We start from the raw sequence: 72,089 nt of genomic DNA, 5'->3' as shown, positions 1-72,089 counted from the left end.
TATAACGAAGTTTAAGAATAATGAATTGTTAATCCTAATCTTAATCAAGTGGGCGTGGTTTAGTTTTGTGGGCGAGTTCGTGATTCACGTGGCCTTATCCATCAACATCGACGTAAGCAAAGCTTTTCACATTACGCCACCACCGTACGTCAGTTGGGTGTGAATGGATGAAAGTTTTCTTCTGCCTCCATTTGGGCGATGAGGGAGATAGTTTTCACTTTTGACGATTTCAACCGTTGGGTGATATATTCTTTCTGTTTTTTTTATCATTAAATTTGTTGTCGTTATAGTTGATATAGTGTGAAAATGTGATAACTCGTAAAGTATATGAATTCAATATTGTGACATGAAATATTCAGTCTCTTTTCAAAATCAAGAATACTGAATGTATTCTCCTTTTGTATGCTCTTATCATTCAGTAAAATGGTGTTCGAATCACTCCTTAAAAAGTATAATCATGCAAAAAATGTAATAATGTATGGTGAAAAATACTAAATGTGTGTTTTATTTAAATAATAACATTAAAATCGATTAATTTTTCACAAAGATAACCATCTAGAAACATACCTGAAATAAAAATAGAAAAGGTGTATAGCCTTTATATTCCTCATTTTTTTATTCCATGAGACAAAAGTAATAGAATAGGCCATGCTCCCTCAACCTCAAGGATCAGACGAAGAATGTTCAAGCCTTTTTCCGCGTTGTTGCTCACTAGCCACTTAACTAGTTTGGTCTTTGAGAGAGAGTTGTGATTCCATGGGATTTTCCTGTTGGGTTTGAATTGGTCAGCAATTGGACTTTTCTCTCCCTTTTCTTTGATTTCAATTCTTTAAAGTCTACACTACCCAACAAGTTCATAAATCACCAGAAACTAGTCCATTTTAGAAATTAGTAAGAAGTATTTGGTTTTCTTCAGTCAAATCTGTCTCTTTTCCTTCTTCTTTCTCACCCTCCCTTTATATCTCCCCCCTCTCCATTCCTTACACTTTCACTAAGAAATTGAGGCCCCTCATCCTTTTCTCTACATACATTCTCCATCTTCATTATAACAACCTCTCTCCCTCTCTTAGCCCCTAAGCAAAACCAACCCATCAATCCTCAAGTAGAGTTTTGGTGTTTTTTATCACAACCCACCTTCACATTCACCCATTTCACTTGTTTCAAATACGCTTTGGCTCAATACTTGCAAATTTCCAAATTCTACTTCAAGCATTTCTCTGTTGCATATTTCTAAATGGAGAAGAGGAAGAGTATGATGGGTAATTGGGAGCAAAAGATTCTAAAAAGTGAGTTAACCCAGGGGAAGGAGCTGGCACAGAAGCTCATGAATCATCTCCACCACTCTTCATCATCTCAAGAAGGAGAATTCTTGATTTCAAAGCTACTATCTTCATATGAAAAGGCACTCTCTGTGCTCACAAGGGATGTTGGTTCTGAAGGAGAAATCAAGCAAATCCAAGTGTTGGACTCACCTTGTTCCTTTGGGAATAGTAGTAGCCCATTGAGTGAGATCTCTGACCAAGATTGCAAGAACAAGAATGTCTTCAAGAAAAGGTACTTGGTACTTAATTCTTTGAGTTGTTTTGTTAAAGGGGTACTCCTTACTTATCCAAATTAGTAATGTTTGAAATTGATCGATCTGGTTCTGATTGTTTTGGATTTTTTGGATTTTGCAGGAAACCAATGCCCAAGAGGACTGAAGAAGTGAAGGTTTGCTCTGGAACAGGACAAGATGGCTCTCTTGATGATGGCTATAGTTGGAGAAAATATGGCCAAAAGGATATCCTTGGTGCTAAGTACCCAAGGTGAGAATTTTAATCCTTCAAAAGCCATATTTTCATGATATTATAATTGAATAGACAAACCACAAAACATGAAATTGGGTTAGGTGGTTTGAATCTTTGAAGATCCACCACCCAAGTCCATGTAGGAAAATATCTTTCGCTTCTGTTTTAATCATTGGTCTCTTATCAAGCACATCTACTTCTAGAATACCCAAATATCTTTTATTTATTTGTTTATTTCTGTTTCTTTCACATTTCTTTCACAATTGGCATGATGAAGTCAAATGAGTACTTGAACTTATCCAAATTTTTCCAAAAGGTGACCATCCATATAACCCTTGCTTCCATGGATTCATGAATGCACTGACTCAGTTGCACTACTATGCATTAGGCACTGACTTGTGAAAGTCTGTGAATTTGCTTTACTTTCACTAGTATAGGGGTCACTGTTTCCCTCGGCTAATAGGCTTTACATTCAATTCTTACTGACATTTTGTACCTTTTAGCATTAAACTAGGTCATAATATTATGGGTCCTCCTCATGATGAATAAGACAAAATTAGTACAAGCACCACAAAATAGTGGCTTTTGTTGAAGGGTGCCCTTTGTTGGGATTAGGATCAACTTGGATTATATTGACGTTGAAATACACCTCCATTGATTCCTTATGGTGTCTTTAAAGAACAAGTCCAAAGAGAAGCATGTATCTCACATCTCACTGTCAATGAACTTGGTCTGAATTGTACAAATTTTGTGTACACAATCAATTCTTTCATGTCCTGTATCTAACTTGTTTTGATATTGTATTGCAGAGGCTACTATCGATGCACACATAGAAACACACAAGGTTGCCTAGCCACAAAGCAAGTTCAAAAATCAGATGCAGACCCAACAATCTTTATGGTAACTTATACAGGACTACATACTTGTCACCTAGTCGCTCAGTTAAACGGAAAGCAGAATGTTTCTCTTAAACAAGAAGCAGGAACACCGAGACAGACACCAGAAAAATCGTTCAGTTTTGGGCTTAGAGTTAAAACTGAGAATTTGGACACTAGGGAGGAGGGAAAGAAGATATTTCCATCATTTTCCTTCCCTCCCACGCCAATAGAGTCTGAAAACAATGTGGTGGAAGACCATGTTTTCGCTGCAATTGCGAACGATTTCCTGGGTGGTAGCTACGCTCAAACATTCGGGTCTCCGGCAACATTCGAATCAGACTACTTTGCGGCAGTGTCACCATGCCACTTTGGACTAGTACGCAATGATGTGCAAACTTCAGATTCTGATCTCACTCATGAGATACTATCGGCCTCAACTTCTGTGGCCAACTCACCAATTGGGGATTTCGGTTTCTCACTAGAGGATTTGGATTTTTACCCATTTGAAAACAACCCAGAATCTACTTTTCCCTAGCATCAATGCCTCTCACCCCTAAAAGAGAGCGAGAGCGAGATAGAAAAAAAAATTAGGAAGGAAATGTTTAACAAAGTGAGCTTTCCACTGCCTAGCTAGGTAGTTAAAATCTTAGAAGTAATGTGTAAGATGTAATATTTCCAAGTGTGTCTTTACCTTTTCTTTACTTCCAAGTTCATAAATTTAGAAATTCTTTGGTACAAGAGGATATGTAGCGTTGCTTGTTACAAATAAAGTTGTCTTCTTGCTCTATGTAACGAGTTCATGTCCTTTCTGAAATTCTTTGTCACGCCCCAATTTTTAAGCAAAATTAAAAATCAAATATAATTCCATAATTATACATGCGTGATGGTTTAGCCATCAATATAGAATACCTGAAATTCTTTTTCCTTTTAAACTAAGTACATACTGATGTCTTGAACCCACAATACAGACTCGCTCCGCAGAGTCAAATATTACATAAGTTTACGAATTAAATTGCCAAAACAAAATAATAAGTAAATGCTTCTCAGAGTTTACTACAAAGCGGAAGTCTTAACAATGGTAAAGTCACAAAATTGGTTTGCAACCGTAAAACTGCAACTATAGGAACTCATCTTCAACCACGATTAACTTGACCTGCATGTTTAAGCCCTACATTATCGAATAGTGCACCGGGCTGCCACACAACAAACCCGGTAAGTTTATGAAAGCTTGTATGAGTAACTCAAAACAGAAAACCACACAACTCACACAAAAAAGAGGAAAACCTTTCAACTCGAGAAAAATGAACACATACCATGCTTCTCAAAAACTCAAGTGATGGCCCGTCTGCAGCGAATCCCCATCTGATGCTCTTCAGTATTGATATAATCAATGGGTATGTAAGAGTGTAAGTTGTGGGTTAGAGTGTTGAATCGTCAGAGCATTGGTCTGCTCTGTTTGTGAAGTTGTGAACTTTTGTGTAGCTTCTTTGAGTTGCAGTCTTATGAGGAATGAGAACTTCTGGATTGAACTCTGGTGGAGTTATTGAGGATTATTTTCATGGAAAACTGTATCCTTTGGTACGGGGTAGTTGTTTGATTGTTGAGGTCATGTTGATTGACTTATACTTGTGTTTGAGAGTTATGCAAGTATTAACCAAGTGTGTTATGCTCCTTAGGTAATGGATTCACAAGGAGGTAGAGATAGGGGCCGAGGTAGACCTAGAGGCAGGGGTAGGGCTAGAGGAAGAGGTAGGATTCCCCCTGTGGAAGAGGTTTACCATGAGAACGAGGTGGAGGCATCGCATGTTGAGCAGCCTACTCCACCTGTTGTTGAGGTGGTGGATGCCACTCATTTGGCGAGGTTGGCTAGAGAGAATATGAAGCTGGGAGCTGTTCCATTTCAAGGGGGTATAGACCACATGTTAGCAGATCAATGGATCGATAACATGGAGAACTACTTTAGGATGGTTGTTTGCACCGTCGATGAGAAGAGGAAGATAGCTACCTTTCTGCTTCATAGTGAAGCACGTGTGGTAGGAGTGCACATGAAGGGCAAGTGATGTATCTATTCTGTCTTTGGAGGGTCTTCAGGAGCAAGTATTTTCCCGCTTCGGTGAGAGAGCAGTTAGAGATGAAGTTTATTGCTCTGGTCCAAAGTGACATGAGTGTCAGGGACTATGAAGCTCGATTCTCCCAATTGTACCACTTTGTGAGGATGATGGATGTCTTGAGCTTGGCCAAGAAGTTTCAGCGAGGACTGAAACCTTCCCTTAGGCATGATGTGGCTATATTGGAGCTGCCTACTATGGAACTCATCGTGGTTAAGACCATGGCAATGGAACAGGAAAACAAGAATTGCCAGGATGAGTTGTTGGCTTTAAAGGATTCCCGAGGGAAGGGAAAGGCAACTGCTGAGAGCAGTGAGGGGACAAACAATTAGGATGGGTCCTGGAAAAGGTGGATGACTCATCAACAGGCTCTAGCTAGAGAAGTAGCTGCACATGTAGGGTAGGTGGCACCCTTGAGGTGTTCCAATTGCAACGAGATGGGCTATACTGTCAGGGGTTGTACAAAGCCAAAGAATGTAATATACTTTAGATGTGGCCAGGCAGGGCATTACTCCAGGGATTGTCCCAGGCACAAGGTGGGGGACAAGGGAATCAACAGAGGCAACTACCTCAGGGAAATGCGAGGGTGTTTGCTGTTATTTAGCAGGGTGCTAGGGAAGAAGGTACCTTATCTAAGTCTGCTTTTGTTGTTAGAATGACATGTGACAATGGAGTTCTTCTTTCCGTGTGTTGTGTTGTGTTAGGTTTTGCCTGTTGTCTATAGTTAAACTTTTGAGTGTGGCATGTTGTGTGATGCATCCTTCATTGTTGTGGTAGTAGAAGATCTATACCACTTTGATTGTGATTGCAATGAATGGTGATGATTTAGGTGTGGATCAGGCAAGGCCATACCTTAACTTGATTTTCTATTCCAGGATAGGTAGACACTTAATGAGTTGTGATGCATAGACTATTATGGATTTGAGTTAAAATGATGGTTTCATTTTCGATTCTTGTAATGCAAGGTTTGCATTATTAATGAAGCGATACATATACTATTGTGATACTGAGTAGGGTACCTATATCCATTATTGGTCGAGATAAGTTGTACTTTGAGAGGAGAGAATTTTGCTGAGGAATGAGAATTTGATTCGAGGATGATTTATTCGTACTTGTTGGTGGTTGTACGTTTAAATTTCGAAACGAAATTTCTTTAAGGAGGGTAGAATATAATATCCTGGAAATTCGTCATTATTTTCCAACGATTTTCTGAAATTTATTTGGTGGTTGTTAGTATGTGTACGTAGTTTGAGGATGAGCTGGAAGTAATTCGGACGAATAATTACTCGAAACATTTTATTTTCAAGGGGTCAAAGGGTTGACTTTTTATTCATTGGATTTCTCTAAAAACTTTATTCACGAAAGTCGTAGAGCGCGTCGATACAAGTTCGTGGACATGAGGCACGCGAAAATCAGAGATCGTATTAGAAAGTTATGATCAACAAAACTTTCTTCTAATTTTGGAAATTACTATAAATAGAGGTTTCTGTTTTGGGAATTTCATTATTTACATTTTCAAAAATTTCCCTTTTTGGAAATATTCTCTCTCCGTTCTCCCTTAGGCCTCATCAAAAAGCCCGCGGATCAAGTGGGTCGATGGAGGCCCACCGGCCATGAGGGCTAAAAGCCCGGCCCGGCCCGTTAAAAAGCTCGCCTCGGTGGGTAGTGGGTCGGCCCGCAAAAACCCGGCCCGGCCAGTAAAAGCCTGTAAAATATTATATATATATATATGTGTGTGTGTGTGTGTGTGTTTATATATATATATATATATATGTAGATATGTGTGTGTGTTTATAAATATATATATATATAGACACATATAGATATATAATTGTGTGTGTGTTTATATATATATATATATATGTGTGTGTGTGTGTGTGTGTGTGTGTGTCGGTGTGTGTTTATAAATATATATATGGAAGGTTGTAGAATCAGTGAGAAAAAATGGCTAGTTGGGCCTTCTGTTACTATCTTCTTCTCCTTGAGCTTGCTATTCTTTTTGGCAATATGTGAAGCTTCCAAATGTATATATATAGAAAAGATATATATGCATTACCGCATAATAAATATATATATATAGGTATATGTGTGTGTGTTTATATATATATATATATATATATATATATATATCAATATGTGTGTGTGTGTGCGCGCGGAAGTTTTTATACTTCTATATAAAATATGTGCTAATGTGTATATATATATTCTACCTATCGGTTGCCAATCCAATCGGATTCGAAAATATGGTGAAATTGGCTAAATTTTTTACCACACTCATAATTTATTGTAATAAACTCATCCAACGGTCGGTTTTTCCATTTTCTTTGAATTGATAGGGGTTGCTCTTTGGAGTGTATGATATATAAATATAGGTTTATAAGAGTAACTACGTTTGACCTAATTGATCGAATTCGAAACGAGAACCAAATTGGCTGGATTTTCTACAACCACCATAAAACATTACAATCTCTCCATTGAGCAGTTGGTTTCTCCGAATTCATTTTCTACTTCATGGTTGCTTTAGAATGAACCTAAACAATTTAAATGCAATGTATAAGTCATACAACTATAGGAATAAAATTGGTATAGACTAATGTGTTTGTAATTAAAATTAATTTTTTTTTATCTTATGTTCACGCACATCCATTGATGGAATATATAAAAACGTGATGTGAAAAAATAAGCACGTTTCGCGGTTGTCACGGCATCGGTCAACCAATAAAACATATAAGTGACTACGGTTGACCAATCCGATCGGATTCGAAAATATGGTGAAATTGGCTAAATTTTCTACCACACTCATAATTTATTGTAATAAACTCATCCAACGGTCGGTTTTTCCATTTTCTTTGAATTGATAGGGGTTGCTCTTTGGAGTATATGATATATAAATATAGGTTTATAAGAGTAACTACGTTTGATCTATTTGATAGAATTCGAAACGAGAACCAAATTGGCTGGATTTTCTACAACCACCATAAAACATTACAATCTCTCCATCGAGCGGTTGGTTTCTCCGAATTCATTTTCTACTTCATGGTTGCTTTAGAATGAACCTAAACAATTTAAATGCAATGTATAAGTCATACAACTTTAGGAATAAAATTGGTATAGACCAATGTGTTTGTAATTAAAATTAATTTTTTTTATCTTATGTCTACGCATATCCATCGATGGAATATATACAAACGTGATGTGAAAAAATAAGCATGTTTCGAGGTTGCCACGCCATCGGTCAACCAATAAAACATATAAGTGACTACGGTTGACCAATCCGATCGGATTCGAAAATATGGTGAAATTGGCTAAATTTTTTACCACACTCATAATTTATTGTAATAAACTCATCCAACGGTCGGTTTCTCATTTTCTTTGAATTGCTATATGTAGCTCTTTGGAGTGTATGATGTATAAATATAGATTTATAAAAAATTAGTGTCTTTAAAAATTTATTTATCAATAAATTAGTATCTATATATAAATATAGATTTTTTTTTTGTACAATATAGTTATATAGATCTGTTATCTTTGGTTGTATCTGATCATTATCCATTGAATTTCCAAACCTTGATTAAAAAAAAAATACTTGTGTCTTTAAATATTTATTTATAAATAAAGCCCGCAATGCCCGGCCCGAAAAAGCCCGCAAGGCCCAATTTATATGGACGGGCTTGGATCCTTTGATTTTTAATAAAGCTCGGCCTGACCCAAGCCCGCTATGAATGGGCCGGGCCGGGCCTGTTGACGACCCCTATTCTCCCTCATCGAAACCCTAGGATCTTGAGGTTTTGTGTCTGACCCGACCCAAACCCGACCAGACTTTTTCGGCCGATTGACTCAGACTTGCCTCGCGGTCCTCCCTATGGTGGTGGCTTGCATCGAATCTCACCCACGGCAGCCCATCGAGGTGGCGAAGATAGAGGCAGTTGGACATAATCGGAAATCTCAACTCCGGCGATGGCCAAGTGCGAAACCGGTCTTGTTCTTCTCGTGGGAGCATCCTCGTTCGATCCATGGTGGTGGTTTTAGACGATTTGCATCAGAGCATAGTCAACTGGAGGTGAACAGTGAATTCGGCTTATGAGCTTGATTCTGGCCTATCTAGGCCTAGTTGGTTCAAACTCTAGGTTTAAAGTTGCTCCACTTGGTATTATCTCCATTGTGGACGGTTGGATTGTTGTGGTTTTGAGTTTGGCGTTTGGTGGCATTTTCGACTATATCATGGGCAGTTTCTGGTTTTATATATCATCTACTCGTCGAAACGAACATTTTGATAAATAATACGAAATTTTTGGAGATTGTATGATTTTGTTAGGGTTTTTTTCATTTTTTTTTTATTGTCTCGGTTGTCTATCCGTGAGGATCCAGCCTTTTGATCAACTTGTAGTTTTGTCTTATCGATCGTAGAAGTATTCAGGAGACTTTGGATGGTCTTGGATGAAGTTCCACCTCGATTGGCGTTACTTTCGGCTTGTAGTTTGATTGAGGGATTCAAACTTTAATCGCTTTGTGTTTCGAGTACTGAGATGTGACCGTATGTGATTAGGTACTTGACGAAGTATTCTTAGATGGATATTTTGTGGGTGTGTTATCTCTGTTTTGTATAGAAGACGTAGCGGGATCCAGAGGTGAGTAATCTCACACTGTTCATTTACAAACAAAGTTACCTTATCGTTTTAGGAGTTATTTATTTAACTGCAAACTATAGTTGGTATTAGTGGCATTCTTACGTGAATGACTACGTGTATGTGTGTGTGTGTGTGTGTGTGTGTGTGTGTATATATTTACGTGAAATATGTATATCCTTATGGGTTGATGGGTGATTTAAGCAATATGGATTGATGGGTTTCATTATATTGTTTTGAGGAGTTGGAAATTTCCATTGTTTGAAAAGTACAAAAATTTTGTGTGAGTTGCTTTAACGAGATTTGAAAATGTTTTGATCTGACGACCGGGGGTATGAAGATTTGAGAGTCACAGGTTATGATTTCTCCTTTTGATTTGATTTAACATTGTGGATCTAGAGCGACTTGCTTAATGTTTTGATCTGACGATTAAGGGTCTAAGGATTGAAAGTCACAGTTTGTGACATATCCTTTGAGAGTTGAGTAACATTTTGGTCTTGAGTGACTGCTTTTAAGTGTCATCATCTGAAAGTTGGGGACCTGAGGATCCGGGGTCGCTGGGAGTGATCTCAAGCATATACATCGGGACTCCACGCCTTTGGCCGGGTGTTATGGATACATTCAGTTAGAGCTCTAGTCTGTTGTCATTGTACTCATAGAGAGTAGCTGGGAGTTACTTGATACTCATGAGTACGTATTTTAAAAGGGAGTTTCGGGGATTCTTTCTTTTAATGTTCAGGGTGGACTTGTTTTTCATATTTATTTGTTGAGGCAACAATTTATATGATTTGGTCACTGAGTTGACTTTTATTGTCCAGATTGGACCAAAGTATCACATTCGATTTGTTAGGTTAACAATAAATATGATTTGTTGTGTTGTTGATTTTCTTTATCCAAGTTGGACTGATTTATCATATTTTAATTGTCGGAGTTTTAATTAATATGATTTTGTCATAGGGTGACTTTTGTTGTTTCTTTTGGGAAAAGAATATTGTTTTTTGGAAGCATGGTATGTGTTCCTTTTTTTCGAGTTAAAAGGTTTTCCTCGTTTTGGTGTGAGTTGTGTGGTTTTCTGTTTTGAGTTACTCATACAAGCTTTCATAAGCTTATCGGGTTTCTTGTGTGCTAACCGATGCACTATTTGATGGTGTAGGGATTAATCCTGCAGGTCAGGGTAATTGTGACTGAAGCTGAGTTCCTATAGTTACAACTTTACGATAGGAAGCCAATTTTGTGACTTTACCATTGTTAAGACTTCCGCTTTGTAGTAAGCTCTGAAGAACATTTACTTATTATTTTGTTGTGGCAATTTAATTCGTAAACTTATATAATATTTGACTCTGCAGAGCGAGTCTGTATTGACATAGTTGGTTCAGGACATCAGTATGTACTTGGTTTAAAAGGAAAAAGAATTTCAGGTATCCTGTATTGATAACTGAACTATCACGCATGTATAATTATGATATTATATTTAATTTTAATTTTATTTAAAAATCGGGCCGTGACATTCTTGGCCAATACATAATCCTTAAAAAAAATTGACAATTTTACAATATTTTAACAAGCAAAAATATAGTTCATAAAAAGATGGAGGACAAAGGACTCGCATCATTTAATGGCTGGTAGCAGACTCACCCAACTTCTCACTCTCACCCAATATCATCTTGGCATCAAATTTGTACTTAAATCCAATTTCTTTTAGCTTTGTGGAACCCAAAGATATCTCTCCCCCTAAATCCTCTACAAATCTGAAGCCAGACAATGAAAAAAGAGAATTCACTGTTAGCCATTATGTATCGAGGCGAAGAACTAGTGAAACATAAAATAATGCGACTAAGGTCACATTTTTAATATCAACAGTAGCTAACTACATGGTGTGATAATTGATGTGTTAATGAACAGTTAACTATAATAATTAATGTAATAAATATATAACATTTGTGATATTATGGAGTCATCAAAATATGTTGTTCTTTTTGCACATATTCAAGGAGCTTTCACCGAACTCCTTTTATTTAGGGAATTGAAATTGACACTCTCTTCACCCCATTCATAAGTAATTTTTCAATAGATATGTACATAGAGAGGGGTGTAATTTATAATAAACGGGGACAAATTTCATCCCCTTTTATTCATTATGTTCATTTTGAGTGATATTTGGAAGAGGGATTCAAACTAGGGTCTTTCATGTAGGGGCTAATTGCTTTCAACTACTAGAGATACAAATAAAACTTACCCTTCAGCTATGTTAATTTCCGGATAATGTTTTTTCCAGTGAGAAGCAATTTCTGCGGATGACAAATATGTAGTAGCACATAGAAATCTGCCAGTGATCGAGGGGCTTCTCCATGCACAAAATGTGTGCCTCACTGACATCTTCAATATGCACAATTGGAACTTTACCCAGCAATTCCTCCAAAAATCTCAGAACATGATACGTCCCCTTATTGTTTGTGACCTGTGAGAGTGTGAGATGAGCACTCCCATGCTCTCAGGCATACTAGGGAGAAGGGTGTCCCCTCCCAGAAGACCACAAGCAATGCTGACTACATCAAGCTCAAGAACACTATTCTCATTATGCTCCAACAATTCTTTCTCCGAAAAGGTCTTTGTGTGTGTATATGCCTACAATGCAATACAATATGATGTAATATTTACTTGTTGTAAATAAATGAGATTAAGAGTGCATCATCCCTCTACTCATAGAGTGAACAAAGAATAAACTTAGGGTTTTGGGTCTAAGTAAATGAGATCCAAAGTAAACTTGATGTTTATAATTGAAACACTGTCACATTATACACACTACCCAATTAATCCGATAAAATATAAATGTAAAATGTAAACAGAAGAATTATTACGTGGGAATTTGTAGTTATGGGGGTTAACAGTACGTCAGTACTTACTTGGTTACTTTACATTCTTGGTTCTAGTTCAAATTTTCTTTTCTAAACTATCAAATTTATTGATGCTTTTCATTTACCCAAAAAAAAAAAATCTCCTTTCTAGAATATCAATTTTATTGATGCTTACCATCAATCCCTCATTGGCATGAGGAAATGAAAGATTGAAGGGAGTCCAACAAGACTCGTCCATGAGTTATTTGAAGCCATATCCAGAGTCTTTAATTGGTGATGCAGCCACCACAGATGCTGTGTAGATGAGTCGTTTTACGGTGCCTGATTTGATGCAAAACTCCACAATGCTCATTATCCCAGAAACTGCTGCTTCAGAAATGTCCTTGAACTAATTCAAAAGTAAACAAAAGGGGATTAGGGAACTCACTAAGTTAATTTAAAATCAAGAATTAATTCATGTTTACCTACCTGAAGTTTCACCCAATCTTCATGTTAGTTCCTGAACTTCGAATTTCATCAACAATACCCCTGAAGTCCCAATTTCCCTCACCCGTGTTCAATTCTCTTGTCGCCGTCCATGGACTCCGTCAAATGTTGCCGTGGCACCCGTCAGAAAGAGAAATATGGCTGCTACTGGGCCCACAGAGAGGGCTATAATGAACATTTTGCAATTTTCCCTCCAAAATAAAAAAGAAGGCAAGGATTTGCAAACTGAAATGATCCAACTAAAATCCACCCATTCTGGACTATTTGGAAGTTTCCCTCTAAAATCAAAAATACCATACCTGGGACATCAAATGGTCATGCTTATGGGTTTAAACTCACTTAATTCAAAGAATAATTGTTGGAAGCACTTAAAATAACATAACAAATATAAAATATTGTTATCCCATATGATAATAGTGACATTGTATTTGGAATTAGCAGCTAAGCCTTTGCATGCTAGTGACATTGTCTTATGAATATACACATTGGATAAACATATTGCAATTCAAAATAACTCTAATCCTCTTAACCCAAAAACACCCAAAAAAATTAGAGCAAGCAACCATGTGGCACAGCACATAGTTGCACAAAACAATGCAACATCCATCAATTGAGAAAAACCTGGCTTGGAGATGGATACATCCATCTATTTTTCACCCTCCTTTGCTCCAGCTCTAATCCTTTGTGATGACCTCATTGGTGCAAAAGGTTTAGCCTTTGAAGTAGCATGTGAAGTAGTGGAAGCAGCTCTTGTTATGGTTGATTTTGTGGTTGCTTTTGAAGCAGATCTTGCTGCTGCTTTCTGCTCATCCCTCTTTTTCTGCAGTAACAACATATTACCAAACAAAAATTATCAGTTTTGCTCATTCCAACAAATTATCACAGAAAGTCTCATTTTTTTTACCTTAAACTTTTCCGCCCTAAGCTTAACCTTTTCCCTAAGCTCGTCAATTGTGGTTTCTTGGTACCCTTTGCGTACATCAAATAACACAGTTAGACATCCATAAAAGACAAGAACCAAAAGTTAGGGTGAAGCTTACTATACTTGGGATTGAGATGAGGTGCCTTCTCCACTGTTTTGCTTCCTCTTCTTGCTAATCTTCTCCTTATTAGGTGGCAAGTGCCTATTATAGGTCTTCACATTGTAGCTCAAGTTGCCACAATTGCTGCACTTGAGTGACTTTTGCACTCTTCCAAGCATTAGACCATCAGTATCCTTCTCAGATTGATCATTCATTCTCTTGGTTTTTGGTCTACCTGGTTGTCTATTGTACTGGGGAAGAAGAATTGCAGGCTTATCACTCCTAGATCACAGATCCATTCCATTTACAGGTTTGACAATGTTTGAGTACATGGCCATGTAGGTCTTTGTCTAGTAACAAGGATCAACATAGTCCTCATGCCTTTTTCTCATAAAGTGGATAGCAAACACAGCATGTTTGCAAGGGATACCACTTAAGTCCCATCTTCTACAAGCACAGGTTCTCCTTTGTAGATCAACAACTGTACATACTGGGGAGTCAACTAGGTTTGGCACTATCGGCTTGGCCCCATCGGTACTCCCAGGGACTATGCCATGGGCCGGGTTCACAACCCACAATGGGGGGCCTCACAAGGGATGCCACCCCGGACACCCAGGGCCCAGGGCAAGGCCAGCACAGCCCATCTATACACAAGACTGAGATGACATCAGAAGGACCTGTGTCCCACATCGAGGATAGGGGAGACTCCTCTCCTGTGCTCGAATATAAAGACATTAGCACAACCACCTTTCAGAGGTAATAACTCCTTTGTCCACTATTTACTTGATACACATCTATTAGTTTCTCACTCAGACATCGGAGAGGTGTAAACCGTCCGGTACGGTTTACCCCTCTAACATTGTGTTCTTGATACAGGATTTAGGAGTTGGATCGGTACCCCGGACGGTATAGCATTCTGTGTGAGGTACCCGGAGAAAGCCACCAGAAAAATTGGCGCGCCAGATAGGGGTTCGTATCATGGATGAGCGAGAAGTGGCAGGAGAGGGTAGAAGTGTCGCCCGGGCACTGATATTCACTCCGGAACTTCTTCAGCAGAAGCGCCAAGTGTTCAAGGATCAATGCATGGTCTCGGATCCTTGGACCCCATAGTCCCGGAAGAAGTGACTCCGGTATCAGAGATGGAGTCTATGCGAGCTGAGATCGCAGCCTTCAGGGAACAATCCAGGATCGATCGAGAACAAAGGAGTATCGATAGGGAAACAAACCGCCTTGCACAACAGAGAATGTAGGATTTGGAAGATGAAAACACAACGCTGGCCCGAGCACTGGACAGGAGGCACCAGCACAACGAGGCACTCACCCAGGCCCTGGCTAGAGCATCCTCGCTAGCAACAGGTGTGAACACTGCCCCGACAACAGGAGGCCCCAGCACCTTCTGCGGAGGGCGGTCAACGGATAATCCAGATACCAGTAGACTTATTCCCGGAAAACTTGAGGCATCTGCCACCACCACTGTTACCACAGCCAGTTCACAATATCCCACCGGTAACCGATGCTAACACTGCATTACTAGTGCAAATGAGCAACTCTTTGCATACCCTGCAGGCAAGGGTACAGGCCACAGAAAATAGAGACACCTGGAGAGCTATGACGACTTACGAGGACCGCCCGGGCCCTTTCACCCAACAGGTTAGAGGAGCCATTCGAGCGAATACGTCGAAACCACTGAAGATTGACTATACAGGAATTGGAGACCCTTACCAGCATCTACAGGCTTTCCGATCACAAACAAGCGCCAAGGGATATACGGATGAAGTGTGTTGTAATATGTTCCAGGAGACCTTGTTAGGGGAGGCTTTGAGTTGGTTCTACGAACTATCGGTCGGTTCTGTAGGGAATTTTAAGGAGCTAGCTGACAAATTTGTCGCTCGATTCATCTTACGCACTGATGGGATACACACACCAAAGGGCTTGTTAAAAGTCCAGCAGGGAGAAGATGAAACTTTGAAGTCTTTTGTAAATCGATGGCAGGCGGCTACCGCTAAGTGCCGGGACCTTAATAAGGAACTGGCTGAGCTGGCTTTCAGGAGGGGCTTAAGGCGCGGAGAATTTCTCTACGGGCTCAACCATAATCCTCCAGCTAGCTATGACGAGCTGATGGCCACTGCCATCAGACATGCTCAGGCCGAATTCGAGACTTACAGGGACACCCCCAGACCAGAGCTAAGATTCTCCTCACCGACCTCGACTGTCAGGGATGAAACACGAAAGAGGGAGTGGGTCCATAGCCATGATAGGACACCCCATACCTCGAACAAAAGAAGCAAAGAGTCCTCGTCCAGGTCAAACAGTTACGGGACCACCCACCCTCACCGGGAGCCGAGGGCACAGCAGGCCCCACGGACACCACCACGACCTCGGTATGAGGTGTTCACAATCCTCAACGCTTCATACGAGACTATTTGGAACGAAAACAAGGATGAGATACCGGGACCACCCCCAAGGAAATTCCCGAAGAGTAAACTTACCCAGCAGGATACCGGAAAGTTCTGCACTTATCATGAGGATGCCGGACATAATACCAATCTCTGCGTTGCTTTAAAAAATACAATCGAGTCCCTCATCCAGAGGGGCAAACTTCAACGATACCTACCTGCTAAGGAGATAGGAGCTGTAAACGTGTACGGCCAGATCTTCACGATCCACGGTGGGGGCCCGAAAGAGTTGCCCCCCCAGGGGAGGAAACGAAATTCTAGTTTCGGCCGTCCGGAAGTTTTCAACTTCCACAAGGCCCCGCAGCAAGACGGTGGCACCGGATGGACATCGGTGACATTCCTGCAGGAGGAGGAGGCCGACCTAAGGATGCCCCATGATGATCCCTTCCTAATCACGCTCCAAATGGACCATTATATAATGTCTCGGGTGCTCGTGGACACCGGGGCCTCAGTTAGCGTATTATTTCGCGATGCATACAAAGCTTTGAACAGAAGAAGGGCCAAGCTGTCATAGGATAATGAGCCCCTCATTAGTTTTTCAGGAGATATCGTCCAACCACTCGGATCAGATTACCTATCGATCACGATAGGCGAAAGTCTGAATTGTTCAACCATCAAAACAGAGTTCATCGTAGTGGACTGCGTCTCGTCCTACAATGCTATCCTGAGCCGTCCGGCACTCTGGTGTCTGAAAACCTTCATAGCAGGTCACATGTTGATGATGAAAGTACCAACCCCGGCCGGCACTGCTACGATCCGGGGTGATCAGGCCGCCGGGAGGAAGTGCTATTCTCTAACTGTATCACGCGGTAAGGGAAAGTCTGAAATGTTGCACGTAGCTACTAACCCTCTGCTGGACAGGTACGGGGTTCCCAGAGCCGATACCGACTCCGACGAAAAACGGCCCGATGCCGTAGAAGACATTGAAGAGGTGGTCCTATCAAAGCAGTTCCCGGACAGGGCTGTTAGGATTGGTACAAGGCTGTCTCCAGTTGTCAGGGAAGGATTGATCTCGTTTCTCCGATCTAACACATCTGCATTCGCCTGGTCCTATGAGGACATGCCCGGTATACCGCCAGAGATAGCCACGCACAATCTTAGTATTGTTCCTTACTCAACACCGGTAAGACAAAAGCGAAGGGCCTTCACATACGATAAGTACCGGGCTATCCAGGTTGAGGTAAAGAAGCTGATCGCCATCAACTTTGTCAGGGAAGTAACATACCCCCGGTGGTTAGCCAACGTGGTAATGGTACCAAAGAAATCCCCGGGATCATGGCGCATGTGTGTGGACTACACAAACCTCAATCGGGCATGCCCTAAGGATAGCTTCCCGCTCCCGCGAATTGATCAATTAATCGACTCCACTGCTGGGTACCGGTTACTCAATTTCATGGATGCGTTCAGTGGGTACAACCAAATTCGAATGAACCCGGCAGACGAGGAGCACACTGCCTTTACCACAGACAAAGGTCTCTATTGCTACCAGGTCATGCCTTTCGGGTTAAAGAATGCAAGTGCCACTTATCAGCGACTTGTCAACTCCATGTTTGAGGAGGTTATCGGTACTATCATTGAGGTTTACGTGGACGACATGCTGGTAAAAAGTTTAACTCCGGAGGATCATGTAGCCAACTTGTCAATCGTCTTCACCATCATATTGCGCAATGGGATGCGGCTTAACCCACAGAAGTGCATCTTCGGGGTCGAGGTAGGAAAGTTTCTCGGGTACATCATTAGCCACAGGGGAATTGAGGCCAATCCAGAGAAAGTGCAGGCTATATTAGACATGGTGTCCCCAACCTACAGGAACGAGGTCCAATCTCTTGTAGGCAAAGTGGCCGCCCTGTCAAGATTCATCTCCAGGCTGACGGACAAGTGTACTCCTTTCTTCAAATTACTAAAAACCCAGCATGTCGAGATGATAGCCTGGACAGCGGAGCACGAGGCTGCTTTCCTTGGCTTGAAGTCATACTTGTCAGAGGTACCTCTACTCTACAAACCTGTTCCCGGAGAGATGCTCTACGTATATCTGGCGGCATTGTCTACGGCTATGAGCTCAGTCCTGATTAGGAAGGACTCCGATTGTGAGTACCCAGTGTACTACACTGGAAAAGGTTACACTGGTGCAGAATCCAGGTACCCGAACATTGAAAGAGTGGCACTGGCTCTCCTGGTATCAGCCCGGAAGCTCAGACATTACTTCCAAGCACACTCGATCAACATCTTCACTAATCACCCATTGAGGCAGGTTTTACAAAAACCAGAGGCATCGGGCAGGTTAATTAAATGGGCCATCGAGCTGGGGGAGTTCGATATCAAGTACCAGCCCCGGACAGCCATCAAAGGCCAGGCAGCGGCAGATTTTATTTCAGAATCAATCCCCTCCCATAACCCAAACCAGGAATCACTTGAACCACTAGCCGCAGATCCACCTCCGCCAAGCACTTGGTGATTATACGTTGATGGAGCATCCAACAAGAAAACCAGCGGAGCCGGCATCCTGCTAATTAGCCCGGACGAGCAAGTCTACGAGTACGCCCTCAAATTTGCCTTCAAAGCATCCAACAATGCCGCAGAGTACGAGGCACTTATAGCAGGTCTGCAGATCGCCTGAGAGCTAGGGGTGCAGCAGCTTAGTATCTTCAGTGATTCTCAGTTAGTCGTAAACCAGGTCAGCGGTAACTTCGAGGCAAAGGAGCCCCACATGTCCTCCTACCAAGCCTTGGCCCGGGCATTAGTTCAGAGGTTTACCTCCTACATTTTTACCCAAATACCGAGGGCAGAAAACGACAAGGCAGGCGCCCTTGCAAAGCTCGCATCAACTTCTCCAAACCCTACCTATGGGGCCACCAAGGTCGAAATACTCGCGGGACCTAGCACTTCTAAGATGGTGTCAGAAATATTTGCGGTGGATCACACAGCTTCATGGATGGACCCAATTTTGAAATACATGGTCGACGGCCTAACACCGGATGATAAGGTCGAGGCCAGAAGACTACAGCTAAGGTCAGCTCGATACACGATCATGAATGGCAAACTGTACAGAAGGGGGCATTGCTTTCCCAACCTGAAGTGTGTAACACCGGAGGAAGGTCACAAAATAATGAAGGACATTCACGCTGGTGTATGTGGTAATCATGCCGGAGCCCGATCTCTTGTGCACAAGACCCTAAGGGCAGGATATTTCTGGCCAACCATGTCGGCCCTGGCCCAAACAATATCCAGTTCTTACCACAAATGCCAAATGTATGCAAATATCCCAAGGGCACCGCCCATCGCCCTTTGCATCCTCCTTGCACCATGGCCGTTCTGTCAGTGGGGTTTGGACCTGATTGGTAAACTTCCCACAGCAGTGGGACAGTTTAAATACGCCATTGTTGCCGTGGACTACCAAACAAAGTGGGTGGAGGCAGAACCTCTCGTCGCCATCACCACGGAAAAGGTCAAAAGCTTCCTATGGAAGAACATTTACTGCAGGTTTGGAGTCCCGGATACCATAGTCACGGACAATGGTACCCAGTTTGACAATGATGAGTTGAGGGCTTACACACAGAACCTAGGCACTAGGATCCTCTATGCTTCCCCGGCTCACCCCCAGACCAACGGTCAGGTCGAAGCTGTCAACAAGATAATCAAGAAAATACTGAAAAAGAAGCTTGACGAAGCCAAGGGTCTTTGGGCTGCTAAACTCCTGGAGGTGTTGTGGGCTATCAGGACCACGGCAACGGAGGCTACCGGAGAGACCCCCTTCTGCATGGCTTTTAGATCAGAAGCAGTACTCCCTATTGAAACACAAATCCAGAGTCCCCGGATCGAATACTTCGATGCGGGTACCAACTCACAGGGCCTACACCTCGATGCTGATTTACTCGAGGAACGAAGAGATGTGGCACACATGCATAACTTGGCAAACAAGCGGAGGATAGCTCGTTACTACGATGCCAAGGTACAGTCCCGGACATTAAAATTGGGGGACTGGGTCATGAAGCAAGTCTACCCAGAGCCCCGGGGACTGGATCCATCCTGGACAGGCCCTTACGAGATCATTGAAGAGGTAGGTCCCGAAATTTTTTTCATCCGGGACATGAATGGGGTCGTTTCCAGGCATCCATGGAATACCCAGCGCCTGCGGTATTACCACAAGTAGCTCCGGGAGCATCTTGTCCTAGCTTTTGCTTTTTGAACATACAGCTATGGCAAGCTACCCATCAGGTACTCATTCTGTATTTAACCACCATGTGGTATTTGAATGGAAAAATGAATTATTCAGACCATTTCTAGCATTTTTTTTACCTACCCCGGACATTCCCGGACATAGCTATTGTCAGTTACTCTATTCCGGTAATAAGTGATGCAAACAAATGCTTAAGGGTACGAAAATCCTAGAAATTTTAATTCCTTTCCAATTCCCATTCAAATTCAGGATGTTCCCATTCACAAAAAGCCTAAACTACCAGACAGAATTAGACAATTGTTCAAAAGGATAATTTAAAAAAAAAAAAAGAATTTTATTTACAACCGCTCGCCACCGGTACTCTGGGACCCTCCGGCACCAGACTTGGCCGCCGCCTCCCGATCTTTCTTCTTTTTCTCCAGGAGACCCCGCCTGAATTTAGCTTCATCTAAATACCCAGCCGCCACCCACTCCTTGAATTTCATGATAACAGCCTTATCTTGGGCAGCAGCCAGCATAGCGATAAGCTCTTCCGAGGACTTGTACTCCTCCACGGCCTCGTGCCTCTCCACGGGAAGGCGATCCTCCAGGTGGTCTGCCTTCTCCTTACATGACACAGCAGACTCTGCAGCTCTTTTCTCGGAGTCCCGGGCGTTTTTTACCTCTTCCCGCACCTCAGAGACTTCACCCTCAAGCTCCGCGATGCTCTGCTTAGCGGCGGCCATCTCAACCTTCAATGAGTCTCGCTGCTTCTCCAGCTTGGCCTTCTCGCCGTGAAGATACTTCACCTGCCCGGAGAGATTGCTAACCTCTTCCTTTAGATGAGTATCTTCCTCGCTGGCGTCTATGGCGTACACATTGAAGAGTGCCTGCAAATACACCAATTAAAACGTATATAATAAAAATCTTTTGCAGAAAATGAAACAAGACATACCCGCATCATGGATTCCCGGGCAAGACGGCGATTCTCCAGAGGCGTATTATCCTTGGCCCGAACCCGGTCGAGGTCAATATCCTTCAGGTCACCAAGCATGGACCGCACGAACTTTTCATCGGCAACCCCGTACTCGCTCAGCAGCTGCTTGATGGGCTTCTTGGGGATTACCGAAATGGCGGGAGATAACAAGCCAAGCGAAGGCGACGACTCTGGTCCCGGGTTATCTTTCTTCTGCCTCTTCGCACCAAAACCTTGGACATCTCGGCCAGTGTACGTCAGCTCCTTATCACTTCGATGCCGGTGCCTATGGGATCTCTTCTTCTCACCAGGAAGCAATGCCTCATCGCTCCCAGTGGAACAAGAGGAAATAGGCACGGAGACCGGTACCTTTCCCGTCCCGGTGTCATCTATCGTGATAACGTCGGCCATGGAGGGCTGCGTGACGTGGGTCACGGGAGCGTTGGGGTCAGGTTCACCATATCCCTCATCGGTGATCTCCAGAAGGGTTTCTTCGATTGACCGACTTGTACCTTTCGACCCTAGGTCGACATCGATGTGAAGGGCGTCTTCCCCCTGGCCCATCAACATATCCATCAATTGGGCATCATCCATCTTGTCCTCCTCCTTGCCTTTCCGGGGTTTCCTCTTCGGCGCTTTCACTGCAATCAGTTCAAAGATTAGTCAAAGTACATAGGGAGGAGTGACACAAAAATATTATATATAATCCCTTACCGGGGAGCCACCCTAGCCCTAGCCTATAAAGTATCGAGTGCCGGATGAATCTATAAGAGCTTCTCTCTCTCTCTGACCAAACAGCATATACCCGGGCTATCCTCTTCCTTTCTACTTCGGATAGAGTATAGGACTGGTCCCCGATAGCTTGGAAAGTACCGGTCAGCTGCCACTTCTTATTCTTAATTTGCCACCGCCCCCAGCTAGGAACACTTTGTTCCTCCACCTTTTGCTCATCGAGGAAGGCATGTCGGTAACTAGTGGTTCGTAATCCCTAGCGGCAAATGTAACAGTACCCGCACAAGACTACTTCCTTGAGTACAGTACCCGATGTACCGCGCGGAATTCGTTTATGGAGGTCCACCCTTGTTGGCACAAGTCCCACATAGCCATCATACTGTGTATTTGGCGAATGGCATTCGGGGTCAGCTGCCCCGGTGACAAGTTCAGCATCCGCAGCAGATACTGTAGGCACCGGGGCAGCGGTAGCGATAACCCTTGGTGGAACTGATTCTCGTGCAGCGCCACCCACCCCGGGGCAGGATTCGAGGCCATCTCTCCATCCCTAAGAGGCCTAAGCTCAACAGCGTCCGGTATCCCCCACTTCAGTCGCATGTCGATAATCTCCTTCATCGTCATACTTCTCCCGGGCTCGTCGCATACGGTCCCATCCGCAAGTGTATACCTCGGCTTCGGTATGCCCTCCGGAATGGCCACTGTGACTACCGGGGCCTCCGCAGATCCACCCTCGCTCTCACCCTCGTCGGACTCCTCACAACTCTCCGAGAACACCCCAGTCGAGGATCCCGTGTTCTCTGCTAATTGATCTACTTGGCCTAAGTACCGGTCGATATCCACTTCAACTTGCCTGGTAGAAGACTGGTACGACGATCCCGTATCCCCACCCCTGGCTTCTGATTCCATCCTAACTACGGTACCGGGGACCTCAAATCTCGCTATCTGGAACCAGAAGTACAAGGGTTAGCCTAACCAAAACCCAGAAATTCAAGCCAAAACCCAGAAAAAAACCCAGAAATTCAAGCCAAAACCCAGAAATACATGCAAAACCAAGACCATTTCGAAGCACGGATTACTCCCCACTTCAAAGCAAAACCCAGCGAATGGAACAGACCCAAAAAAAAATCTAAAAACAAAAAGAAAACCACACTAGCATTGTTCGTTTTCTATCTATGCAAACAAGAGGACCAAACACACAAACAGAAAACATCCATGGCGGAGCGAGAGATCTAACCTCTTCTTCGGCAGACGGTCGATCTATCACTCCACAGGCACGCGCACTTCTCCCTTTCTCCCTTTCTCCTCGCTGCAAATCTTCCAAGTCTTCTGAGCTTCTTTTTCACGAAAGTGAAGGAAAACAATCGGTTTCCTTCTTAAATTCAATCTCCAATGCATCAGGGCCGTCGAAACCGAAGAGCCCTCAACCATAGGATCGCTACACGTGTCCCACGCCTCCCCCCATTTCTCGAAGCTTTGGCAGGCGAAAGGACGGGCATTTATTGCTCAACCCAGTCTGCTCCACGTGGCCGACATGCACCACCTACCCCATCGGGTATTAGAGCCAAGTCCTCTCTCTACCCCATTGGGTACCGGAGGCTCAAATTTTCTACCCCATCGGGTATCAGAGCCAGGTCCTCTCTCTACCCCATTGGGTACCGGAGGCTCAAATTTTCTACCCCATCGGGTATCAGAGCCAGGTCCTCTCTACCCCATTGGGTACCGGAGGCTCAAATTTTCTACCCCATCGGGTATCAGAGCCAGGTCCTCTCTCTACCCCATTGGGTACCGGAGGCTCAAATTTCCTACCCCATCGGGTATCAGAGCCAAGTCCTCTCTCTACCCCATTGGGTACCGGAGGCTCTAATTTCCTACCCCATCAGGTATCAGAGCCAGGTCATCTCTACCCCATTGTGTACCGGAGGCTCAAATTTTCTACCCCATCGGGTATAAGAGCCAAGTCCTCTCTCTACCCCATTGGGTACCGGAGGCTCAAATTTTCTACCCCATCGGGTATAAGAGCCAAGTCCTCTCTCTACCCCATTGGGTACCGGAGGCTCAAATTTTCTACCCCATCGGGTATCAGAGCCAGGTCCTTTCTACCCCATTGGGTACCGGAGGCTCAAATTTTCTACCCCATCGGGTATCAGAGCCACGTCCTCTCTCTACCCCATTGGGTACTGGAGGCTCAAATTTTCTACCCCATCGGGTATCAAAGCCAAGTCCTCTCTACCCCATTGGGTACCGGAGGCTCAAATTTTCTACCCCATCGGGTATCAGAGCCAAGTCCTCTCTCTACCCCATTGGATACCGGAGGCTCAATTTTCTACCCCATCAATTATCAGAGCCAAGTCATCTCTCCACCCCATCCGGTACCAGACTCAACCCTGATCCTGTCCCAGGGCGTTGGCGGCTTTTACCTACAGCGTAGCCCGCTCAAGATTTCTCTTATGAGTGAACTTGGGGGACTACCTATAGGCACACTAGTGCCAAACCTTGAGACAAAATAAAGTCCCCACCCAAGAAACATCTTGAAATGGAACTTGGGGGACTTGTACATACTGGGGAGTCAACTAGGTTTGGCACTATCGGCTTGGCCCCATCGGTACTCCCAGGGACTATGCCATGGGCCGGGTTCACAACCCACAATGGGGGGCCTCACAAGGGATGCCACCCCGGACACCCAGGGCCCAGGGCAAGGCCAGCACAGCCCATCTATACACAAGACTGAGATGACATCAGAAGGACCTGTGTCCCACATCGAGGATAGGGGAGACTCCTCTCCTGTGCTCGAATATAAAGTCATTAGCACAACCACCTTTCAGAGGTAATAACTCCTTTGTCGACTATTTACTTGATACACATCTATTAGTTTCTCACTCAGGCATCGGAGAGGTGTAAACCGTCCGGTACGGTTTACCCCTCTAACGCTGTGTTCTTGATACAGGATTTAGGAGTTGGATCTGTACCCCGGACGGTATAGCATTCTGTGTGAGGTACCCGGAGAAAGCCACCAGAAACAACAACATATCCGACTCCTCCTATGCTTTCCACTTCAACTTGTGGGCTGCCTGAACCATAAGGAATGCAATCTGTGGCAGCTTTCAATTTATTCTTCTCCAGAATCTCTCTTGGATTAGGGCAGATGGGATCTTGAACCTTCCCCATCTTATCTCTCCTCATGTGAATCCTCTTCATTAGCTTCACCATCATCTCCTCAAACATAGAAATCACAGGCTTTGATCTTGCTTGCAGTATGAAGGCCAAGCTCTCACACAAATTGTTCAAGAGAATGTCACATTTCAAAACTGTGTTGAAATGTGCCCTTGACTAGTGTTTTGCAGGTCTTAGAGGATCTACAGAACATAACATATTATCAGATTTCAAAAGTGAGCTAAAAAAAAAACATGAAAATTAGTACAAGGTTGAGGTTACAAACCATTAAGCCAGTTCCAAGCCCCAAGCTCCATTTGGTTCATGATCACCATCTCCTTGGTAAAGTAGGCCATTGTGGTTGACTTTGCAATGGCCCATAATTGGTCCTTCAGGGCTTTACCAGGAAACTTTTTGTTAAAGTTGGTTCATAGATGCCTCACATAAAATCTGTGATCAGCACATGGCAGCACCTCCTCAAATGCTGGTAAAAGCCCCTTCTACTTATCAGAAATGAAGGTCTAGCCCACTTCTTCACTTCTAATACTCAAGTCTTTGCTCAAAAGGCTCTAAAAATCACACCCAACTGTCCTTACTTCCATCTCGACCATTGCATAAACTACTACCCAAGTAGTGTTATTGGCATCCAATCCAACTGCAGACAAAAGCTGGCCCCCATATGGACTCTTAAGATGACATCTATCTAGTCCTAGCACTAACCTACAACCTGACCCAAACCCCATTTTTAAAGCACCCAGACACACACACACACACACACACACACACACACACACACACACACACACACACACACACATATATATATATATATATATCCTTTTGAAAATAGGATGGTTACCAGCATTGTTGAAAGAACACTTGATGTCCACTATAGTGTTGGGATCAACCCTCTTAAGCTCTGTAGCATAGTCAATGATCCTTGCATATTGCTCTAAATGTGATCTCTCCAACTGATTCAGAGCAGCCTTCTTTGTCCTATGAGCTTGGTGCACAGACACCTTGGCCTTCACTAATGCTGACATATTTTGTGCCAAAGACTCTGTCACATAAAAGAAAAAGGATAAACCTCATCAAAACATACATCAATTTATTGTAAAAAAAGCTCACTAATCCACTATTGTACTAAATTAATGTACCTGCCGACCAATCTGGGTTCAACTTTATCTAATAAGTTAACCTTTCAGTCAAATATAGGGTCTTCACACAATTGTTGTCCATCACCCTTGCACAGTTATGAGTGTCATGGTAGGTATTGATCTGAAGAGTGTCTTCCAGCTGCATCTTGGAGGCATAATGCTCAAATGGAAAATTATCAACTTTGCAAATGACCCTAACTCTCAGCCTATCACTCTTTACAAACATTGCCTCTCATCCACTCTGAATTGCTCTCTCCCTAATAGCTGCCCTCAATATCTTAGTCATGGCAAACTTCATCTCCTTCCAAAATCTAGGGTTTGACATATCTGTTTTCGAATTGAACTCAGGAAACCCATCTCCTGGGCCCTCATCATCTGAGTTGGCTTCGTGTCCAATTACCTCCTCATCAAAGTCCATTGATCCAAACATCTCCTCATTATCTTCAAAAATCTCATCAGCCTCCTCAACCCTCTCTAAACTTGTTCCAACTGTCCCACTTGATGTTCCTCTCTTATCTGTCTTCCTTGAAGTTCCCTCCTCATTTCCTTCTTCTTCCATATCACCCAGCCACTCCTCATCTTCAATATACTGAGCAGTGAGCATAATCCTCAACCCCTCTAGCAGGTTCATAATCAGAATCCTCTGAGCACTCATCCTCACTACTCTCAGACTTATCTTCTTGATCACACAAATCCTTACAGTACTGATTTGCTTGAAGTACATCTATGTCTACCAAGTCTTCTTCAATCTTAGTCTCATAATGCTTGGTCTCTTCCTCTGCTATCACTTTTTCTTTCCCTTTTCCCCCATAATCAGGAACTGGAGCCTTGCTTACCTGATTGGAATCTCTTCCTCAACATCTCTTATGGTCACTCCTACTGCCTTAGTTCTGCTTGCACAAACTTTGTACTTCCTTCCCAACTTTGGATCTCCCTTGGAGCTTTATGTGGTAAATCATGAAGTTTTTCAATCTTAGCACTTGATTTCTTCCTTGGAGAATCAAGAAGTTCCTCAATCATAACCCCACTAGAACCAACTTAACTATACCCTTATGCAGTTGGTTCTGTCTCAAACATATCTACATCATCATCATCAGATTGGTAACCATCATGAAGATCTAAGTGAACTCAATAGATGATTACCAACCTGATTTCAGGTACACAACAGCACATGGTCACAGCATCGAAGTCTGAAGCCAACCCTGTCAGAGCATCATCTTCATTACCTATCCTATACCAGTAGTTAGTCCATCTCCCAACATAAGAAGGGTCTAACCCTCTGACCATAGAATCCACCTCCACAAGTGACATCTTGTCCTTGTCCACATTGTCGTTGTAGTTCACCTTTCCACCAACATAGTGATTATCCCTTATGATTCCACCATGAAACATCTTCACTGTGAATAGATCAGGGTGTGCTACATGTCAAACAACAAAGTTAGAGCCGATAAGCACTAACCTAATGAGTTAATATGAGCTTACAACAACTTTTTCCATAAACAACACCACAAAACTAAACACATGCACATCATAACCAATTTTCAATCAAAAGGGCAGAGTATTAAACATAAAAATATCATATTACAGCTACCGAAAAAGGACCACATTCACTACTCCTATACTTTAATCCTAAACCCACAACCCCAATAAACACAACACGACAAAATCCAATAAAGAATACCATAAACCCAACCACCCAAATGCATTATATAAACCCGAGTTCAATCCTAAACCCTGAAACCCATCTATTCTAAACCCAAAAATCTCGAAACCCCCCAAATAGGGAGCTTCGAAACCCTAAATTAAAAACCATGCATCAAAACCCGCAAATCATGAGCTTCGAAACCCTAGCTTTGAAACCCTGACCCTAAACGTAAACTCTAAACCCCATATCAGGAGTTTTGAAACCCTCGGTCAAAACCCAAGCTCGAAACCCCCTAATTCGGGAGGTTGGAAACCCTAATTCTCAATACATTTCAATTTTTCCAACCCATATGCCTAAATAACCAAAAAAAAGAAACCATACATAATACCATCAAGCTCGAGACCATGAACTTACTGTAATGGGGAATTTCATCTCCTCCATCTTCTGTACGCGGTACCCACTCATCAATCTCATTGCCAGCCATTGAGGCCACACTTGGAACTTCAAATTTTGGATGCGTAATCTCGACGAGGAGTGTTAATGGAGATGTAATCGGTTTGAAAATCACCCTGTAACCTGTAATGGAAATAGGGTTTACTTGTGAAGGGTGTAATGGCTTTTGATTTTAGAATTAGGGGCTATGTAATCGATTTTTGATTTTGGGGGAAGGGTTTTTTGGAATCAGTGCTAAGTGGGGGGAAAACATTCATAAGGGCCATTTTCAGTATTTCTCTTTTTGACAGATGCCACGTCAGCATTTGACAGAGTCCATGGACAGTGAGAGGAGAATTGGACACAGGTGAGGGAAATTGCGACTTCAAGGGTATTGTTGATGAAATTCGAAGTTCATGGACTAACATGAAGATTGGGTGAAACTTCAGGTAGGTAAACAGGAATTAATCCTAAAATCAAACATGCCTTTGGAGTTACTCTACGGTTGAGAGTGAGCTCCTATCTGGATAAATGAAATTCGGTTACATCATTTAGAAACAAATGTAACACTCATGATATTTCAAATCAAAGCTCGATAAACCAATTTAAGGTAAGCTGCAATGCTCTTTTCCCCAGCTTCGGTCGTGTTTTTGTACTGCAATATATTGCAAAGTGAATGTAATGGAAAGACGCGCTCGTTTGTTAGATAGTTCAACATGGTATGTTATCATGTTGTCACATAGCCTGACTTGTCATATTATAGTCACACACTTTGATGTTAGCCAAATAACCACCCTCAAGTATAAGGGCCAAGTTATAGTGTAGGGATTATGAGTAGGGAATATCGTACCCAAGGGATTGGAAAACCCACTCTAGCTAAGGAAAACCTAAAGGATGCTAGATGAATATGCAAATGTACAAATTACAAACAAGGGCTCACAAGTGAACCAAAGTTCATGGTGATTATATGCAACATGGCGTAGTGTTTTGATTTTGGTTTTGGAGATGATTTGATTCGAAAATAACTAAATGAATACTTGAAATGTAAACTAGCCTAAGCGAAATTAGATTGATGTAATAAAATGAATGAGAGTTAGGACTTAAGGTTTTCACATCTAGCCTTTCTTGCAAAAAATAATGCTTCTATAATGAATGATGCCATTTTAATTATCCAATTTCTCTCCTTGCATCCCTCTCGGGTACGACAAGGGACATGCTCCTTTGATGATATCAAGCAACCCCTCTCGGGTATAGTACTTAACTACCTAAGTCATGCATTTCAATCCGGTTAGGTAGCTAATGCATTTACCTAAGTGCATAAAGCTTGGAGATGAATAAATTATGCAAACCAACCAAGCTTATCTTTAAGTGATTATAGTTCACAACCCTAACATGCACATATGATATGCTATCATGCTTCAAACAACCAAGGTTAATCAAGCCTTAATTATTTCTCATGTCATGGCAATACTCATACCCAAATTGATTAAGTTTAAGCATAAACATTCAACTCTTGAACTAGCATGTTAAGGTGCTAAAGAAAAGTGCATCAAACATAATATTTACATCGAAGTCATACAAGATTGGCTAGGGCTTTCAACCCTAGCTCCAATAAACTAACTACTCACTCATAATCAAATACATAAGCTCCAACATGTTTATGAACATCAAACTAAAAAGTGGGGATAGAGAAGTGATTAGTGATGATCAAATTGAGGATGGTGTAGATGAAGTCATGGAAGTTTTGTCATGGTGATAATGATTCCTCAAGTGATGCTAGACTCCTCTCCTTCTTCAAAGATTGATGATAGAATATGTGATGTAGAAATAATCAAGTGGTGAAATGGTGGAATTGAGAAGCTTTATGTATATGAAATAGTATGGGTAGATGGAAAAGATGATGAATTTGGTGGCGGTGATAGTGGAGGTTATGAATATATGGTGGTGGTGATAGAGGTTTTGTGAAGGAGATGATAGTGGATTGTGTAGAGAATATAGGGAGAAAGATATAATGGAGTGATATGGGTGATGCCTTAAGAGTTTGATGAAGGGATGCTTATATAGAGAAGAGAGAGAGGAGTAAAATGATGAATGGAAACAAAAGGAGCAGCTCAAACATTTTAAGAAGCATGGAGGTGGAGTATGAGAGTGGTAATAGATCCTAAAAACAAGGGCAAAGAGTATGGAAGAGATGGAGTAAAAGGAGGGAAGTAATGATGAGCTATTATAGTGTAGAGTAGAAAAATATGACTTAGGAGAAGAGAGGAGTAGCTAGCTCTCTTTATTGTGCATTGAAATCATGAATTTGAAGAGTGTTGGAGTAGTTTTGGGTTACCAAAGTTAATGACAAGAATGGAGAGAACCCCATGCACCATGCTTATTATTCAAATGATAATATGATGGATTAATCTTGTCATAATGTTATAGGATTTTTCTCGAACTCTCCTTGAGAATTGCAGCAATATAACCCTTCCAAAAATGCACAACAAATCCGTCCAAAATAGATTCTCAGCCAAGTTACCCTTATTCGATCAACTAGGATTCATTTTCTGCTTCCGAAACTTCATTCAATTGAATCTTCACCGAGACTTCAAAATTCTTCGACTTCTTCATACCAAATGTTCCTCGATAAATGTAGATCATACTGGTAAAATTTCAGAGCTTAGTTCACCGTATTTTGGCCTGAAATTCTGCCGGATTCCGTACAGGTCCGGTTTTGCAGTTTTCTTCTTTTAGTCAGAAACTTGGACCAATCTTTTGAAGGCCTTCCACTCTGAACTAACTCTTGAATTTTTCATAATAAATGATTCTTAGGATGTCTAAAATGGATCTAGAAAGTTCGTTTGATTAGGCTACCGACTCTCCTTCCTTGTCTAGCTTGCTTTCTCCTAGCCGGAGTAAGAAAATGTGTTAAGGTTGACTTTTTAGTTCATTTTCATGCTTCTCCATCATTTCTTAGCATGATAAGGAAAACATAATAAATATATATAAATAAACACAAAGGTTAAGCAAAAGTATAAGATTAGGGGAATAATGGAATTGGATTAATCAACATTAAATTGGACTTTAGAACAAGTAATTTCCATGTTTTAGGGCACAAATATGTATGTGAATTATGATCCAACATTTGATATGGTATGTTGTGAGACAACATGATATGTTTTTTATTATCAGTGAGTGAAATAGATATCTTGTGTTGTCCAACAGATGTATATCATATAGTCAATTTCAGGTGGATAATAGTCTAGCAACTGGCAACTAGCAATATAACATGATAGATATCTAGATTGTTGCGTTATGATCAAATGTCGACAAATAACAGTCTACTTACGAAAGGCCAACTTGAGAGTTTTGGGTGTATTCCAAAGTAGTTGCTAAATGGAAAACAAACTCAACAATCTTCAATTTCATGCTCCAAATCAATTTGATGGTAGATGTCAGCTTCAAACAGCACCAATATTTCTTCACTATCAGGAAGGCTCTTCGGAAGGCTCACCTTGGACACATCATCTATAAAATGGTTCACAAAAGAGCACCCACTACCTAAGATCGAGGTCATGAGTTCAAGTCACCATGAGGGTAGGAGTGAAATCCTTGGATCTTCTTTAAATTTAAAAAAAAAAATTAAAAAAAAAGTGTTGTAAAATGAAAAGTAAGAGAGTTTGAGAGAAGAGAGAAATGACACATAGAATAGAAAGTGTGAAGAATGAAGTGATTCTATTCATCTCACAATGAGGTTTATATAGGAGTACCTCAGGTTCACAAAAGGTAACTATTTAACGATTACATCAATTACTCATCTGATTACAATCAATCAATCGCTAATTATGTTTTGTTAATCACCAATCAATCTTAATTGGCGTATATCACGCAACACTAATTGCTATTACATGAATAGCCACATTAATATTTACAACACTTTCCCTTGGATATTCCATGTCAATAGTGTTGCCCCTGCTATGCACTTCTAAGTTGCCTAGTCAAAAACCTTGCCAAGTAATAAAAAGTCTGTGGGAAAAAACAACCTTGGTCAAAGGAGAAAAAGAGCACTTTCGCTTGAGTGTGGATTAGCAGTATCACAGCTTTAGAGATTGGTGGAGTCTTTTTATCAGCACCATAAGTAGGTAGTATGTCTATGAGAGGGATGCATTAGAGTTGCTACACCAAAACCTTGCCCGGTAAACCCAGTGGGAGAAACCCGTGGTCGAAGGGAAAAGATGAACAAATGCATATATATGTCGAATCAAAGCATCTTCTGGATGCAGTAAGGGGGGTGACCATGCTAAAGATGTGTCTCGTCTCGTCAAAACCTTGCCAGGTAACCAAACCCAGTGGGACAAAATAACCATGGACGAAGGACAAAAAGAGTGCACGATGGTCAAATGAGTATGCTTCAGGATACTCCCCCTGATTTCGACTCCCCCTGAAAATTACATGTTAGGTAATTCAGATAGTTTACGTAGACCAATACCTTGGACATGCTTCTGGAATGTAGACTTTGGTAGTGACTTGGTAAAGAGGTCTGCACGATTGTCTTCAGATCAAATCTGCTTAACTTCAATCTTCTTATGCTCCTATTATTGCTAATTGAAGGAGAACTTCAGTACAATATGTTTGGTGTTGTCTCCTTTGATGAAACCTGTCTTCATTTGCTCGATGCAAACAGCATTATCCTCATGGATAGTGGTTGGTTCATCAGTGGTGGAATACAGTCCACATATGCTTCGAACATGCTTTGTGATGGCTCTCAACCATATACATTCACGTACTGCTTCGTGAAGAGCTAGAATCTCAGCATGATTCGAAGAGGTAGCAACGAGGGTCTGTTTCGTAGACCTCCAAGAAATTGCAGTATTCCCAATGGTAAAGACATAACCAGTTTGGGAATGCGCCTTGTGCGGGTCTGATAGATAGTCTATATCAGCATATTCTAACAAGGCAAGCATCATTATGAGGATCAAGGGGGTTTGATCCATTCCTTGATGCGTAGGGATAGAATAAGCCCATATCCGCCATACCTCTAAGGTAGCGAAAAATGTCTTTTATGCCATTCCAGTAAAATGTCTTTTATGTCATTCCAGTGGCGGCGTGTTGGCGCAAAGCTATATCTAGCTAACAAGTTCACATCGAATGAGATGTCCTATCTAGGGCATTGAGCTAAGTACAATAATGCGCCTATTGCACATAGATATGAGACTTCTGGCACTAATATCTCTTCGTTATCATCTGCAGGACGATACGGTTCTCTCTAGACTTCAGACGACCATGGGTGTGCTTGCTTTTATCCTCATTAAAGCATCTTAACATCTTCTTGATGTAATTGGTAGATGGACCAAAATTTCATCTGCACTGTGCTCTAGCTCCAGGTCGAGACAATAATTTGTTCTCCTAAGGCCTTTCATCTCAAATTCCAACTTCAGGTGCTTTGCGGTATCCTTGATTTCTTCAGGAGTATCAATCAAATTCATGTCTTTGACATAGACGGCACAATTTCAAACCCGGAACTTGTTTCCTTAATAAACACGCAAGGGCATAGTTTATTATCCATCCTGATCAAATATTCACTTAGACAGTTATACCACCTCCGTCTAGATTTTTTCAATCCATCAAGTGAACGCCTCAAACTAATGAAGAGATTGTTCCGTGGTCTAGAACTATTTGCATCGGCTTTATTAAGTCCTTCAGGAACTTTTATGTATATCTCTGTATCGTGATCCCCATAGAGATAAGCTGTGACCACATTCATAAGCTGCATATTCAGTTTTTCAGAAACTACCAAACTGATAAGGTAGCGGAACGTTATGACGTCCATTACGAGAGAATACGCCTCCTCGTAATCAATCACAGGGCGTTGAGAAAATTCTTGCGCCACTAGACGAGCCTTGTGTATCACAATCTCGTTTTTCTCATTACGCTTCCTTACAAATACTCATTTAAATTCTACGGGTTTAACATGGGGAGGTGTAGGAACAATAGGTCCAAACACCTTTCTTTTTGTCAAGGAATCTAATTTGACTTGGATTGCTTATTTCCTTTTTAGCCAGTCGTCTTTTCATTGATATTGATCAACAAAGCAAGGTTCGAGGTCATCGTATATTATAGATTCAGTGGCCACTGCAAATACTAATATATCATCGATGATAATCTCAACCCGATTCCAAATCTCACTAAATTTACCGAGATTTCTCTATTCTCGGGAGTGGGTTCAAATGTTAGAGCGTCCCCCAACATTGTCTCTTCTAGGACAGACCCATAATCCGGATTTATCTCATGAGATGATCGGTTTGAGATTGCGATGTTAAGAGGATTCGTTAGTGCCAAGTTTACCCTTTTCTGGGGATAAGAATCCTTTGAACCTAATGGTCTACCTCACTTCTGGGCAGGGACATATGACTGGTTAGCCGCCATGGTCGTACCTCGTCCATCTGGGACGACACATTCTACAGGGACGTCTATCCTTGCAGGCATATTTGCAGCAAGTATATATAATCTCGTCACTTTAGCTAGATCACAGAAAGTGTATGTGTCTGGCATATTGTATTCTATACTCTATAGATCTAGAATTGTCCACACTTCACTATTTTCGTGCAGTTTGGGGATCAAGATGAGACATTTGTGGGGACATTCCATGTTAATTCACACCGTTCATCAGGAACGGTCATGTTCTTATCTCCCCCTAATGGCGGGAAGACTGTCTCATCAAAGTGACAATCCGCAAATCTAGCGGTAAAGAGATCGCCTGTCAAGGGCTCTAAAGAGCACGTAATGGATGAGATTCATAATCGACATACATGCCCATCCTTTGTTGAGGACCCAATTTTGTACGTTGTGACGGCACAATTGGCATGTGGACTGCATACTCAAATGCGCGTAAGTGAGAAACATCAGGTTCGTACCTAGTCACCAGCTGTAATGCGGAGTAAGGTTGCTAGCAATGGGCCTCAGCGGGACCAATATAGCTACATGTAAGATTGCATAGCCCCACGCAAAAACTAGAAGCTTGGTGCGCATTACCAAGATTCTATTTTCAAGACCATCTTGGGTGTGAACATAGGGAACTATATGTTCAGCCTTAATCCCAAGGGATATGCAATAATCATCGAAAGACTTCGGTATTATCAAGTCTTATAGACTTTATGGGATAATCCGAGTGGTGAACCCTCAATTTCATGATCTGGGTGAGAGTTTAGCAAAAGCAGCGTTTTCTTATGGACAATAGTGTAACATGTGATCACTTTATCGATATATCAACCAAAACTATTAATATTTAATTGGTCCACATGGTGGTTGGATATGTCCACAAATTTCCCTTGCATTCTGTGCAAAAAAAGTGGTGGTGTATATACTAGTCTTTGCATATGATGGTCTCGTATTAAATATTCTTAACGAGTATGGCATAGTGTGTCATTATATACAAGACCCTTATTCAGAAGGGATGCACCTGCGATGAGTTGAGGATACGGTGCATCATACTTTGACCTGGGTGTCCCAAACGGTCATGCCATAGCAAGTAGTTGCTTGAATTAGTTAGCTTCTAGCTAACAAATTTCAATTTCTCCAATGTACGCTTCTGGCCACACACTTGGAGGTTATGCAAAGATATTATACTCATTTTTCTCAGTGGTATCAACGTGATAACCGTTGGTTCGAATATCCTTAATACTCAATAACGCTTTTCTGGAACATGGAGAATATAAGGCCTCATTAATGGTAGGTTCAGTACCATTGGACAACATACAGTGGGTTTTGCCATAACCCTCTATCAAGTTGGATTGGCCTGATATGATTGTCACAGAGGTATGAATAGACAATAAGTTTAAAAAACATCTCTGATCTGGGAATATGGTGTGCGTAATAGCACTTTTAACCAAACAACAAACTTCCCCACAGAATATGCCTATTCATTTATTTAATTCAATGGATCACATGTATGAATAAGTTTATTGAATTAAATATATTCGAACATAACCACATTTCTATAATCTAGAATAATTGAAAACATAAATCACCGAAATCCAAAGATGTTTCATTCATTAAGATGAAATAGATATGGCACAAGGGACCAATTATACCCATGTCTTTGAGTTCTAATCCTCGGTATGTTCAGCAACTGCCTGAAAATCCATGATCTCTAGTGTGGAATCGATAGAAAATGACCCTTCAATAAAATTGGTATTTCGAGTTCCGCGACCGGCGTAATACTCATCTACTGCTTCGGCTATCGCACAACAGGTGCGGGACCAGTAGTCAATTCTTCCATATCGATAACAAATATCATGTTGATTCTGGTAGCGACAGGCTGAACCAGTGTTCCTTTCAACTCGGGCTTGCTGAGTTATGGCATCATGGTTCCTATCATGTAGGCCTTGGCCACGTGGAGCCTGATTACGTGGCCTCTTGGGCTTTGGCCAAGTGGCAGACGGTCATATGGGCTAATTTCTTTCTGCTAATCATGTCTTTCTTCAAGCAAGAAAATGGTCATCTGATGGTGAAAGTGCTCTTCTAGAGTGACCCAAAGAGTCTGTATATCCTCTTCATCGGATACTCAACTTGGAGTGTTTTCTCCATATGTTTCCTTTTTGAAAATTATGGCACTCATATTAAAAGCCTCAATGACGACATTGTTAGCATTGCTTGTTGATCTCAACTTCTTTGCAGTCAGATGAATTTTCACATCTTGAGTTCACTTTAGATAATTTCTTCTGAAGACCTCCAAAGCAACAAAGTCAAACATGTTGAGATTTGACATTTCTTACAGGAAAGGAACAAATAATATTAGTGCTTTGAGTAATATCATCCATAAGCAAGTAATGAGAACTTCAGGTTCTATAACATGGTTTGCAAAATCGGATTAGACATGTAAAATCTACTGGTTTTATCATGTGTGGTGAATTTATGAAGGAAACTTCAAGTTTCTTAAACGGCATTATTGAAACTACAAGTTCGATATATGTATGAACTACTGGTTCATTTAGAACTTCTAGTTCCTTAGGTACCTGCATTTTCTACACATATATTTTAGTGCGAAAATTTAGACAACTCAATAATATTGAATAAACAAAATTGAAATAATCTCACAAATTTGGATAAATAAAAGTCACAAATCAATTGAGATATTAATTGCATGCTACTAATTTAACATATTAACTATCACATAATTATGTGAATAAATGCTTCTCGGACACATATTAGATATGGTGAATCTATTTACAATATCAAATCATTTTTCCTTTTATTTTTGATTCTGCTGGACCAAAGAATGAGTGGGCTTGATAGTGAAGCCTATCGAGCTTAGTCTGCGGGCTTGTGACCCGGCCTTTCATTTTTAAGTCAAATGGTGTGTGAGGCCTGCTAGGCTGCTAGGTCCCGCAGAGGGAGAGTGGGTCTGCTAGGCTCAAGTTGGTCTACTAAAGAATGAAAAATTATTACTCAACCCTTTCGGTAACTCCAATTGAATACGACCAGGTAAGGAAAGATGAGGTTTAGGTGGAGCGAGGCTCTCTTAAGTACACGCCTCATCTGAACCTTACCTAGACATCGCCTCCAACTGGATGAGCCTACTTTGAGAAGATTCATAACCTTTGTTATGGCAACACATGGTGAACTTCTGTTCTGGCCTTGTAGCTTAGGCCTGAGCTTCTGGCTCGGGTTTGTTGTTGTGACTTTGGGCTTGATTTTGAGTTTCTGACTCAGCCTCATTTAATATTCACAATTATAACATAACCAAATTCAATATTTAAATCGTAACGTAAATAAATTAATGGAGCGATTATGTACCTAAGGAATTGGGTACCACGAAAACAAATTCAACACCATCGGCCTTGAGATGCTGGCGAATATCACGAACCCACCTGTGATATTCAGAGCTAGTTGTTCCCAATGGAGCAAAGTCCAATTTGTTCAGGTTACTCATCCTGAAAGAGAACAAGAAATTAGGGTTAGTTTCGGAGCGAAAAGGGCTACCACGAAAACAAATAAAATTTTTGAGCCTAGTCGCTTCCAAGAAATTAGGAATTTCCGAGCGTAGTTGCTTCCAAGAAATTCGATTCCAAGAGGGTTTGCATTAGATCGAGACAATGATGTTTGCGGTCGATCGTTTTATATCAACAAACTCTAAGTTTGGAAAACTCTACAAGCTCCAAACTTGGAGTGAGCACGAACCCCCACAGTTCGGCTTAATTTGGTCTCCCCTATGATAAAGAGAGGGGGTAGAAGAAGGGAGGTTGCAAGTCCCCGAAAAAGAAGAGAAATTAAATTTAAAAACTCTAAAAAAAAAAAAGGGGCACGTTTAGTAAAAAATACCTCGAAATAGGTCACCGGAAAATTTGACCGGAAAAAGTGGTCGGAAAAAGTCTCCTGAAAATGGCCGGAAAAGTCGTTGACCGGATGTTAACCGGGAGTGCTGACGTGGCAGTAGGTTCTGCTACTGACGTGGCTTGTGCTGACGTGTCAGTGGGTCCCTGTGCTGACGTGGCTGTGGGTCCTCCTGATGACGTGGCAGTGGGCCTCTGCCTTGGGCTTGGTCTTAGGCTTCTGGGCTTCTCTTCCTTTCCTTTTTTTTTCTTTTCCTTCTGCCGGTTTTTCTGCAGTACCTTGAGTCGGCCGGTTCAGCAAGTTTTGCACCGGTTTTTGGACTTTTTATTCCGGTTCCTGAACCTTCAGATCAAGAGGCTTCTGCTACCAAAATTTGGTGGAAATTGGAGGTCCGGAAGATGGTGAACCGATGGAACATTTGCTGCGAGTTGTATGGAGCTTCCAGTGGCCGGTTCTTGGCGTGGGGCCGCCGGTTCTGGACTCCTAGGATAGAGTTCTTCAAGGTGTGAGGTGGAGGCAGAAAAGGCTTCAAGGTTTTGTATTCAGATTCAAGGTTTTTAGCTTCTTTAATCAGGGTTTGGCTATTTGTTTCAGGGTTAGGGCTTCGTGCTGATAACCTGTTTTAGAGAAACTGAAATTGAGAGGAAATCGCTGTGTATTCTCATTGATAATAGGGGCCTCTTTATATAGAGGATTACAATGTATAGAATCTCAATCATACAAGGAAAGTAATCGTACATTGAATAGGAATCTAGATCCTTCTAATTTAACTCTATTACCACTAGGTCAAGTAACCTAGAGTTTGGGCCAAACACAAATTAGGGTTTACTTGAACAAAAATTCATAACTTTTTCTAACTTAAGATTATTAAAGAGGACATACAGAACTTCTTGAATCATACAGATCTTTAACACCAAAAACTTCATATCAGTATAAGAGAGAGAATATTTTGCGAAACTTTGGAGTTAAAAAATTTATCACTATAGAATTGCTGAAGCACTCCAATCAAAACTGTGGAGTTAAACTTGAATGGCAGTAAAACTATGAATCAGAAGCCAAGAAAATGTACCAATTATGCAATGCAGCATAGGATGATATCAGGTGGTGTATTCAACGTATCAAATAATTATAAGGGTATGTGGTAATGTTTACTGATGTACTTGATGAACCGTTCTTTAATATGTGATCAATGTCAACAATTTGGAGTCCATTAGTTTTCGGAAAAGGAACTGAAACCTGGGAGCTACAAGTTAGGAAATTATAGACCTTTACCATATATACATATTGACGATTCAATGTGGTGGTTCCCAGGCCTGTGGTGGCCCGCTACGGTAGAGACGGCAGTGCCACACTGTTTGGTGGCGGTGGAAAGGTGGCTGCAATATTAAATGGTGTTTAGGTTTTTAGATTATTACACATAAGTGTTATTTTGAAACTTTAATTAGTCATAAGGCCACTTGTATTATCAAATTTCTCTGTCCTTCACGATTTTACCCTTCTATCTAAGAAAACTAACTGCTTCCTATTATATTAATCATTCTCTCTCCACTCTCTTCCCCCGACGAAACTCTTTCCTCCCTTTCTCTCTCGCCTGCGAAATACTCCATCTCTTTCTCGCCGGCAAAGTACTCACTCTCTCCACCATCACGTCGGCAACCAGAACTGGAATTGAATCGCCGACGCACGACGTCATTTCTGGACTGGATCTCCGACGCCTGACGCCGACTTGAACTGGATCTCTGACTCTCTCCTCTTCCTCTCAATTCCACCGACCACATCTCCGTCTCAAGCTCCTTGATTACTCCCTCCGACTCCCTCCCTCCACGGTTTCGTCGTCCAAGGCGAGCAAATTTTGAGCCTGACCCGAAACATTTGGTTCTCAACAACCGGTTAACCTTCCGATCTTGGATCTCGGCTGCAGAGAATTGACTCGGGAGATCTGTGATTTCTGCTGACGACGGGAATGAGGTCTGTTCTACTTCTGACGAACACAATCGAACGCCAGCGAGTCCAAAGAGCAGCGCCGCCGCAATCGAGAAGCCTCAGCAAGTTGAGGTCGTGGATCCGAACGATGATGTTCGACGGCCAGAATCCTGGAACCTCCGGTCTCCGAGAGAAGTTTCGTTTCTAACCTTTTCAATTTCTAATTAAACATTTCAGAAGCTCAATCTATTTCATTCTCTTACTCTGCTTGTAATTTGATTCGGTGAATTCTCACATTGTTATCCTTGATCTCGTGTTAACAAATCATCAGATTAGTTCATTTGATTGAAATTGTTTCAGTTTTATCTATATTTGATCAAATGATTATCGCTTGTTGCCTATGTATCGTTGTAGATCCATTGTGGTTATCTAATTGGATAACATTATAGTTGTAGACAAAATGAGAATTGCTGAAGTTTTTGTTAAGAAGGATCGTAGTTTTGTTATGGTTTACATGGATGAATGTGATGATTACTTTATTAAGTTCTTGAGTTTTGTTTGGTTGAAGTTGAAATCAGAGTAATTTGATTCTAGTATTTGAGATTTTCAATCTATAGTTGTTTTGATATTTTGGAGTAGCTTTTGTATTGCTTTGTAATAGCTTTCATAGTTGTTGGGAGTAGCTTTATTAGTCTCGACTTTAGGGAATAGCTTTTGTTTTACTTGGTAGTAGTTTTTGTTGGTGGTAAGAGTAGTTTTTGTTGTCAGTGACAGTAGTTTTTAGTATTGGTATTTGGTTACAGTAGTTTTTCTTACCTCGTCGGAAATCTCACTGGAGTAGCTTTTATTGTTGGTGAGAGTAGTTTTTGTTGTTGGTGATAGTAATTTTTCTTACCTCGTCAGGAATCTCATTGGAGTAGGTTTTGTTGCTAGTAAGATTAGCTTTTGGTTGTGGGGATAGTAGCTTTTGTTGGTGGGAATAGTAGCTTTTGATTTTGAGGAGCGTAGCTTTTGTTGGTGGTGGGGACCAGTAGCTTTTGCTGGTGATAGTAGTTTTTATTGTTGGTGATAGTAGCTTTTGTGACCTCGCCGGAGGTCGCCGGAAATTTCATCATAGTATCTTTTGTTGCTAGTGACAGTAGCTTTTGATGTTAATAACAGTAGCTTTTGTGGTCGCCAGAAACTTTGCCGGAAGTCACCAGAGTTCTTTGAAGGTCGGCCAGAGTTCGCCGGAGGTCGGCAGGAGACCTGTCGGAGTTCACCGGAGGTCGACCGGAGACTGGCCGGAGAAGGGAGAGAGAATGATTATTGACTTTTTACTCTAGTGGCATTTATGTAAATATGTTAGTTTTTATATCCAAAATTTAACACCTATTTTAATCTAGTGGTCTTATTAGGGAAAAAAATAGTTTGTGACCCTATAACAAAAAAAACATTCAAAAATGGCCTTATATGTAATTGGCCCTTAGGTTTTTTGCCTTTGGGCTGGTCCTTGAGATAATTAAGTTGGTATGGGTCTGTGCTTTAGGAATTGGTAGGGTTTGGGTCCTAAGTTTGGGCCGTGGTATGGTTGGGCCAAATCTGGCTGATGGGGTGGCATTTTGATGCTGGTCTGCTAGAAAATGCGGCCACTTTTGTAAATGAAGAAATGTGACACCAATGGCGTTCTGTTCATCTGTGCCTTTTGATTATCATGGATGAAATTTGAACTGTTTTGGATGTGCTTCGTAGTTGTTCAAAAAGGTAAAACTACTTAGGAAATGATTTTTTTGTCGACCCCATGTGTGTAAACTATTATGTATGATTTTACCGTTTTACTGACCAATAAAAGAATTGTCATATTATCTTAAAAATACACGCACACATTGAATTTTAAACGACTATAAGTCTATAACTGTTTCTCGATATAATAAAAGGATGAATGGAATGCAATCACAACCACTTCATATCACAGATGGAGTTTTAATCATAAAAAGTTTTGCTAGCACTGTATTTTAATTTAAATCTAAGCTGTCGGAGAGAAATATCAACGGGTGGCGAGGCAACAATATCAAGTCAACTAAGTGGATACAAGATGAGATCCTTCTGTGGTTATAAACCCATTATTCAATTAATATCTACTATGCTCTGTATCCCATGGTCGGCACTTATCGGTGCTTTTAAATCATCTTGGCTTCCACTAGGGCTGGGATTTGGAACCGTAAAACCGAAGGAACCGCACCGAACCGCACCGAAAGTCTCGGTTCGGTTCGGTTCTACGACATAAAAATACACATATTTTTCGGTTCGGTTCCTAGAGACATATTCTCGGTTCGGTTCCGGTCCTTGTTTTTAAAACATCCTTGGAACCGATATACATGTATCAGTGTATAAGTGGACAATAGTGGTGAGCTTATTTCTGTAAAATAGACCATTTCTCATGTGATCAGGCCCTTCCAAATGCGATCAGAGCCTTCCATCTTATCTCATAATCTCCTATCCGTTCGATCAAAACCCTAAAATGTTATCTGACTTATCTCTTCGACATTTCGACTCTTTCCTCAAACTCTCACTCTCTCAGAGTCTCAGTCTCTCCATCCTAGAAACACTGTCTCAGTCTCCACTATCCTCTTTCCCTAACCAAAATCCGATTTATTCAGTAAACTCTAGATAAGGATCGGCGCGTCTCCAGCCTCCCAGTTGCTCGTCCTCGTCTCGATTGCAAATCCTCCCTCAAAGTCTGACTCTCTCAGTCTCCTTCGATGCGAACACAGCTGACTGAGCTGAGTGTAGTTCAGCGAACACAGTTGCAACCAGCAACCTGTCTCCGCCAGTCCACCTCTCCGGTCTCCGAGCTCCGCCTTCAGGCTCCAGGTATCTCACTATCTCTCTCTCCCTCTGATAATGGGTTCGATTTTGAATGGGTATAGTTGAAATGGGTTCGATTTGACGATTTCCATTTCAGTTTTGATCTTGATGTTGATTTTAATTAAGGTAATGAACTAATGATGCTGATTGGGTAGTTAGAAATGGGTTTCATAACTTGATTTCCATTTAATCTTGTGGGAAATGGGTTCGATTTTGAATGGGTATAGTTGAAATGGGTTCGATTTGACAATTTCCATTTGATATTTTGATGTGGAAGCTGATCCATTTAGTGTTTTTGTTTTCATAGATGGGGACCGCAGCTAGACCAAGCTACTTACAAGAACTGTCAGCGTCTTTATCTTTCCGAACAGGTAATGTTGGTTTCCTCTTTGAGCATCTAAACTCTGTTTTGTTATTTGATCGGAAGGGGGAATTTTTACATTTTTTTGGAATTTTGTTTCACGATTGCCATGTTTATACCTTGCTTATTGAGTTGTTAGATTTTGGATGGCGGTTAGTGACGTAGTGTGAACTGATTGCAAACTGTGAAGTTGTCAAACCTAGGGTTGCAGCTGCAGAGCACATATCACAGGTAATATCATTATGATAATCATTTGTTGACTGATGCCTTTTTGGTTATTTACCTGAACTTATACCCTGTGAATTTTACTCATTTGTTGACTGCCAATTTTGTGTGATCTTTGCAGTTCAATGAAGAAGCACGCTCTCCTTTTGTAAAGAAGTATAAAACTATAATACATCCTGGAGAGGTATGCAATACATCAAAAGTAACTTTGTTTATAGTCTTTTCTTGTTGATAAGTTTGCCAGGAGATTGCTTTGTTCAAATCTCTTTTTTTTTTCTTTTTTCTTTTTTTGTTGCCTGATCAAAGTATAGGAATTAAAGGAGGGTTGGTAATTGGTTTTGCTTGAGAGATGAGTAAAGATGTTTCCTTGTTTTTTGTTGATCGTTTGGAAATTATATGAATCTGGGATTTTGTTTTAGTTGGGATTATCTTTCGTCACTGAATTTGAGTGTGTGAGGCTTGATTGTGATTGAAAGTTTTGACATTGCTTTCCAAGTATGCGAAAAATAATGGTATCTGGATGTGATTGTAGTCTTTATTTTGGTACCCAAAGGAGTTATGGTGTGAGATAACATAATTAACAGTAACTAGTTAATGCACTTTTTTGCGTTTGTTCAAAGTTTTCAGCATCTTTGCTCAAATAAGAGGATAATGTTACTGTGTGTCCCTTGGATTTTAGATGTTAATTGTGAGTTCTGGAGGATTTGCAGTTTATGCATGTGACAAAGACGTTAAGTAGGTATTTGGTATCTAGCATTCTAGCATGAATGGCTTACATAAATTCCCTTTTTGCTACTGCAACCTGTATAGGTATTGAGATCAATTAAAAGAAGATTCGGCATTCAGGAGTGATGGAAACGAAACTGAAAGGCCATATATTGGAGCTTAGATAATAAAAAATGGCCATATGCTGAGTGTAACTATGATTTGATCTTGATGTTAATTTTAAATGTTGTTGACTGGTCAGATTACAGGAGGGACTGGTCAGATTGTCAGAGGAATCTTCAGAGTAACCAAGAGTTCTGAGGCTTCAGCTTCAGCCCCTACAACCAAGAAGAAAAGGCAGAAAAAATGATGCAGCTGCAATTTAGTTTGCTGCAAATTGATTTATTTGCTGCAAATTGATTTAGTTTTCAGTATTTTAGTTTGCTGCAAATTGATGCAGCTGCGTTGTTTAAATTGGACTGAGTTTATTCACTTTATTGTTTAGTTTTATTTGCTGCATGTGAGACTTTGAGTTTGCAGTTTATGCATGTGAAACTTTGAGTTTGTATTGCTGGAAATGTGTATTATTTCAGACTTTGAGTTTGTAGTTGTATTGCTAGAAAGTGCTTGAGTGTTTGTGTTTGATAGTTTGAGAGTTTTGAACTTTTGATTGTTGGATAGTTTAATGCTTTCATCACTTTCATGCTTTGACAGTTTGGGAGTTTGCAGGAAATTGTTAATTTGCTATGTTGATGTTGATTGTTGAATATGTATATTGTAGATACTGTCTTGAGTTTGAATGAGTGAATAAATTGTGATATATTGAATCATTTGAATGTATGTATGGAAATTAGGAAAAGTGAAAACTAGAAAGTAGAAACAGCTGAAAAGCAGTGTTTCTATATGGAAAAACCGAGGAACCGAACTTGGAACCGATCCGAGTTTGGAACCGAAAAACCGAGAATGGAACCGATCTGGAATGGAACCGAAAAACCGAGGAACCGAACTTGGAACCGATCCGAATTTGGAACCGAAAAATCGAGAATGGAACCGATTTGGAATGGAACCGAAAAACCGAGGAACCGACCCGAGAATGGTCGGTTCGGTTCTGCATCGGTTCTTCATACAAAAAGCATCAAACCCGAACCGAAAATTAGTTATCGGTTTCGGTTCCGGGTTCAGTCCTTGACATTGCAAAACCGACCCGAGTCCAGCCCTAGCTTCCACAGTTCCACGTACATTTAGATACATTGAGATCATACAGCCTGACAGGCATGTATCCTTAAACAAAGAAGTTGACTTCAGTTAATTGTCACATAATAATCACAGAACTACAATGCTATCAACATTTAGCATAAGCACTGAGATATGTACTAGTTAGTACACTTAGAAAGGAAATATAGCAAACCGGTTAACCAATGCTCATACTGAAAAAAGTGTGGTGTGCCATCCCACATTTGTATAGTTGATTATCCATCCATGTCATTTGTCAACCATCAAAAGAAAATATTTCAGTGCACCTAGAGGCTAAAGATACTGCATAAAGGAAAACAAAGATGGAAAGATTAAGTACATGATAATGCAGGACGAAACAGTGCACGATGATGAATTTAGGAGACCATATATCCATATGAGTTGTGTTTTACATAGTTCCCAAGTGATTAAAATTTTTATAGTCACTTACTGTTTTTTTTTTTAGTTTAATTTTAAAAATTATTTGTTTAATATTTATTATTGTGTGTGTGTGTCTATATATATATATATAGTATAGTAAATTCATCCATCCCAATTATCACGAATATCAAAAGAAAACATCACAGTGCACCTAGAGATATGGCAGAAAGGAAAACAAAGATCAAAAGATTAAGAGCAAGATAACGCACAAGCCAATTGGAAGGGTGCACGAAAAGAGAATTATAAAGTTTAAGCTAGGAGGGGCACAACAATTGTTTTTGCTAATCTATCAAGCCAAAAAGGCAACGTAATAATTCTCAATTTTTGACCCTCCCAAAAGCTCAATCATAATGGCATTTATTAATTATGAACCAATTCAATCGGTAAGGTGGTGTGTTGAGATCTTCTAGATGAAATCGTGGCATGGGTCTCTCCATAAGCTAGTGAAGTGAACCATTATTTTCTCTTTGACGGCTCCTCCCCAATAATGCAGCAACTCATTTTCATTTGCTACACAAGCCACTTCCACTTTGATGGGGTATCTTGAAAGATGGAGAAAACTCGGGAATCACTATCGTACTCTCTAAAAAAAAGGTAATCGAGAGTATCCCGCGTGAAAGACTGCTAATCGTTGATTGTGACAATAGAAAACGGTAATAAAGTTGTATTTCATAAATTTAAAATATTAAAAATTTCACATGTACGTGTGTAGAGCATGACTTTTTAAAAACAATCCTATCAAAATCATACATAAATGTGACCAAGATATACTTGGGTTTGAACGTTGAATGTCAATCACCTTTTCATGATCCGAATGTTGTTGTGTCCTTACCGTCCTCACTATTTAAAAAGGATGTGTTAGGCTATTTTTTTCTTTTTCAGTTCTTCAAGGTTCTAGATGATTCAAATATTATCTTCTCAATATTTATGTTCTTTTTAAGGTGTTTAACTAAAGTCAAGCTTGACCTACGCATCAATAATAATCAGCAGTAGCTCATTGGCCACAAAGTGGCGGAGCTAGGATTTAAAAATAGGGTGAGCTAAAAAAAAATTTCTTAAAATTTTACTAATGCTTTTAAATTATTTTTTTCTTAAGTTTTACAAGTAATATGTTTTATTATTTTCTTGAATTAAACCACATTATATATTAAATAATCAAATAGCTAACTAATCCAAAAAATCAACATTATAACGTGTAATAGAAATTCGATAACAAAAGTTTGAGGCAAAATAACACACCCACTCAAATTGTATCCCGCGCCCTTGAATAGAAGCAAAAATCTTTAATTATTGAATATGTATTATAATTCTCAACCGGTTCTTTTTCAGACCTAATTTATACACAAAAAAAAAAAAAAAAAAAAAAAAACTTTTTATGCGACTATATCTCTTAAAGCATAATAGAAAATAAAATAAAGGATGGTTTTAGTTGGACCTCCAATTTGATATTTGAACATCGCCTACTTATTAAACCTCAAATTCACTTTTTTGATTACTTAAAAAACTAAGTACACCTCTTTAATTTTACCAAAATATCCTTGAACAATTAAAATTGTATTTTCAACAATTTGTTGTTTTTTTTTTTATCTCTATCAATTCATCCATGAAGAATTTTGTGAGGGAGCTGGCTACATCTTTGATGTACTTTCATTAATGGAACTAGAAAGTGATTCTTGGAGAGGCCAAAGAAGTAGACAATTACAAAAAATTTTGCTATTCTAGATCATAGTTTTTTTGTTTGTTTTGCAATATGAATGGTTCTAGAAAGACTTTATTTCTCAAATAAATAACATACGTCGATTAAATCTAATTAAAATGAGTTGATCTTGAATCTTAGTTTTTTTTTTTTTTGAGTATGAGGTCAGCCATTTTTATTCAATATGGAAAAACAATATTACACAGTGACCCACCCCTCTGGGTCCATCAGAAAGAGACACCGCTAAATGTAATATCACTTCACCTATTGAGTGAAGCTCGGGGGGAGTAAATTAATAAGAAACTGACAATAAAATTTTTCCGCATAATCCATCAGTAAACTCGTTGACGACCTTAGATCAATAATCCTAGCCGTTCCTCGCCGGCATTGATCCCAAAATATTCTAAATTTTAAGGAAATTTCAAATCAAATTGTTTTGAATCTATTTTTGTATTAAATGATAGGGCCATGTATAGAAATTATTATTTCTACTTAATTGTTTTAGGCAAATTATAAAATTATGTAGGTAATATAAGGAAATTCTGAAGAAGAAAAAATAATTTATTTGTTGAATGTTATATTAATGGCGGAGGTAAGAAGAGTACTTTTTTTTTTCTTTTCCTTGAGACATATGAGTTGACAAAGTTTATTAATAATTGAAAAAAAAAAAATAGAGGTCCAAATATCAAATTTGGAGGTCAAACTAGAACCACCCTAAAATAAAATCAAATATTTCAAGCAAAGAAATAACATATGTATGACTAAAATAAGAAAAGAAATAACATATGGGTTAAGTTTAGAAATTTGAAGTGGGCAAATTTTTAATATTTAATATTTTAAACCATAATTAAGCAATAATTTTTTTTTTTTTCAAAATTTGGGCCACGGAGCCGGTGTGTAGCTACACCACAAAGTCAAAAACCATGCTCACCTATAAGGCTATAATCAAAGAAAGACAAATTCATAGCTTTTTACGAAAACTTTTGTCTACTACCGAACATCATTCATAACATGATAGTCTACTAATTCACACAATGTAAACACAAGACAATAGTTGTCAACTTAAATGCTTACTTTTTCGGGTCATGCATATCATTTTAACCTATTATGTAACGTTTTAAGGTCCAAATGCTCATTCTCATACCTAAACTTCTCTTTCTTTGCTCTTAATTATTTTCTTAAAATACCATTCATTGGTAACAGATTTTTCTCTAACATCAATGCCAACGTCCACCAAACATCATCACAACTGAGTGGCCATGACTTTATTGTGTGATGTAACCAATTTCTTGAGTTGGGTCCCCTCTCCTTTGGCTCATTACATATGGTGCTCTGTCTATGACAATATTGTGGCTGCACCCATCTCACCAACCTCAATACATTACACACACAAACAAAAAAAACCCAGAAAGATGTACAAAAAAAGTGGCAGTTGTCTATGCATCATATCTTACAGTCAACCCAACAAAGTACTATACTATCATGTAGCTTTAGACCACATTACCAACACATGCAAAAACGAAAGTGAAAAGAAAGTAGCTAATGGGGGAATGAAGACTTATTTTAATTACAGACTAGTGTTTTCCACTTTGTGACCGCATCGGACAACGCCTTTGTTGAAGCCCCTTCGTCGCTCAGAGACTTTGTTGCGGCATCTTTTAGGTCCTTCATTCGGTTTCTTAGTCGCTTACCTTCCTCGCCCTCCATTAGACCTTTAACCAAGACAGCAACTTCCTCCCTCTCCACGAAACCATTCTCATTCGCTCTCGGCCTCAGTGCCACTTTTATGTCATGAGTGAACATAATGGCGTTCATTTTCTGCTCCGCGTACAAGGGCCATGCTATGAGAGGGACGCCGTTCGCGACGCTCTCCAGAGCCGAATTCCAACCACAGTGGGTGAGGAATCCGCCGGTTGATTCATGTCCCAATATCTGAGCTTGTGGTGCCCAATTCGGCACCACGAGCCCCCTCCCTCTGGTCCTCTCCTGAAACCCTTTGGGCAAAAAGGCCAGAGGGTCATCTTGGCTTTGTGCACTGAAATAAGTGGCATTGGCAGCTTGGTCACTAGGGCTCCTCACCACCCACAGAAACCTTTGCTCACTCATTTCCAACCCCAGGGCCAATTCATTGATCTGATTATAGGACAGGGTCCCACCACTCCCGAAGGAGACAAATAGAACCGACCCGCGTGGCTGGTCATCCAACCACTTCAAACACTTCGAATTGGAGGAGCCATCGTCAGGAATAGCCTTGAAGTCCATCTTCACCAGCGGTCCGACCGGGTAAACCGGTGGCTTCCCCGGTTCTTTTTCCTGCAGAGCCTTAATAGCCCCAGGCTCCAACTCCATGAAGCTATTTACCATTATGCCCTCGGCCAGTCTGTAACGTTTGGCATGGTGGAGCACCCATTTGTAGGCCTCGTCCTTTCGGTTCTGAACCGGGTCCAGCAGGTCCTTGCCGTGAATCGGCACACACCCCGGAATAGTCACCGGCTCCTTCAGCTCCCTGTACTCGCACGACACCGATTCGTCCAGCTTCGGCAAGTAGAAAAACAACGACAAAGCCATGGCGGTGGAGCAAAAGAAAATGTAGGGGAAGATATTAAACTCTCTGGCCAGTTCAAAAGCGTCGGTGCCGAAAAGATCCACCACCAACCCTACCAGCTTCGTACCTCCACGGCCCATTAAAGACTCCAAAGCATTCCTCAAATACGGGAGAGAACGACTGACGGTGAGAGAAATGAGGGTCTCAATTTGAGAGCCGCCGGGGAGATCGTCGAAGCTGACAGGCGGGAGGAACACGTGGTCGATGGCTGGTGGGAGAGCGTCGAGGACGGACTTCTGGGCCTTGGTGGGAGGCCCGTCGCCGGGGATTATGAACGTGACGGTGAAGTTGTGGCGGTGGACGAGCTGCTTGGCGAGCTCGGCGAGAGGGATGAGGTGGCCCATTCCCGGACTCGGGAGAATAGCGATGTGAGCTGTCTGTACTTGTGCCATTGTAGTAGGTTAAAGCTTTTTTTGTGTGATGAGAAAGGTGCAACTGCTGATGGTGCTTTATATAGATGGTGAGGTTGAGGTTCTGCTTGGAGTTTGGAAGCTTTTAGGGGAGGCTAATTACGTTAATTATACGCTAATAATTTGATTAAGAGGTGATTTATTGCTTAAAATCAGCATTAAGGTGGGTGTAGTTTTTTGGTTTTTAGCGGTGAGATTTGTTTGTGGAGTTTCATATATATGAATGGAATATTATGAACAGTGCCTGGTTTGAACTTTGAAGAGCGAGAGAGGAGGGTACGGCAATTTCTAGAGGAGAGAGAATTTTCCTAGGGAGGGGCAGCCATGCAGTAAACACACGTGTGAGAGGGTGATGTCATTTCTAACGTAATGCTTATGTTATCAATTCTCATTGACATTTCTGTTGTGTGATAATTTGAAGTGTACTTGCATGAGTGGCATCGTTCATTTTCGAGTTTTGGCAATTTTATATCTTTTGGTAAATGATGTTTAAATAACAATTTCAAGTGACTTAGTGATTGAACGTTTTGATTGGGAATTCCATATCCGCGTTTAACTCACGAAGCTGTCAAAGTAGTAAGACATTATACTGTAATGCATAATTGTCAGTTGGAGTGATTAATCAATCATAAATAAAATTTAAATACTGATTGCTGGTTCCCATATTAATTATTAAGTAATAATTCGTATCCGACACCATCATTAATTCAATTTTGGAGAAAATTGATATTTCTATGTAATTTGATAATTGAAAATTTAAAGATGAATATTATGTATACCTCCCCCAATCAATGCATTAGTATTGATTTCCGCGTTTAATTCACCAAAGTAATAAGACATTATACTGCAATGCACAGACAGCACAGTTGCCCAGTTGGAATATTTCACATGCGTAGAGTGATTAATCATAAATGAAATTTAAATACTTATTGCTGGTTCGCATATTAACTATTAACTAATAATTCGTATCCGACACCATCATTAATTCTATTTTGGAGAAAATTGATATTTCTATGTAATTGGATAATTGAAAATTTAAAGATGACTATTATGTATACCTCCCTAATCAATACATACTAATTGGTTGTCAAAATTGATGTTATTGATGGAGTTTTTTGTTATGAGTAGGGCTGGCAATTCTGACAGAACTCGGTAACACGACTCGAAATAAAACTGGATGAATCCGCACGATTAAAAAAAGAGTCGATTACTGGTCAACCCGCCATGACCCATTTAATAAACAGGTTGGCCGTGGGTCAACTTGTCAACACAAAGTGAACCTGTATAACCCGTTTATTAAATGAGTCGGGTTATATATTATTATAACCCGCGTAGACGACTGATTTAAAATATATATATATATATATATATTATGTATATAAAGGTCGAATTAGTCTTTTTCTCACTTTAAACTAAGATTACCACTTCATCGTTAACACTATAAATTCTCTAGTGAATTTAATCAATCTATGCAAGCTTTTTAGTTAAATGAGTTGTAACATTAACCCTTAAATGAGTTATTTTGTCTAACACGACACGATATATTTATTAAATAGATTAAATAAGTTAGAAACGGGTAACCGTTTAATAAATGTGTTGGGTTAGTTTTTCTATTAGGACCTCCGTATTTGCTCATTTGACATCTCATATCTTTACACCTCATATTTGCTTTTTAAAAAGTAAAATTTGCTAAGTAAACCTCTTTCATATACCTAACTTAAGCTTACTCATAAAAGAAAATTTTTGGGAGCATTAAAGATGAGTTTGTGCTCCCATAATTATTTATTTACCACAAAATAAACTTGACATTGTTAAAAAAAAAAAAGAGATAATTATTGTAAAAGATAGTGTGACTAATTAACATAAATTTATCATGGGTTTTTCAAGCCTACTATTTCATGCTTAATTATGGATTTTCAAAGCCTAGTTTTTATGGTTTATGGTTGCATGTTAGAATTTAGATAGGTTGCAATATTAAAATGAGTTTTTCTATTGGAACCTCCAAATTTGCTCACTTGACCTCTATGCTTTTTACACCTCTTATCAAATTTTCAAATACTAAATTTACTCACCAAACCTCACTAAACTTCCTCAAATAACCTCAATCATATAATTTGCAAACAAATTGTTATCTTTAAAATAAAAAAGTTAGTAATTTCAATGATTTAATCACTCTATAAATCTTAACTAAATATACATTTCTTAATCAAACTTGGGTTTCAAAAATTAATGTCTAATCAATAAGAAAATGCCATGAACTATTCTGTTTTTTTTTTTTTTTTTTCTATTTTAGCTGTGAAAAAAATGAAGAAATAATTTTTTTTATTCTAAAAAAAAAATTTGTTTTTCTCTATTTTTTGTACCACATGATTAATTATTTAAATATTTTTAGTTTTTTTTCTTCTAAACTACTAGTTTTTTTTTTTTTTTTTTTGCAAACATAATTGGTTGACTTAGATTTAGGTCATAAATCATAAACTCACCAATATGCGTTCAACATATATATCATACATTTTTATGTCATATGATCTTAATTATATTTTTAATTCTTATTAAATATATATGAATGCTTTAATGAGTATGTAGTGAAATTGGAAAATGAAAATAGATAAGGAAAATAATAAGAAATACAATCTAATATTATTGAATTGGAAAGTCTACATAAAATAAATATAATATTTTTTAGTATAATTATTGTCCTTAATAGTCATTTTATAGTAGGTTATATATGTCATTTAATAATTCATAATAGAGTGAGGTCAAGTGAGCAAATTTAGAGGTCCCAATAGAAACTCTCTATTAAAATTGTTCACACTCTTCCTTTATTATTTATTTTTGTCTTATTAGATGGTTTATGGTTTATGGTTGCATGCTGGAACTTAGATAGGTTGCAATATTGAATTTGTTCACGCTCTTCCTTTATTATTTATTAAATGTGTTGAGGAGGTTTATGGTTTATTTTTGCCGCTTCACAAACTTATTTGATTAGTTTACGTGAGGACTCTCTATCCCCCATTTCTTGATCCTCAAGAGAAAGACTTTTGTATCATAGTTTTATTTTAATATAATTTGCCAAGTAATTTTGAATGCATTTTCTCTTTATTTTTTCTTTTTTAAAAGCTTTTATAAACAAAGAAAATGAGAAATATGAAATGAGAACTGAAATGGAAATGAATAATTAAAGTATTGTAAATGTGTTTCCATTATTATAAATCTTTGCATAGAAAAAAAATATTTTCCTTATTTGTTTGCTGTCTTTAACAGTCTTTTTGTATAAAAATACATATGTCATTGAATAATTAAAAATTGAGGGAGGTCTAGTGAGTAGATTAAGAGGTCCTAATAGAAACTTTCTTGAGTTAAATTTTCGAAACGTAAGATTATTAAATGAGTTAGGTTTAAATTGTCTCTTGTGACACGATATATACTCTCATCCGAACCGATACAAGTCATTGAGAATCCTAGTCATGAGTACTACTTCACTCCATCTTTTCCATGTGTTGTTGAACTATTTTGACTAGTCCACCGATCATTCCAAATTCATCTACCTCCACCGTTTAAGTATTGACCACAATTTTTTTTTTTTTTTTCAAAAAGGATATATAACTGAAAAATATGTGAGGAGGTTTGAGAACCAACTAAATTTACTTGGATAAAACTAGCTAGTTCAATTATACAGGGACATTTGGACCAACCAAAATTAGTATTTGAAAAATGAAGACTTCGTCAACTTTGAAATTGTATATATGTACGTGAGTGTGACGTTGTGATTCGTCATTTTAGAACACCTTCAATTGTATTGTCTAGATTCTTCTTGTTATGAATGTCATAATGTATACATAAAGCCTTACTATAAAACCCTCCTAAATGCAAATAATCCTCACCTAATCGTTCTTTATAGTCTACACATACGTATGCTTAGAAAAAGTCTAAAAGTCCAAAGAGATGGCAAATTAATAAGAAAATATTATGATAAAATCGAGTAGGATCGACATGGACTGAACTCATTTCAATATAATAAACAATCAAATTTTTCGTTGTCAAAGAGATGAGTACTTTCATTAACAGAATCATAGTTATTCATTGCAATTTTTGTTTGGGTACAAAACCATAACTAGCAATTGTTATTTAACGAGTTAATTAAAACATAGCCTGTGGTATCTTATTAATGCTTGATGCTATATGTTTAAACACTACTAGCTAACTCATGAGCTGGTCCAAAAAGTTGAGGTTCAGTCACTTGCTTTAATGAAAAGGACATGCAAAATAATTGAGTTGGATGGTCTTCTTTTCAATTTTCCTTTTGTTGGTGAAGTGATCGATCGAGTTTGATTTTCTTCTCAATCATATGGTAAATGCATGCAGGTAACCAATTGTTCATCATTTAAAAAGAAATTTAAATCATATGAGTGTACTAAGTCCGAAGGATTTTAATTATAAACAAATACGAAATCATCGATGCTCCATCCAAATATAGCTAATTTACAACTCAAATCGCTAGCTTCCAACTAAATAACATAAAAACAGTGATGACCTTATAGATGATGAAGAATGACGCCAACAAGGTGCCAGGTCTTTGGTCTGAATTAACAAGACGTTACAAATTTGATGTCTAATTAACAATTTAATAGGAAGGTCGGAGGCATATTAGGTATAGAATCATGTATGGTGGTTAATTGATTTTATACTCAATTTTTAATGTAAAACGTGCAGTTGCACTAATATGAATGAACAGCTGAATTACATTAAATACATTATTTAATTATTAAAAAATTAACTGTAAATATCAAATATTGAAATCATATTATAAGTGTTTCGTCATTAACACCATTAGTACATAAAAATGTTTTCAGAAAAAAAAACACCCTCTGGGTTTTTTGATCACCTAGAAGAAACCCATGTAACTAATTATTCAAGCCGGCTTGGAATTATAACATAAATATAAAAGCAGTGATGATGACCCTATGATGACGAGGACATGACGCTAAAAGTGGATGCAAGAACACCTTTGGATCCATTTTGGAGGCTCATTGAGATGTTGATAATATTGATGATATCGTAATATAAGATTAGGAGATTATTGGACGTGGCGTCATTATCAAACTGAATATCCCATTATGCTTGAATTGACTGCTTAATACTATATGAAGTGTAAATACAAAATAGCTAGCTGCCTAGCTGGGGTTAAAGTTTCATAGGTGTCAGCTAGGTACTTCTACGTGGTTAAAAATTTCTTTTGTTTATTGAATAATAATTGCACGCTTATTTCCCTATCTAAACAATAGTTTATTAGTCTTTGTTTATCTTTACTTTTATGAAAACTTGCTCGATCACTTGGGTGTAATCGATGTACTGAAAATCAGTGTTTTTTTTTTTTTTTTGAATAAAATAGGTGCAAAACATTGTCTGCACGCAATTGAAACTACCAGATTATATTCTTCTCAAAAAAAAAAAAAAAAACTACAAGATTATATTAGTGAGTAGTGACAAATTCCTTATTTAACTTATAGTTATGACATATAGTTTTTTTATAGAAACAGTTTGAAAATATGTTTTATATTGTTGTTGCGTGTATAATCAAAAGTCTGAGAAAATTCGCGATACATTATCTGTTTTCAATTGAGTGAGTAGTAATTTATGAATTCGAAGTTGAACTTTTAATCACTAAATACTAGGTGAATATTCACATCAGTTGCTACATAAGATGAGATGCAAATGGTATCAAAAAAAAAAAAAAAAAAACTTGTTTTATCCAATATTATTCATAAAAGAATTGTTGATTTTTTTTTAATTCTCTTGCTCGATCACATTTCAAAGAATTTTGTTTAAAGTTATTATTTGATGCAAGAATAGATAAATACTATGGGATCCAGCTTCCCTCTAAAGTGATGAGGGTGTGAATTAAATTCATTCATAAAATGATTAAATATTGTTTAGTCCTTGAACTTTTGCTATAAAAGCACTTCAATCTCTAGCCTTCTAATTTCACATATTTAGTCCTTGTACTCTAAATTGGTCCATTCCGTTAATCTCCGTCCAAAAACTCCGTTAAATTACTGACGTGGGAGTCATTCCGCGGAAAAATATCTATTATACCCTCACTTCCTTTTATTTTTATTTTGTATTCTTTTCTCTTATTCATTTTTTTTAATTTATTCTTTTTTCTTTCTTTTTATCTCTTCTCCTCCACCACTATGACAGTACGACCAACTCTGCGGCCTCCCCTACACCGCCCTCCCCCATTGCCACCGGCATCAGCACTTCAACCCCTGTCTGCCTGCTAGTTCACTCCCCTCTAGATTCCAATTCCATTGCCATCTTCAACAAAATCTCACCTAGATCAACCCTCTTTCTCCCTCTCCCTCTCCTTCTCTCAAATCTCATTTCCTTCATTTGAATCAAACCTTTTGCAAATCCATCCAATCCAACAATGGTGAACCGAGCCATCCAAGAAGTACAACCTTCTCTCTCTCTCTCTCTCTCTCTCTCTCTCTTCCTCATCGTTCGAATACACACACACACACACACATATCTCCAGAAACATAATTGAACTTTTTCTTTGATTGGTTTGTAGATAATTGAGCAGCAAGTCTTGACGGTGGCGAAGGCGTTGGATGACAAACTCAACGAGGAGATCGCAACCCAATTCCCTTAAATCCCCCAACCCTAACACAAACAGTCGCCTGGCCAACCCGACCATCTTTTATCGACAGCAGGGATGGCATCGCTGTTAGAAGTCATTGCTGGAGCCTTGGAATCCGATTTGGGAGAGGATTCAGAGTCGACGGCAGCCTTGTTAGGTTTTGTTCCAGCCCGTCAATCTGGGAGAAAATGTTGAGGTGATCGACGATTGGAAGTCACTGGGTCTAGTTCGACTTGATTTTGGTTCAACTCCGATCTCTTGGGTCTGGGTCAAACGTCGGCGGCATCTGAAGAATATGGGTTGCATATATGTCGACGCCTAACGATGGTTCACGATCAAAAGTACTAGTAGAACACAACTTCAATGGAGGAGGGGTTGGTAGTATACCTGTGCTGGCAATTGGAAAGTCCGGCAAATTGGAAGAGCTCTAATAGAATAGAGCGATCTGTTAATGAGGTTAATGATCCAACCCGAATCGGATTCAGATCGGCAAATTAAAGCCTCTAAATCTCACTGTAAAATTCGAAATACGTTGAAATCCATGTATTAGTTTCAGCCTGAAAACGATTTCAGAAGCCATGGAAATGAAAATTTTGTGAGAGATGAACTTACCAACAAACAAGAACTAGACGAAAGACAGAGATGCGTTTTTCAGAGTGAGGTTTCACTACTAGAATTTTGTTAACAGACATCAGTCCAGAACCGATGTAAAACTAAATTCCTACTGATCTCTTAGTGGGTGATGTAAAAGATCCAGACATCAGTCCAAGCGCGTCAAAAATCGATGTCCCGGACAACGGCCAACATCGCTTCTAAAACACAAATCGATGTATAATCGTTACAATCATCATAATTTTGTATGTTAACTATATTTAAATCTTCATATTTTCACATTTTATGCTTAATAAAGTATATCTCAAACAATACCTAAGTGAACATTAAAGTCGATTATAATTTCAGAAATGATGTCTAATACTCTCGTAGACATCAGTCTTCAAAAAATTTTGTTTGTTTGTGTCCATTTGTAAGGCATCTTGCCACCTTATTCTCTTGAGAACGATGTATGTGCCTTTAGGCAACATCGGTTACTATATTAAGAATGATGTGTTATTTTACCCAGAACATCGTTTTTGTTTATGTAAAACGATGTTTACTGGTTTCGTGTACATCGCTTCTTTTCAAATAAGCTGATGTGTTATTTTGTTGAAACATCACTTCTGTTTTTCAAAACCGATGTCCTGTATTTCATGGTAAATCTGTTTACTTTATAGCAACTGATTTGTACGTTGACAATAAATAACAGTTTGGTGATTAGATATCGATGTGCATTGGTTTTGTATACATCAATTTTGGGGTAACATTTTGATATGTTGATAATCATGAGACATCGATTTTTATTTTGGTACTGATTTCTAATCTCTAAATTGACATTATTTTCTTTGACATTACTGTTTTGTTATGCATTTATATACATCAGTTCATTTTGACAAGCATGATGTGCAAAATAATCATCTAGCTGCTGGTGGGAAAAGATATACATTTCTCATCATCCAAAAATTGGGTTTTCCATTAATTTTATTTCCAAATTCATGATTCTACACAATTCACAAAATAAAACCCCAAAACCTACAAAGACTGACCTAAAAACATATGAATAACAAGCTACAATCAGCACTTGAATTATCCAATATCTCGTTGTACCCGACGCGATTATGACATAAAAGAGCATTCTCACTTGAAATCGGTATGCAAACATCCCATGCAGCATTCAGCACCTAAAAGGAAAGAATGTAATGTTTATTTAGGCTGACCGAGACCTATTTTCTTGTCAAGAATAAATCTAGAAAAACAGCAAACCGGAAGTCAAGTGCCCTACAAATAAGAACCCTCACAGCCTGTAGGCAATGCCAATAATTGAGCACAATGGAAAGAAAGATCTTCATAATTAACTACAATGCAAAACCAGAATAATCAGATCTAGCAAACCCTAAGGATCATGGCATACATAAATAATACACTACCAATAGCATATCAACCCAATGTCAGCAAGGAGGGGACTTGACCACCCAACTAGAGCAAACATTTGCAACATTAAGATTGAACCTCCTTAAGGTATTAACCACCCAATGTTAAGTTCAAAATAATCTACATGTAGCCGTATGACAGTATCCACGTACTGCTAGTGCAAAATGGATAATGAAGGCAAGACCAATCCACCCATAAGTGTCCATCTCACTGAAAATTTTAAGTTTTAGAACCCGCTTCCTTCAATTCACTTAAACACTTAGCACTTTCACAAAAATTTTGTTACCACAAATTTTAAAACAAAAATTTTAACACCGGTCATTTTAAGAACCGACGTTAATCATATACATTTAAATTGGTATTTTTTGAAAGCGATGTTAGCTTACTTTTTTCCATCGGTGGCAAGTCTAACTGATTTTGTACATACATGTGCATTTGCAAGCATAATTAGCTATAATGAGCCACGCTCATTGTACCGCCAGGGGTACCAACGCCCACCATATTAGTGACTGGCGTAAGGACAGCTAGCCGGGTTACCGCCTGAGCCCCGGATCAACCCCAAAGCACCGCCGACGCGCCGCCACGCGCCGTGTCAAGTTAGCATCAGAAGCTACTGAAACTGGGAACTGAAGCACATCAGTCCCACATCGAAAACAAGGAGAAGATCATCCTCTTCCTCACCTATAAAAGGTCCTCTCCTCTCTCCTCATTTATTACGCATTCAATACTTACCTACTGTTACTTTGTCAACATAAATACATTGACTAACTTAGGCATCGGAGAGTTGAAGACCGCCCAGCGCGGTCTCCCTCTGACGCCCATTGTATTTTACTTGACAGGTAACGGGAACCACTAACAACAGAAGTATCAATCCGCCCGCCGGATCAGCGTTAACTAAAGTCCAGCTACCGCTAGACTTTTAAACATTAACATTGGCGCCGTCTGTGGGAAACCTTGAACAAAAAGTCATCCCATCACAGTTACCATGACTAACGGTAGCGGGGGAAATGTCGAGGAGCAGGCAGACCAGTCCGCCGTTCCCCAACCCGCCCACCCAGCGGTAAGCATCAACCGCGCACTATTCAGCACCCCAGTCAACCCTGGCGGTGAAACAAATCCAAGCAGCAGCCGCCCCCCAGGTCAGGACCTCACCGCCTTGTATGAGCTGGCGCTGGCGGACCTCCACAAAGCAAACAGAGAGCGCGAGCAGGAGCGCAAGGAAAAGGCTGAGGCCCAAGAGCAGGTGGCCACGCTGATGACACGTTTCGACGAGCTAAAGCGGGCGCTGGATGCAAACGCCAACCCAGCACGAAGTGAGCAGTCACACAGCACCAGACACAGCCGGCCTACCGCTGGTATAGGACCCATTGTGCAAATGCAGGTACCGCTAAACCCACCTGAGCTGGCAGGAATGGGACCACCCCCTGTCCCCAACTGTTGGAGCAGGAGGCGGAGTCATCGCTGCGCACCCACCCCTCGAGGACTAGAGCAAGGACTGAGGACAATCTACCCATTCCCGGGCGAGGGTCAGTTCCGCGGAGCCCCCGAGCAGGCCCCGCTGGCAACGCAACCGCCCAAATTTTGGAGAGGATACAGCAGTTAGAACAGCGGCTAATCCTGGCGGAGGCAGGCACCCCGGCGCCAGCCCCAAACCCACTCTTCGCGTCCAGGCCAGGACCATTCACCGCTACAATTTTGCAAGCCGTCAGACCAGCGTTTGCAAAGACCCCAAAAATGTCACATTATAGCGGTAAGACCGATCCCTTCGTCCACATGGACACGTTCAAGAAGGTCACCAACAACAAGGGATTTGATGACGCCACCCTGTGCCACTTGTTCAGCGAAACGCTGGATAGTGAGGCAATGAGTTGGTTTTTCGAGTGTCCGCCAGGGTCCATCGGCTCATTCCAGGCGTTATCTCATGCTTTCCTCTCTCGATTCATCTTGTTGTCCGCCGGTCATCACAACAAGAGCCAGTTGTTTGGCGTCCGGCAGGGAGAGGACGAATCATTGAAGGCATTCGTCACAAGATGGCGGGCGGCAGCATCTCAGTGCCGCGATCTCGACAAAACAATGGCCTCGGCGGCTTTCAAGCAGGGACTCCTCAAGGGACCATTCCTCTATCACCTCAACTACAATCATCCAAACGCGGCGTATGATCACCTTATGAGTGAGGCGGTCATTCATGCCCAGGCAGAGTTTATCACATATGGAGAAACCCCACCGCCACCAGCAACACCAACAAAATCATCTCAACCCTCCTCCAGCCATCAGGAGACCGCCAGCAAGGCCCCCACTGCACAGCCAGCTGACAAGAAGAGGGAGTGGCAACAGGGCAGTTATCAAAGCAAAAGGCAGAAGGACAACCACTACAAGGGCAACCGCCCATCCCATGGGGACAATCGCAACAAGCAGACGGAGTCCTCTCAGCGGTATGCGGTATTTACGGTCCTCACAGCCTCGTACGAGGAAATTTACAATCAGTGCAAGGATCAGATACCACCGCCACCCTCACCGAAATTCCCCAAAAAGGGCAAGCCAAGAAACACCGGCATGTGGTGCAAATACCACGAGGACAACGGTCACAATACCAACAGTTGCAACGCTCTCAAAACGGCCATTGAGACCTTGTACCGTGACGGCAAGATGGATCAATTCAAGGTGCGCCAACCGCCACCTGTAATTGCCAACATTGAGCCACTGGGCCGCATCAACACCATCGATGGCGGGGCTCTAATCACCAACATGTCTCACAGGGCAAGAAAGCGTTACGCACGCTCCAATCACCCAAAGGAAGTCTGTAACATCCGCTACGAGAGATCCGCCAAACTCCCAAAGTCTGGTTGGGAGCCCATCACCTTCTCAGAGGAGGAGGAGCGCGGAGCACATCTACCCCATGATGACCCATTTCTGATCGATGCCATTCTCGACAGATGGTCAGTGGGAAGAATCCTGGTGGATAGCGGATCTGCTGTCAATGTCATATTCAGCGGTTGTTACAACAACCTTAAGCGGAACAAGAAACTACTACAAGACCATGAGCCATTGCTTAGCTTCTCCGGCGATATCACTCAACCGCTGGGTTCTGACTACATGCGGTTAACCATCGGCTCCAGTCCATGTATGGCGGAGATACATACCGAATTTATAATTGTGGATTGTTTCAGTTCGTATAACGCCATCATAGGACGGCTGGCACTCAACAAGCTCAAATGCATCATCGCCGGATACATGCTTCTCATGAAGTTCCCCACACCCAACGGCACGGGCTGTGTCAAGGGAAGTCAGCATTTGGCAAGAGAGTGCTACTCAACCACCATTGCGCGGTCAACCCGCCGCCACGAAATCCTAACGGTAGGAAATCAGGCACCGCCACCAGATATCTTCGAGGATCCTAGGGATGAGGAGAAGAAATATGTGAAGAAGGAACCGGTCAATCCAGAAACATCGTTGAAGGTCATCAGCATCTCCGACGAGCACCCAGAGCGGACAGTCCGCATAGGAGCTCAGCTAGACCCAGAGGTGGCGGCAGAACTCACTCAATTCCTACGGGACAACGCCGCCGTCTTCGCATGGTCATATGCAGACATGCCAGGTATCTCTCCTGAAATCATCACACACAAGCTAACCATCAAGCCATCCTTCTATCCTATCAAGCAGAAGCGAAGGGCCTTTGACGAGGAGAAATACCGCGCCATAGGGGAGGAGGTCGCCAAGCTCCAGGGCATGGGATTCATCCGCCAGGTAGTCTATCCCCAGTGGATCTCCAACCTGGTCATGGTCAAGAAACCTAGCGGCAAGTGGCGGATGTGTGTCGACTTCAAAAATCTCAACAAGGCGTGCCCAAAGGACAGTTTCCCTCTACCACGCATTGATCAGCTGGTTGACGCAACAGCCGGGCATGAACTCCTCAGCATGATGGACGCTTTCTCCGGCTACAATCAGATCAAGATGCATCCCAGCGATCAGGAGTGTACCACCTTCACCACCGACAAAGGCCTGTACTGCTACAACGTTATGCCTTTCGGTCTGAAGAACGCCGGTGCAACTTATCAGCGGTTGATGAATGCTATGTTCGCTGAACATTTGGGCAAGATAATCGAGGTCTACGTGGATGACATGTTGGTCAAGAGTATAAAGGCCAGCGGACATGTGGCAAACCTCAAGATCATAGTTACCATCCTCCTGGCCTATGGCATGCGCCTCAACCCAGAAAAATGCTTCTTTGGCGTCACCGCCAGCAAATTTCTGGGTTATATCGTCAGTGAACGAGGAATCGAGGCTAACCAGAACAAGGTACAGGCCATACTCGACCTGGCGGACCCTGAGTATAAGGTACATGTCCAGTGCCTCCAAGGCAAGTTAACCGCCCTTTCTCGATTCATCTCCAGGCTCACTGACAGGTGTGCCCCATTTTTCAAACTCCTCAAAACGACTCACAAGAAAGTCATCAACTGGAACCCAGAATGTCAGACGGCATTTCAGGGCTTGAAGGATTACCTAGCGGAAGTCCCACTACTCTCTATCCCTGTGCAAGGAGAGACACTGTTCATATACCTAGCGGTATCAATATCAGCGGTGAGCTGCGCCATTGTCCGGCGGGAGGGACAGGACGAGCTCCCAGTTTTCTACGTCGGCAGAGGCATGAACGGGGCAGAAACAAGATATCCACCCTTGGAGCAGCTAGCTCTCGCACTCATCGTTGCCGCCAGGCGCCTCCGCCAATATTTTCAAGTGCACACAATCCATGTGCTAACCAATCAACCGCTGAGACAGGTGATGCAGAACCCTGAACATTCAGGGCGCCTCAGCAAGTGGGCCATCGAGCTCAGTGAATTTGACATAGATTACAAGCCAAGAGCCGCCATGAAGGGCCAGGCAGTTGCGGATTTCATCGCTGAACTTACCGAGCGTCAGCCGGAACCCAGTACTCAAACAAAGTCCGCAACAGAAATAGTAGCCAGTGCAGAGGCAACTCCCCCACAGTCCGATTGGAACCTCCACGTGGACGGATCCGCCTGTGCCAGGGCCAGCGGCGCCGGAGTCATCTTAACCGGACCCGGGGGACTGAACGCAGAGTACGCGTTGAAATTCAACTTCAAAGCTTCAAACAATATGGCGGAGTACAAGGCGCTCATAGCCGGTCTACTCCTCGCCATTGACTCCGGAGCTGACAACGTCAACATATTCAGCGACTCCCAACTAGTCGTCAATCAGGTCAACGACAGCTTCCAAGCCAAGGACCAGCAGCTAGCGGCATATTTGGGGTACGTAAAGACGTTGCTAAAGAAGTTCAAATTTCACACAATCACACAAATCCCCAGGGAAAAGAACGCCAAGGCTGATTCACTGGCGAGACTGGCAACCGCCCAACCGCATCAGAGTCCAGCGGACACAAGGGTGGAGTATCTTGACAAGCCAAGTATCACAAAGACCCTGGCGGAAATCTTCAACGTTCAGGTCAACCCCAGCTGGATGGACGAGATCATTACATATAAACGCAACGGAACGTTGCCAGAAGACAAGGTACAGGCAAGACAGCTCCAGCGAAGAGCAACCCGCTACAACATCCAGCACGGCAAGCTCTACCGCCAGGGGATCACCCATCCTAACCTCCGCTGTCTAACCCCAGAGGAAGGAAGGGTTGTCCTAGCAGAAATCCATGGCGGGGAATGCGGAAACCACTCGGGCGCCAGATCCCTGGCCAACCGCACAATGCGACAAGGGTACTTCTGGCCCACACTTGGTGATGACGCCCGGCGGATTTCGAGGTCTTGCCACAAATGCCAACAGTTTGCAGATCTCCCACACGCACCGGCGGAACCACTGTCAATCATCGTGGGCCCATGGATTCATTCCACGTGGGGCCTTGATCTGATGGGAAAATTCCAAACTGCCAAGGGTCAGTTCAAATACATCATTGTTGCCATCGATTACAACAGCAAGTGGATAGAGGCAGAGCCACTGACGGCAATAACTACCGCCAAGGTAATTCGCTTCCTTTGGAAGAATATCTACTGCCGCTACGGTGTCCCACACACAATCATTACAGACAACGGCACACAGTTCAACAATGACGAGCTCATCTCCTTCACCACCAACTTAGGCACCAAGTTGAGGTTTGCATCTGTCGCCCACCCCCAGACCAACGGCCAGGTCGAAGCGGCAAATAAGATAATCAAAAAGTTGTTAAAAAGAAGCTCGACAACGCCAAGGGTTTATGGGCGGAAAAGCTCCCAGAGGTTCTGTGGGCCATACGAACAACTCCAACCTCCGCCACCGGAGAAACTCCTTTTTGTATGATGTTCGGCACAGAGGCTGTCTTACCCATTGAAGTTACTCAACCTACCGCTAGAGTCGAAGGCTACTGCCCAGAGAACAACAGCGCCGGCGTCAACTTGGACAAGGACCTCCTAGAAGAGAAAAGACGCAGGGCCCACTTACACAATCTACAAAACAAACAACGGGTATCACGTTTCTACAACGCCAGAGTCAAGGCCCGAAACCTCCAGCTGGGGGACTCGGTCATGAAGGAAGTCATTCCGCCGCCGACAAAACTCCGCCCAACTTGGGAAGGCCCGTACAAAATTGTGGAAGTCGTTAGCCCAGGCACCTTCTACTTAATGGACAAGGACGGCGTCACGTCGGCCCGCCCTTGGAATACTGAACACCTTCGGTATTACTACAAATAGTCAGAACGCTACCCAGGAGCATCTTGACTTAGCTAAATTTTTTGTTCAAATATTTAGCTAAGGGAAGCTACCCAACGGGTACTATCCCGCTTTTGTACACTGATCAGTCAGCTATCAATGAAACGAGGAATTATTCAAACCATTGTTACCAAGTCTAGCACTGAGGGCAACTGGCAACGCCAGCAATCGTCGGCGGACCTCGTCCGCTACGAGGTGCACTTGGACCAATTTTAATTCCTTTAATGTTTCATTGATCGACAAAAGAAAAATATAACTTAAAAACACTACATGGCAAACCAAGTCAGAAATTTATGTTACGCCCCAAAATTCTTTAGAAACTGATATGCCTCAGCGGCTACAAAAAAGCGGAAAGAAAAAAAAAAAAAAAAAAAACTATGGAAGTCTCAGCTAGCTTCAGCGGTTGGCTTCGACTTCTGCGGCTTCAACAGGCGGCGGCGCGACCGATCGGCTCGCTTGATCGGACCCTCGAGCTGTCGGACTGGGGGTCTCTATGGTACCATCCACCCGGGTGTGTGCCTCCAGAAATCCGGCACGTGACACCTCCGACGGGGTCTGCTGGGGAGTCTGCTGGGACCCTTCCGGCGGATGTGGGCCACTTTCCCCGCTGCCCGAGTGAGTACCCGCAGCTGGGGCAGGCACGACGTCTGTCTCCGGCGGGACACTCTCGGCCGCCGGCACGTCAGGCTGTGACGCCTTTGCAAAGTCAATGGCACCCTTCCGCTTCAACATGTCTATATTGGCCCGGGCCCCAGACTTCGCCGCTTCGGTCAGTGTCTTCTTAAATTCTGCCGACTGCTTGAACGCTTCGACAGCGGCGGCCGCAGCGGTACTCCCTTCAGCTCTCAGGCGGGTAACCTCACCCCCCAGCCGCTTCATTTCGGCCATCCTATCGACAGACTCCCGCTGCACTATAATGAGTTTTTTGTCTTTAGCGGCTATCCGCTCCTGCAGCAATGCGATCTCCTGCTCCAACTGGGAGACGCGTTCATTCCTCTCCAAGTCCCGCCTGATGGCAGCATTAAGCTTGCCGCGGGCGTCCGCATAATCACACTCCGCCTTGACCAGCCCCCGCTCAACCTCCGCCAGTCTCTCCTTTGCCTCCGCCAACTCCCTCTGGAGACCTCCGATTTCTTCCCGGAGCTCTCCCTCAATCCGGGGCTGCTTCGACGCCGCCACGAACATATCATGTAACCCCGCCGATATTTGGCCAAAGGCCGAGCTGAAGGGCGATTGGTCAATTGCCGTCGGACGCGATATGCCCGCCAGACCGCCAAACCCCAGCCGCTCGCACAGATGGAAGAGGAACTCCCGCTCCCCTTCTGTCATAAATGGCGCATACTCGGCGAACGAGTCTAGCTCACCGACGGCGGGCGCCTCTCCCTCCACCGCCGCAGTCTTTGAGGGAGCCTGTCGGGCCTTCTTCTGACGGCGGGACCCGACCACCACCTCGTCTCCCTCTTCCTCGTCAGGAGACTCAGCCGTCCGGCGCTTTCTCTCCAGCGCCCTCTGACTCCCAGCGACGGCCCTCGTCACCCTCACTGGCGGCTCCTCCCTTGTCACAGTGACATCTTCCGCCGGTTGCACAACCTTTTGAGGACCCCGCCTGTGAGCGGGCATCCGCTTCTTCTGTGGCCCGGCCGCAGCACTTCCCCTCTGATCCACGCCGACTGTCTGAGTCCCCGCCTGCACCGTAGGCAGACCATCCTCACCAAGGTGAGACTGGTGCGGCATCGGCATCACCACCGGAACATCGGACTGGCTCAGCGCCAATGTCTCCGGGTTCACCACGGTCTGCTGGGCCGCCAGCCCCTCGGCATACATGGCCTCCAAAAAATTGTCTATCTCCGCCCGATCCATCGCCTTCTCAAATGCGTCGCGACTCGATTTGTTGCCCGGCGGAGTTTCTAAAAAAAAAAAAAGAGCGACAGCCATCAGTCAAACAATTCAAAAATATAGTACGATATGACAGGGTAGACTCCTCACCAATGGAGCGTGTTAGTCGCAGGTCGACCAGCAACTCCCAACCAGTCAGCAGGCGGAAATCAAGCAAGTTTCGGTTCCGCCAGCAACCCCTGATCCTCGCCACGCGACACTCTTCTTCGCGCGTTAGCGTGTACCGAAGTCCCGCTGCACAAAAAAAAAAAAAACAAAAAAAAAAAACACGTCGTCAGTAGGAGTACAAGTGCAAGCACGTCAACACGCCAAATACTTTCAGCGGAAACCGGACACCAACCTCGAACAGGTTGGAACTCAGACTTGATCCTAAACGTCGGCCCTTCCTCATTCGATCTGGCGTGGTACTCCCAACCGTCTGTAGCGACGCAGAAGGTCCCCCGCCAGTAGGACATTGAGTCCCTTAGATTCTCAATTAGCTTGGGCGCTCCCTGCCGGCGACTCAAGTTCACTTGCCCTTTGCAGCCTCGGCGCTTCACATACACTAACTCGTAGAAGTAAAGCACTTCCGCCACAGTCGGCCCCTCGCACCCGGATAACCGCCAAAGGGAGTTCAGGGGCAACATTAACCGCCACATATTGGGGCAAATTTGACCAAACGCAAGGCCAAATTCGCACACCAATATCTGGAGGTTGGGCAGCAGCGGGAATGTCAGTCCTTGACGGAATATCGCCTCGTGAACGGCAGCAAAACCCGCTGGGAGAATCGAGGCCTTTTCATCCGCTGTCGGCGGGCGCAGCTTCACCGACCCCGGCAACCGAAACGTCTGTTTCATCCGGTTAACGGCAGCGGCGGTCATCCGCCCACCTGCCTCGTCGACGGCGGTGCCATTTGAGAGAAACCACGCTGATTCGGCATTCTGCCCCGCTACTTCCTCTTCGCCAGCAGAGCCGCTAGCAGCACTATTGCTTGCCAAGCCTCACCTGCCCTAGAGCTCTCTGGACGCGAACCACGGCCCATGGCTACGTCCCAGAGGATGGTCTGAAGAGGCTCAACTTCTAGCGGTTCTGGCAGTGAGGTTCCTGCATCGGCAGACGGACGCAACGAATCAATAAAAATCCTATCCGCCGCGCTGAACGACACGTCAGACCCGGAATCCTCACTGCTCGAAATCTCTATAACGTTAGCCATCCCAAACCCTAAAACCCACATCAGTTAGCACAAATACAGATCTAACCTACTCTCGCATCAGATATAGCCAAAGGTATCAACAACAAAACCCAGAAAACTCCAAAGTGCAAAACAGACGCACTCAACCCAGATTCGGCTATCTATTCCTTAACCACCAACGCTTAGCCAACCATAATCCAACCCCCCCCCCAAAGAAATCCCATTCACACCTCAAAACACACCCAGCAAAACCAGCAGTCATCTCAGAAAGGCAAAAACAGCAAAACCCAGAAATAAACAGACCCACTAAAACAAAAACAAAAAGGGGAAATCCAGGTACCAACCTCAGTGGTGCAATCTTCAGCACGGTCGTGCACGGTGACGATCGACGTCTCTCTGGAAATGGTATACCCACGCTCCGGCAGGCTCTCTCTTCGGTCTCGGACAAACAGAACTCGAAGACGACGACTAGGTTTTCAAATTTTCGCAAAGTGGCAAATCTCCCAAGGTCCCCCCCCCCTTTTATCTCGGCATCAACGCGTCCTAAGCCGTCCGCTCCATAACGGCATCACGTACCAACCGTACACGTGTCATCAGTCTCCACTCACTCTCTGGAGTACCCGAGGCGTTACCTCGGTTATGAAACCCACAATTAATATCATTAAAAGCTAGAAGATGGACAGGCTTAGGAGACAAGCCTACGCACGCTAACCCGCTATAGGTTCGACACGTGTTAAACAGTTGGGATGACTTCGTAAGGAACCGCCTGAAGTCTCCGCTGAGCGAAACCCCGCCAGCGGAACTTCTCCCTCGTCATTTCTCGAGACCAAGTCTCCGCTGAGCGAAACCCCGCCAGCGGATCTTCACTTGTCATCCTCCAAGTGACGGAGTCTCCGCTGAGCGAAACCCCGCCAGCGGATCTTCACTTGTCATCCAAGTGACGGAGTCTCCGCTGAGCGAAACCCCGCCAGCGAATCTTCACGTGTCATCTCCCAGGTGACAGTCCACAGAGCGAAACCCCGCCAGCGGAACTTCTTTTGTCACCATCTAAGTCTCCAACGGAACTTCTCTCGTCATTCCGTAAACGGGGCGTCCTCCGCTACACAGCACACCGCTAGCGAACCCCCTTTCTCATCTGACAAACTGCGTACTTTATTCAGCGCAATACCGCTCAATAAAATACCACCAAGCACGTCTACTTGACGCTGCTTCCTGCTACATCTAGCGGGGGGACTTCCGCCAGCGGTGGATCCCGAGGCCACGCCTCTGACAACGCCGCCACGCGGAGTTACGGTCAGAATGTCCCTACGGGACACGGGGACTAGTCAACAGTCTACGACAGCCCTGATCAGGTACGTTGACCCCCGTCACTTGGGTGCTAAGATTGGGCTCGCAACCCAACACCCTCTGCTCCGTGCAGCGCTGCTCCGTGCAGCTCCCCCTCATCAAACAATAATAGCGACCATCCAGAGGTCCATCTTAGCCGGGGAGTGGGGGACTCCCTGGGGGGCCTAGCAGGGGCCCACCCGAAAGGGCACAAAGCGTTTGCTCAGTAAATCCATGGTTGACGACGCACTGACACTAATTATGCTTCTGCAAAGTCTGGCGGGAGAAACGCTTCAAACCGCCGATCAACTCCCCAACCAAGATTGCCCTCCTTGACTGGGGATTTGGGGGACTTGTACATACATGTGCATTTGCAAGCATAATTAGCTATAATGAGCCACACTCATTGTACCGCCAGGGGTACCAACGCCCACCATATTAGTGACTGGCGTAAAGACAGCTAGCCGGGTTACCGCCTGAGCCCCGGATCAACCCCAAAGCACCGCCGACGCGCCGTGTCAAGTTAGCATCAGAAGCTACTGAAACTGGGAACTGAAGCACATCAGTCCCACATCGAAAACAAGGAGAAGATCATCCTCTTCCTCACCTATAAAATGTCCTCTCCTCTCTCCTCATTTATTACGCATTCAATACTTACCTACTGTTACTTTGTCAACATAAATACATTGACTAACTTAGGCATCGGAGAGTTGAAGACCGCCCAGCGCGGTCTCCCTCTGACGCCCATTGTATTTTACTTGACAGGTAACGGGAACCACTAACAACAGAAGTATCAATCCGCCCGCCGGATCAGCGTTAACTAAAGTCCAGCTACCGCTAGACTTTTAAACATTAACAGATTTAAATTATGTGATGTCTATTAACATAATTCTAATATTGTTTGGTCTCCTTGTTCTAGAGCCTGGTAGTTTTTGGGATCTCATAAGTGAAAATAGGGATTGAGAATTGAGACCAGAGCGCGGTGGAGTATTTTTTGTCTAGGCATGAAAATGGGAAAAAAAAAGAGAAAAAAAGAGAGGAAGAGATAAACAGAAGAAAAAAAATTAAATTAAAAAAAAAAGTAAGTGAGGGT

The 72,089-nt window shown here is 41.9% G+C and overlaps 4 protein-coding genes across 7 annotated transcripts; 3 read left to right on the top strand and 1 right to left on the bottom strand.

Moving 5' to 3' along the window:
* The first annotated feature begins 857 nt into the window (after positions 1–857).
* Positions 858–3,474, top strand: LOC112181943 (probable WRKY transcription factor 46). Its single transcript, XM_024320347.2, has 3 exons — positions 858–1,554; positions 1,677–1,805; positions 2,597–3,474. The coding sequence occupies exons 1-3, from the start codon at positions 1,235–1,237 to the stop codon at positions 3,198–3,200; spliced, it is 1,053 nt and encodes a 350-aa protein (XP_024176115.1). The 5' UTR covers positions 858–1,234; the 3' UTR covers positions 3,201–3,474.
* An 11,895-nt stretch (positions 3,475–15,369) lies between these two features.
* On the top strand, positions 15,370–16,731 carry LOC121049594. The gene is made up of 2 exons (XM_040507380.1): positions 15,370–15,544; positions 15,617–16,731. Exons 1-2 carry the CDS (start codon positions 15,370–15,372, stop codon positions 16,729–16,731), a joined length of 1,290 nt encoding a protein of 429 aa, XP_040363314.1.
* A 26,491-nt stretch (positions 16,732–43,222) lies between these two features.
* Positions 43,223–45,510, top strand: LOC112181938 (WD-40 repeat-containing protein MSI5-like). 4 transcript variants are annotated; one of them, XR_005808790.1, is made up of 5 exons: positions 43,223–43,555; positions 43,857–43,920; positions 44,050–44,141; positions 44,257–44,319; positions 45,110–45,510. XR_005808790.1 is itself a non-coding variant. In XM_040517122.1 (5 exons), the coding sequence occupies exons 2-5, from the start codon at positions 43,857–43,859 to the stop codon at positions 45,208–45,210; spliced, it is 276 nt and encodes a 91-aa protein (XP_040373056.1). In that variant the 5' UTR covers positions 43,223–43,555; the 3' UTR covers positions 45,211–45,510. The 4 variants fall into 4 exon arrangements, 1 of the variants encoding a protein (XP_040373056.1); XR_005808788.1 differs by having other exon boundaries at positions 44,946–45,510; XM_040517122.1 differs by having other exon boundaries at positions 44,101–44,141; positions 45,103–45,510.
* A 3,940-nt stretch (positions 45,511–49,450) lies between these two features.
* Positions 49,451–51,305, bottom strand: LOC112181936 (hydroquinone glucosyltransferase). The gene has a single exon (XM_024320343.2). It carries the CDS (start codon positions 51,205–51,207, stop codon positions 49,774–49,776), a length of 1,434 nt encoding a protein of 477 aa, XP_024176111.1. The 5' UTR covers positions 51,208–51,305; the 3' UTR covers positions 49,451–49,773.
* Positions 51,306–72,089: the final 20,784 nt, after the last annotated feature.

This window comes from Rosa chinensis, chromosome 1 (assembly GCF_002994745.2).
Source record: "Rosa chinensis cultivar Old Blush chromosome 1, RchiOBHm-V2, whole genome shotgun sequence".
Lineage (NCBI taxonomy): Eukaryota > Viridiplantae > Streptophyta > Magnoliopsida > Rosales > Rosaceae > Rosa > Rosa chinensis.
This window is presented reverse-complemented; position numbering and strand designations above follow the sequence as displayed.

Bases quoted from the DNA above. Each gene is read 5' to 3' on its own strand.
- LOC112181943 (XM_024320347.2), top strand. From the start codon at position 1,235: ATGGAGAAGAGGAAGAGTATGATGGGTAATTGGGAGCAAAAGATTCTA. The intron at 1,555-1,676 runs GTACTTGGTACT...TGGATTTTGCAG, and splicing joins AAGAATGTCTTCAAGAAAAG to GAAACCAATGCCCAAGAGGA. The intron at 1,806-2,596 runs GTGAGAATTTTA...ATTGTATTGCAG, and splicing joins CTTGGTGCTAAGTACCCAAG to AGGCTACTATCGATGCACAC.
- LOC121049594 (XM_040507380.1), top strand. From the start codon at position 15,370: ATGACGACTTACGAGGACCGCCCGGGCCCTTTCACCCAACAGGTTAGA. The intron at 15,545-15,616 runs GTAATATGTTCC...TCGGTTCTGTAG, and splicing joins ATATACGGATGAAGTGTGTT to GGAATTTTAAGGAGCTAGCT.
- LOC112181938 (XM_040517122.1), top strand. From the start codon at position 43,857: ATGGGGACCGCAGCTAGACCAAGCTACTTACAAGAACTGTCAGCGTCT. The intron at 44,142-44,256 runs GTAATATCATTA...TGATCTTTGCAG, and splicing joins CTGCAGAGCACATATCACAG to TTCAATGAAGAAGCACGCTC. The intron at 44,320-45,102 runs GTATGCAATACA...TTGACTGGTCAG, and splicing joins CTATAATACATCCTGGAGAG to ATTACAGGAGGGACTGGTCA.
- LOC112181936 (XM_024320343.2), bottom strand. From the start codon at position 51,207: ATGGCACAAGTACAGACAGCTCACATCGCTATTCTCCCGAGTCCGGGA.